Below are 60,948 nucleotides of genomic sequence, written 5' to 3'. Positions count from 1 at the left end.
GTCACCGTTAATTTTCAGGACTCTTCTGCAAATGATACTGCTCAAATTCCTCAAAGGGAAGACCTTTCAAAACAAAAGTGAAGTCTTTTCTCAGGAAACTTTGCCGTACACTCCTGCATCATGTGCTTCTAAAGTTCAGCTTACACACTGAAACACCTTAAATTAGCATCTACCTCTATTTAGGAGTTTGGTAGGGATAGTTACTACATTGCGCTCTGGTTCAAAATAACATCATTTTTCCCTTTGGGAAGTTTGGTGACAACTGACCTTCTCAACTGTTAACAATATATCCCTTATGGAACTAAAATACCATCATTTTCCACTACAGTAGTCATTTAAATCTCTAGTTTATAATCGATCATTGCTTCATTTAAATCTCATTTATAATCGATCATTGCTTTTATATTATTAATGCAAAATGAGCATATGTGGAAAGAGTACAGTTATGGCTCCAACTAACTTAAGCACTTGGCATGAAATCTCACTTCCTGAGTTGCAAACCAACAGGTTTTAGAGAACGGGCCAAACTCCTGTCACCCTTCCAAATTGGTTTAGGTAGTTTGGAGATAAACAGGTTAAAAGCTGTGCAGTTTTGGTTTTACCACTCACAGGATTCCCACTTTGTGGACTGACAATATAGACACACCATTATAACAACAAGTTAAATTCTGCTTTGAACATATAAAGGATATCACTAATGGAAATCGTAAGGAGATTAATAGGTTATGGGTCCATAAAACCATTTTTGTGCCCTCTATCCCACTTTACAGTAAGATATTCAACAGCACTTAGAAGAGGCTGCAATTATGCATTCCTTTGTTAAAATTCCTTGCTACTTTTTTTCTCAACCCATACTGCATTTCCGTAAGCCTGGAAAATGAGGAAGAAAATCATTATTCAAACATATACAAAAGAATAAACCTATTGTATTCTAATGCTCCTAAGCCAGGTTTAGTAATCAATCACCAGTTGTAGTGACACTCCTAAACACACAGCACCCACCCCCCCACACCCCCAATTAGGAATTCCTGAGCGAGCGTGAAACTGCCGGACCATTGAAAATTTTACTCTTTTAACTTACTGGATTCACAGTAATATGTCTAAAGAAATACATATATAAAATACAACTGTTCCAACATCTTCTGATCCAACCACTGGATGCTTTGGAAAAGAACAATCTTCTGCGTATCAGTTACTCTAGTAACTACAGATACACAATATATCAGATCAATATGATCTCATCATCTGAAAACCAATGACAAATCTGCTTCAAAATGTACTGTGCAGTACATTAGCAAGTGCAAATCTTCTAGATTACTGAACCAGTAGCAACTCTAATTCCAGACAACTGAATGTTCAGAAAAACAAAACCAGAGGAGTGAACAAAAAACAGGAATAACAAAGATAAAGGCATCTAGGCTAAGTGGCCAATTCAACCAATGAGAAAGTAGGACCTACTGCTTGGGCTTCAACACCCATTCGAGACTCCTAGATTGAGGCTCTTCTCCCTTTAGTGGTCCTTTCACAAATTAATAACATTCTGGCATTTGAGTGTTCCTGAGACTCCTGGAGAGAATGGCAAGTCTCAAACATGAAGATATCCTGTCTTCAGAAAATTCTCATGGCTAGTAATCCAAAACGGATGGTTCTGGGTTTAAAGAGCAGAAAATTAAGATAACTGAAATCAGAAGCTCTAGTTAATAGTAACAGCTTTGGAGAAATTTTAGTTAAGTGGTAAGTGGAGGATGCTTAATATAAAATGAGGTATCAGAAATGATACATGGGCTTCAACAAGCCAGGATTCTATGCTTATTTTAATCTGGAAAATTAAAAAGAGGTGCAACATCACTGAAAATTTTTAAAATACTGGTGGCCATACAAAATAGCTGTAGACCTATACTAGGCGTAACTACATGACTGGGTAGTTAACTGAAGACAGGGCCTACTTTGCTACATCTTCATAAGGGAAACTGGAGCAGTAAATCTATAACTACAAACCCCTTCCCCTCTTTGCAAGCATTAAAGAGTCCTCACACCAAGCTAATTTAAAGGTTTCGTTTATATAATTGATAATTCTGCAAACTCCACAATAAAAATCCAATAACTACATATTTTAAATACTGGAATAAAAATAAACAAGAGTCATTAGTTAATTCTATAATGCATTAAGAATAACCTAAAAAACAAATTGTGAATAAAGGCATATTTAATAAATTAGGGAACATCTGAACTGCTAATAAATTGGGAGAGAATTTGAACTTTTATAATACGTATACAAAGGCAGTGGAAACAAATGAAGAAAACAAATTACTACACATTGTTGCAGCACAGAAAGATTGGGTGTATTTTATTAACAATTACATCCTCTTTCCTGTAGCCTGGCACAGGAACAATTTCAATATCTGATGAGAGTCTCCAACAGCAAGCAGATACTGCGATGTCACTAAGCAACTTACTGTGATTTCACACCATATGTGGCAGTAAGAGATTCTTTAAAAATTAAAAGGCACGCATAAACTAATTTCAAATATTAAGTCCAGGCTACTCTCTTAGATACAATGTTTATAACACTTGAAGAGCAAAACAATTTTAAGTAAACATTTCCCAAAACTTGAATACACAGCCTAAGAACAATGGATCTGCAGCAAAAAAAAGTTACATTAAAAAAAAAAATCATGAAATAATTAGAGCTAACCTATATTTAAAGGTTAAAAAAAAGATTCATAAGCAACCTACATTCTTTAGGTAAATAAAGTGATTGTTTTAGAGTAATAGGTACCATGTTTATAAGTCAGTTCTCACTACAGTTCATGCCTACTTAAAATTCTACCTTTAAGGATATTTAAACTGATAGTATTGTTCCTTACCACAATTAGACTCACTGAAGAGCTCTAACTAAAGCAATAGCATTTTCTTAACATGCACACACAAAATAATCTACCATTTAGTCATCTCATTAACTTATGTTTCACTTGGAAAGAGTGATCAAATGGTCTTAAAAATACTGGAGAACATTCTACTTTGATGACATGTTTATGCATCTCAGGTATATCGCTTTCTTCAATAAATGTTTTAATACCAGTAGACTTAAAACAAACATATGTAAAGATAAATGAGGCAGAGTCTAGTGTATAAAAGTCATCCATAAGGTTTCACATGCAGAAACAAAACAAAAACTCGTAAGAAGTTTAAATGTGTTTGTCCTGAAAATAAACGTGCAGGTACCCTATATTGAAGAGGATTTGACTACCTTAGCCTTTTGTGAAAGTACAAAGCTAAGTTCTTTCTGATGGCCCACTTTGAAAATAATCTAAGATTCTATAAATTTTTAGAAGCATTTTTCTAGTCTTTTATTAAGTATAATTTGTGGTAGTAATACTTCTATCCTAAAACAGAGGCACAGGATTGAGAATTTAAATCATCTTCTGGGTGCTTAGTCTTTCTTACAGGTAATACTGATGTCTTAATTGCCATAGCAGCATAAATTAGGTATTTGTAAAAATAGCCATTAAATACTAGTTCATGAGTATATTTAATGTACATATAAATCCTACATTAAAAGTATAAATGAGGAAATATAGCATAGTTCTAGGATTTCTAAACTGTTGACCATCAAAAAGTAAACCACCCTCTTTAAGACTTAACAGAACTTTAAAAAAAATTGCTTCAACATATGAATTTAAGACTTTACTTTATTCAGCAAAATCATTTATTTACACAATGGGGAATGCTGGTTTGATTTTGTCAATGAAATAAAAACAGACTGAACAGACACAATACTGAACTGTATATATATTTTGTACCAGAGCTGACCAACTGTTTCCTTACCTGTTATCAGGAACATCAAGAGCAACAGTATCACAAGGACACTGGTTTAACAATACACCACATAGGTCCAATAACACCCTGGGAGCTTCCAATGCAATTTCCAACTTTTTCTTTTTTTATAAATATATAAAAAAACAAAAAGTCAGCAAAACCAGCATTATGATGTAATAGACAGAGTATAACTCTGAAGTCAATGGGTCAGTAAAAACCTTATCAGACCATCCACAGTTTACAAAGTGATCTGCTCTTCTTCAGACCACTAACACAGAATTCAAACAGGTGAAAAATAGATCACTTTCTAGAAGACAACAATGATCTGATAAGGATCTGACTTAATGGAAGTTAAGGGGGGAAAAAAGGAATGCAGAGCATAGCCCCTATTAGAACAAGCTAACTTTTCCAGATTTTCCAAATTAAAAAAAAAAAAAAAACAAAAAAAACGAAAAAAACAAAAACAAAACAAAAAACCACTTCAACATGAAGCTACCATACAAAGTTTTTCCATTTTTCTTTGTAAAAAGTTCAGAGTTTGCAATTTAATCCTGGGTTTTTAGTGAGAAGGACAGTTTGGGCCTGGACTTCCCCTTGCCCAGGATAATTTTTTGTTCTTCTTTTTGCTGACGTTGCCGCTCTTGTTCTAGTTTCATCCTTTCCTCATGAATCTTTCTTTGTTCTTCAACAATTCTCAACTGCTCTTCAGCCTGAAGGTGAAAAGTAAACATTAAAACTTTCTATGAATTTCATGTCTTCTATTAGTAATATTGGGAGATCAGGCGACAGCTTACAAACAACAGTATGTTGAATAAAACCTGCGTAAGGTCACACAAAAAGTGATCAAGGAAAAAACACTGAGGAATTAGAACCCCTTATTAATTCTGCCTAATTTTCTGATTTTGTTATGAAAAATGTTTTAAAAAACTGCAAAAAAGCACTTAACACATTTTGAAAGTGGAAATTTCTAAAATCATGTTTTAAGATCAGCATAGATTTTGTCCTATTACCTATTTTTATCTACACCTTCAGTGTATCAGATGAAGAGACTTTCAATTATGAAACAAGGAATCAATTTTTCCAAAGAGCAAGTTATCTACCAATTACCATAGATTTATCATTAGAAAGACGAAGTTGTAAGAAAAAAATCCCTACTGGGGCTACATTACACTGTCAATATACAACCAAGAAATACTAAAGACCCTTTTCTCTGAAGAAAAAATTAAAGACCCTTTCCACCTAGCTGACTATGAAATGCTTTTCACTTTCAAGTGGACACTGGCATAATTAACTTCTGCAGGGCCTTTAACTCCTTCAGTCTTATGCAACCAACTTCCTTCCTGTGCTGTCTACACATTTCCTGTCTTCACCCCCAAAAAATTCAGGCCATTCTCCTTCTCCCTCCTCATCAAGTCTCTCGTTCTGCCTCCCCCAAACCCCATGCCCATGTCCTTATTTCTCACCCACATGCAGTTTTACCCCTCCTCTCCCCTCCCAAGAAACATTAGGCCATGTGTGCTGGTGATTCTGGTTGTCACAAACAGGAGGTGGCTCCTGGCATCTAGTGGGCAGAGCACAGGCATGCTATTAGACATCCTACAATGCATAGGTCAGCCCCCCACAACAAGGAATTATCCAACCCCAAATGTTAATAGGGCCAAGGTTGAAGAAAACCTGCTCAAACCTTGAATTTTTAAATCTCAGGAAAATCACTATCTGACCCTCAATTTAAAACATTCACTGCATCCACTGAATGCTTTCCTATTCCCAAAGTCAGATTTTAAAGTCATTGCTTCCATCTCCATTATTCTACTAAAATTATTTCCTAGATGGTCAGAACTACAACGCTTAACGACCTCTTTATTCATTCTTCTGTTCACTTGAATTTAGGTCTTTTAAAAATTTTCTCCCCTCCCACATGTTCTTTAATACGAAACACTGGTGATTCAAAACATTAAGGCTCTCCACCTGTTCACTCCGGTTTGTCTCCACTGATAGGCTTTTTGCTCAGAAACAGTAACATTCAATGTGACTGCATCACAGGCTTTATGCCAGAGTATGGGAAAGGTGATGGACTCCGGTATGCAACATAAAATGTTTAAAAACAAAACAAAACAAAAAACCCCTGACTTTTAAATACCGAAGTAACACAAAGAGGTTTGTTTTACTTCAAGATGGTGGGGGGTGTAGACAAAAAGGTAGAGACATCCACAGTAATCAAGTAAAGGTCAAAGATGAGGAAGATCGGTTTTTTTTTTTTTTTTTTTTTTAAGATCGGTATTTTAAAGAAGTGGGAATGTGGTCGGCAGGCAAGATGGAAAACCCAACAGAGAGGTAAAATAGATCTCCCATCTCTCAGACCATTTTTGTAAGCTGCATTTCCTAAGCTACAGCTGGCTAGTAGGACACATACCAGGGAGACCTCCGGGTACCTTCAAAATTCAACATGTCCAAAATTCAAATTCCTCAAACCTAACCAGAGAATAAATCAGCCCTTTCTAGGACCTTCTCTACCACCACCCGTGTTCTGTAGCTTTCTTCTGTCTCTTCCCTTCTCCCTGACACAAGCAAATAGCCAACCAGTTGGTTATTACTTCCTTCATGCTGTCTTTTCCACTAAGATGTCTCATCTGGAGCTCCACATGCACAGCCACCATATACCAGCGCAGGGCCCCACCTCCCTTAGAGACCTCACAGGACTTCCCTGTTCCCAGTATCCTCATCCACCCTACAGAATGCTACCAGTCTCACCATTCTGGAACATCATTCTGTTCTCGCATGCCCTCAAGCTTCCAGTGACTTCTACCATGCGCAGAATATGGCCTAACTTCCCAAATGAGCGTACTATTTAAGACTTTCTATAATCTGGCTCCCACTGTGTATATACTATTCTTTCTCAAATTATGCTTGGTTTATCTATCCTACCTCCCCCTCTGCTCATGCCATTCTTTCCACCTACTGAAACCTTACCTGTACATCCATTTCAAACCACCACTTTCGTGCTTAGACTTCCACTGATAATTACTGAAGAAAAGAATTAACTGCCTTTGATCATCTTTAGTGAATTCATATGCCAATTACTTTATCCAGTTTTAACAAATTATCAGACATTTGGATAAGAGTTTGGCAAGTGCAATTAAATCAAGGTAAAGACTCTTGATGTGTACATGTGCCTGGGAAACCCTTAGGAATATAAACACCCAGATTCACTGTTCCCTACTGTTCTAACTCAGCCCTGAGAAAAGCAGATTAGAACCTTGAAGAGGGAAGGGTTTGAACATCACAACCTAACCCTTAAGAGAAATCTAATTTAAATTACACAGTATTTTTCACCCTACCATACTGACAAATTCCAAAGATACACAATACTATCTCGTGAAGAGTACTCTGGCACTACTTACCAAAAGCTCTATCTTCATAATGCTTTTACCCAGCAAATAAATTTCCTGGGATAGATCCTATAAATAACACTTGCATACATGCAAAATTGAACAAGGTTTTTTTTTGTTTTGTTTTTTTTAAGATTTTATTTATTCATTTGAGACACAGAGAGAGAGAGAGAGCATGAGCAGAGAGAGAGGGAGAAGGAGAAGCAGGCTCCCTGCTGAGCCAGGAGCCCGATGTGGGACTCGATCCCAGGACTCTGGGATCATGACCTGAGCCTAAGGCAGACGCTTCGCCATCTGAGCCACCCAGGCGCCCCTTGAACAAGGTTTTTTAAAGCAACGTAGCTTGCAAAAGACTGGAAAAACCTAAATATTCCCAAAGATGAGACTATTAAAACTATGGAAAATACATATAATAGAATACTGTGTAGTTAAAAAAAAAAAAAAAAGGAATCCCTACATATTAAAATGGAAAAATCCCTAAGTTACACTGTTAAGAAAAACTAAGTCCCAAATAGTGTATATATAGTATACTATTTCTCTGCAAAAAGGGGAGAATAAAAATACATGTATTTGTATCTGCCAAAATACACATTTTAAACACTAAAAAAGACAAAAAACATAATCGAATATACCTTTTGGACATGGCAATGAAAAGTAGGTGGATGGGGGAAAAAGAGATATAACCAGTTATTTTTCTAAAAAATAAATTTGAATGATGTGATCACATTACCTAAATTAAAAACAAGATTTTTAAAGCAAAGTCATTTCCTTCATAGATAGGAAATACTAATTCTGCACTGAAATTAACTTTAGATTGGGTAAAGAAAAAGCAAGTTTCAATTTCATTTAGGTCTACAAATAGAGGAGATAAAAGTGCGTGTGTGTGGAAGGGTTGCTGTAATTTCTCTGCTTTTCCCTTACTGTTAAGCATATAGTGCCTATTGGAAGTACCTGATAATGAAATGATTTTTAAAAATAAAGTGGGCAGGTGAATATCCCGTCTTTACGCGTAAATATTTGTAATTTGTTCCATTATAGCTTTAAAAGAAGCATAAATGCTATTCAATTACACCAGGGCTAAAACAAACAGACTAGCTGAGCAAAACCCAAAGCCATCTACTATTTTAATATAGTGCTTCTCAAATGATGAAAATCAATCTGTGAGGTTTGACCCTATACCTTATCTGCTAGGTGTTCTTCTAAACCCTAGCCTCCCTCTGCAATCTGTCTGACATGCCATTTCCTTCCTGATGACTCCACTTGTCAGAATATCCACTACTCCCCCTCTACCCTTCTGTTGTTTCAAATGCTAAAGAACTATTCCGAATAATGGGGGGGAGAAGGTATGTATATGGTATTCATACAGATAAACAATACTAAGCTCTCCTACAAGGATTACATGATGGACATCATGGAGGCCCAAGAGAAAGCTAACATCCACAATCCTAGAGCCATGAAATTAGGGTCGGCCTTCCTAGGCCATTAAGTCCAGAACCCTCGCAAAGGTGGCTTTCAACCTTACACCTCACTCGAGTGATTGGTGAGATGAAATACATGAAAGCAAAATACACCATTCTAGTAGAAGGACCTATTTACTCTCCCAGTACCTTTTGTCCCACTCCCCCTTTATCCAGAGGGCCCAGTGCCTTTATTAGAATTACTCATTTTCTGGGGCACCTGGGTGGCTCAGCTGGTTAAGCATCTGCCTTCAGCTCAGGTCATGATCTGAGGGTACCGGGATCAAGCCCCACACTGGGGAGCCTGCTTCTCCCTCTCCTCCCCGCTTGTGCTCTCTCTCTCTCACCATCTCTCTCTCTCAAAAAAAAAAAAAAAAAACCCCATTAAAAAAAATTACTCTTTTCTAATAAGCATTCTCCTTCTTACACTGTCTATAATACTGTACATCAAGGTGATCCTTAGCAGCAGTTTCTTTCAGTAAATAAGGATGCTGAAATCTACTACTCTCTACTTAAAAAATATGTATGAAATTTTACAAAATTTTAAAAATACAAAGAGAAATATTTGTTATCAGAAGTGATTACGGAAACGGTAAGAATGAGAAATATTACAATTAGGAAGTCATGCCACTACTCAGAAATGTGGATTTCTGCATTTTAACTTTCCCACACACATCCTGTTCCACTGTGCCATTTATAAATTTTAATTCTTTGATTCATCTTCCCCTCTATAACACGTGTAGCCCACTTTAGGTAAGCAATGAAAAAACATTAAAACGAAATTTGATATAAATTGACCCTTAGCAAACTATGGATCAGTACAATTTTCTAAAGTTATTAATGTACAAAGTTAAAAAAATAACACACAGGATTAAAAAAAGCAATCCCTACCAATGGCAATTTGGTTATTCTGATAGTTACTCTCCTTACAGTATATACTACCATTACAGGATATTATTAGCTACCATCTAAAGAGAATTCCTACCCCCAGCCACTCCTCCTAGCCCCTTTCCTTCTCAATTTAATTACCCAATTGTTAAATATATTTTTGGAACTTCACTACGTAATATCTCCCGAGAGCCTACATTTACCTGACATGGAGACCACGGCTTAAGAAGGAACTGACAACTGAGAGTGGTATGGGATACTCGGCATAAGAATCCCTGTCCTCCAGAGCTCTGGAGAGACTGCTCTGGAAAACTGCCGAAAGAGCAATCTCATACCTTCAGGATTTTATCATTTATGTCCTAAAATTTCACAAAAAATGATCTCATCCAGATATGGTTCTTTTATTCTTCTATACCCTAAATTCTCTTTTCTTTCAAGTCAGTTCTGTTTGTCTTGGTCACTCATTCCCTTTTGTGGAAGTTTTCTTAGGTGCCTGCTGACACTTGGGTTGTCAGCATGATGACATCTTCTCTGGTTCCTACACCAGATTTTCTCCCCTTCCTTTTTCCTCCACTTCCTCCTTCAGTACTCCCCTTCCCTCTCCCTTATCACTCACCAAGTTCATTCTCTCTTTAGTTTCTACAGCCACCTTATCAATTCAAGCCCCATCTTCTGACCGGCTTTCAGAGGTTTATGGTTGACATTCTGTCCTTCAAGCCACCCTATACGGCGCCAATACACTAATGCCCAGGAAGTTTTAAAATAATTGTTGCCCAAAATACATCAACATAACCTTAAATGAGCTTTTTATCTTATCAACTGGAAACAAGCCTCTCACTGATTAAACATCCTTCCATAACTTCCCCACCATTTCATTTCAAATTAAAATATTTTTTAAAAGATTTTATTTATTTGAGAGAGAGAGAAAGATAACGTGCACGTGCATGAGCGCACACAAGCAGGGGGAGCAGCAGGAGGAGAGGGAGAAGCAGACTCCCCGCTGAGCAGGGAGCCTGACACAGGGCTCGATCCCAGAAACCCAGGATCATGACCTAAGCCGAAGCCAGAAGCTTAACCATCAGAGCCACCCAGGCACCCCTCAAATTAAAATATTTAATTGACATTTACATTTGGCACCACTCTGTATTTGCCTGTTTCTTACAATGTATAAATATATCAATATTAACTATCCTAGATACTATGCTCTTTCAACTTATATACCCTCACTCTAGTATAAACGGCCCATTTTTTTTCCAATTTTTTTTTTCCATTAGTTTCCTGTAGCCACTCTAACAAAGTAGCACAAACTGGATACCTTAAGAGAACAGAAATTTATTCCAGAGGCAGAGAAGTCCCAAATCATTATCACTGGAACAGGTGTTGACTGGGCCACCTTCCTTCTGTAGGTTCTCGGAGGGAATCTGCTCCTTGCCTCTTCAAGCTTCTGTTGGCTGCCAGGATTTCCTGGCTTGCACGTGTATTGCTCCAATCTTCAAGACCAGCATCTTCAAATCTCTCTCTGTTCTGTCCTCATATCACTTTTCCTTTATGAGTGGAGTCTGTTGGGAGTCTGAAGAGTCTTTTTATCATTGTGTCCTCCCTCTGTCCTTTTCAGTCCAAGTTGGCAGTGTTTCTGCAGATATAGCATCCTTGAAAACACTGTGGGTCTCCCACATCTGGCAGGCCATTAGACAAGAGGCTCCTGGATAATCTCATTTACTCCTGCCATTTGCTAAAGTGGCTGAGGGAACCTATGAGTCACATGCATAATCTCTTCAGCCCTAGCAAATGGTTGTCCAGCCATACCCTTGGCCTTCTTTCCAGAGAGTTTTTCTAACAGTAATAACCAACTTCAGCACCTTTCGTAATCCAGACAGGCTAAAATTTTCTCCAAAACATCAAGTGCTCATTCCTTTTTACTTATCAGTTATTTCCTCTATTTATCTCCTTGAATTTAACTATAAACAACCAGAGGAAAGCAGACTGTACTCAACACTTTATCTAGAAACACCTTCAGTTAAATATGAAAGTTCAACCCTTACAAGCTCCCCCTTCCACACAACTGTAGGGCACAATTCACCCGGGTTTTCTACCACTAGACAACGAGGACCTCCTTCCCTCTAGCTTCCAGTAACATCTTCATTTGTGTCTAAGCCCTAACCAGAAGCACCTTTAAAGTCCGTATTTCTACCAACAGTCTTTGTTAAAGCAGTCTAGGCATTTTCTATCATATGCCTCAGAATTCTTCCAACCTCTAAACCTCCAACTTCAAAACCACTTCCACATTTTTAGGCAACAAATTTCCACAAACTATGTAGTTCGAAACAATGTAAAATTATTCCGGAGGCCAGAAATTCAAAATCCGTATCACTGGTCCAAAATAGAGTGTCAACAGAGCCACGCTCCCTCAGGAGGCTCGAGGGGAAAGTCTACTGCTCGCTTCTTCCAGCTCCTGGTGGCTTCAGGATTCCTTGTCTTCTGACTCCATCACTCTAATCGTCAAGGTCAGAATCTTCAAATCTCTCTCTGCTCTGTCTTCAGCCTTCTCCTGTGTATGCACTGTGTGGTAAAAAAAATCTCCCTCTGCCTCCTTCTTATAATGATACATGCAACGGCATTCAGGGCATAGTGGTTAATGCGGGATAAACTCCCAAGCTCTTTAACTTAATCGGATCTGCAAAGACCCTCTTTTGGGGCCACATTAGGTAATATTCACAGGTTCCAGGGATCAGGACACAGAATACATAGACTGGGGGGGGGGGGGATTTTCCAGAAATATCTCTTAATTGCAAAGTGAGATCTAGCTTAAGTATGTGGAACACATTTCACATATAAATCAACTTCCAAACGTGGTACTGTTTTTTTCATTTCTCAAAGGAGTGATGAAGGTAAATCTCCCTTTTTGGCAAGTAGGTAAAGAGAAAACTGTTTTCAGTATTAAAGAGCAGAAATACACTGTAGATCTCAAACTTATGATTTGCATATATTTTAAAACTTCGGGGACATCTGGGTGGCTCAGTCAGTTAAGCGTCCAACTCTTGGTTTCGGCTCGGGTCATGCTCTCAGGGTCAGGAGATCGAGCCCCGCATCAGGCTCCGTGCTCAGCATGGAGTCTGCTTGGGATTCTCTCTTCCTCTCCCTCTCCCCCTCCAGCTTGTATGCACGCTCTTTCTCTCTCTCAAATAAATAAATAAGTAAATCTTAAAAAAAAAAAAACCTCAAAGAAGGTTTCCCAGTTAAAATTAATTTTACCTTATCACCATAATGTAATAATTTTTATAATTTTATTAGAAATTGTCAATCTATTATAGTTCAGGTATTTACACGCAAATTAACCAGGTTCCATTTTACTACCTAACCTTCATTCACCAATGGGTAATTTGAGGGTCATTTTTCTACTGATACAGCCTCCTGGAAGGACATTTAATTCCAAGCAACACCTATCACTTTTCTTCTGTTTCCCTTTTTGGATAAATTCTCACACATTTCAGAATAATACCCAGGCCTTCCCCAGACACATCACAAAAAACCTGTATGGAAAAGAGGAGCTAAAAAAATTTTAGGTACCATTTTTAGTATTTTTTTTAAAAAATTAAAATTTGGGCGCCTGGGTGGCTCAGTGGTTAAGCGACTGCCTTTGGACTCAGGTCATGATCCCAGAGTCCCAGGATCGATACCACCACATCGGTCTCCCCGCTCAGCGGGGAGTCTGCTTCTCCCTCTGGCCCTCTCCCCTCTCATGCTCTCTCTCACTCTCTCAAATAAATAAATAAAATCTTTAAAATAAACAAATAAAAAGTTAAAATTCTCCGTTGTATTAACAGCCTTTCAAATATCTGAAGACAGTTGTGCACTGCCAATACTAACCCAGAACTAGAAACCAATCTGCCAAAAGGCCAAGTCCAGTCAAGCCAAACCACATGTGAATTAATTCATGTTTGAGGTTATAAATCAAACATGTCTGTTGATTAATATTCTTTTGCCTCCTTTTGGACAGATAAAATCAAGTATCTTCACAAACAATTTGGAATGTGAGCAGAAACTACCCTGGTCTGGAGCACCTCATAAGAATTTCATATACGAGGGGCACCTGGGTGGCTCAGTCAGTTAAGCGTCTGCCTTCGGCTCAGGTCATAATCCCAGGGTCCTGGGATTGAGTCCTACATAAGGCTCCCTGCTCATAAGGAGCCTGCTTCCCGTTTCCTCCCTGCTCCTGCTGTCTTCCTATCTCTGTCTCTATCTCTGTCTCTCTCTCTAATTAAAAAAAAAAAAAAAAAAAAGAATTTCACATACGAGAGAGCCCATGTGGCTAAGTTAATGCATTCCTTATTACAGTCATTACTACAATCAATCTGAACTTTTGTCACAAGGACCTACTTAAAAGTCCGTTGAAGTGTGGTTTAAATTTACTTTCTTTAGTAATTATTTTTATGTGATCATGAAAAGTGATGTATGTGAGCTGCATAAAATACAGAAACTGGAGAAAAGTATAAAGTTACATTTAAGTCTACCAATTAGAGATAACGATTTTTAGCCTTTTGGCATATTTTCCCATCTACTAAACTGCGCAAATATACTTCTCAAATTAGCAGGATAGTGTATACATAAGTTTTGTATTTAGCTATTTCCCCTGTATTACCTTCAAATACTTTTAGACTACAGAAAAACTGTAAGCACATGTTATAATTCATCTAAAAATCTGAGAAATTTTCACTATTCTAAATAATATGGTGAGAATTTTTTTCTGTATTACCATATTTGTATCTGATTCAGTGTTCACAAGATAAATTCTTAGAAACAGATTTAAGGTTCCTGATATTTACTGATTCAGTACTATTTTCTAAAATGGTCATGGGCCATTATAAACTCCTTCCATCACCATATAAAAGGTCTCTTTATACCTTACTCTTGCCAACACTTGGTGTTAATGAGGGAAATAAAGTCTTTTCTATTGGTATTTACTGTTGCAGAAAAAGGAAAGGGGATGGGGGAGTCATTTCTTTATTTTCCTTCAGAAGTTGAGAGACTGGGATATATTTTCAAGAACTGATCATAGAACTTTTCATTCTACTTGTGTGAATTCTCATTTACATCTCTCACTTTTCTTTTTCTATTACGGAGTCGGTCTTCTTTACTGACTTGAAAGAAACTGATGTATTATTCTCTCATGGTTATGATGTTTAAGAAATCTCCCCCCGGGTACGGTCTTTTCCAACCTGTCTTTAATCTGCTTTCAGACCGCATCTACCGTTACTTACCCCACAGACTTGTTACACTATGCAGTAAGCCGGTTTACTACTATAGCTACTACCACCCAGCCCACCACCCTCAGAGTGCCCACACACTCTTGTCTTTATTCTAATTCTGTGAAATCCCGAAAAGGCCTTTGCCAGGCTTCATTTCCTCACACTCCTGCATCCACGGTAAATTCAATTCCTAACTGGCCACGGAGGCCTGGCTCATGGCTGTCTCTTCCAGGAAGGTTCCCAGGCCACCCTGGGGCAATTATGTCAATTACCACACATCATCCATCCCACTCCCAAATACTTTCCTATTACTTGTTATTTTCTTGGGATTGTCCCTGTCTCCACCATTGATACATTAAATAAGAGAACTTAATGTCTTGTCCATTTTTATTTCCAAATTGCTTTTTACACATAATTAACTTCTCAATATAGGTTATGTGAATAGTTAAGCTTGGCTACTGCCTCTTCCTCCCTGGCCTTCTAGAAGTAAGAATGCATCGCATTCTTCTCGCCATACAATGAACCGATCCACATTTCTAGCATATTTATTATGTCATAAAGCGAACAGAACTGCTGTTGCAACAAGATAAACGACCAATACTGACATAACCAGGACAAGTCCCATGCTATCTACAACACTAGCACACTCCCCTTCCTTTCTTAAATATCGATTCTTCTAATGGGACATTCAATATAGTCCATGTAATATTTCCTAATAAATGTGTAAAAAGATTAAAGAACTTGCTCAAAATTGAGAGGACAAGGAATGGAGAACAAAAATTAAAGAAATCTCCATTTGTGCCTGGCATCTTTATGTAGCAACATTTCCTTGTCTTTCCCAACACAAAGGATGCTCCACTTTCCCTGCAAGCATATGACTCACTACCAATAGAACCAAATAAAAATTAATTTTCTCCAACATGGACGATTTCTTAAACTTCCAACTTTATCATACACAGGAAATAAATGAGTTATGCCCAAATCCTTACCAAATATTCTCAAATTCAAACTCCTTTTCTCCAAGATACCTTTTCACTGAAGTCTACCGATAACATGCAGTCAAAACAGTGTCACTGTACAATCTATTCTATCAAACTCAAATGTTCTAGAATAGTGCTCGTCTAAGTATGGCTCATGAATCAGCAAACAGTCTGCAAACTGTAATGGATCCATAACATGATATGTAGAAACCAGGAGTGTTTTAGAAGCTTTTACAGCCACTTGACCTCATTTTTCTAGTAATTCATCTTAATTGTATTTTGCAAAAGTAGAGGTCTGAGACAAATTAGGATTAAAAGAACAAAAACTGGCCAATTACCACCACTTGAGAAGCACTGCTCTAGAATAAGCTTGCTAATCTTTTCCCAGTAGTGACACACAAAGTCATATTTTTAAGGTCCATGTGGGTAAACAAAGAAAGCTGCCAAAAGGAATATAAAGAGCCCAACCAAGTTTCCCTAAAGGCACCCAGTTATCCCAGGATCAGAAGGGATCTTGGCAGGGCCTAACAGGTTGAGGAGCTCTGCTCTATAAGTCACAATCTGGCATTCCAGGTGACCCAAAAACTGAACTCACCATGCTAGCCACTCTTTTATCATGTTCTAAGAGGAATTCCATTCCACCTGCTTGGCAATTCTGGTTCACCGTTTTAAATACCAACTATACTGTTCCTCCCTTCTGGAAATATCCATGCCTTAAAAACCACACTATATTTACCTTTCAAAGCTCAACCTTCCAAACTCAAATTAAGGTTCCTAGTTTCCATCTTACTTCCTCCTACCTGCACTGAGATCTTTTTCTTATACAGAATCACTAAAAAAGGCATTATCATATACTAATTGATAAACACGTAGGGATATACCTTATAATGACTCCTACTCCATTCAGAGTGCATCATCATTCACAGATAGGGCTTTTTCTACCTTAAGAGATTTTAAGATCTTTTCATTGATTGGGAAAGCAGGATTAAGTCTCTCCCTTTCATGACGGCCTTTACAACAGCCAGGACAGCAGTAATAGCTAAGAATCCACGGTGTCATGCTAAGTTGCTTCAGATATTTCCAGTACTGGCTTTTCTCTGGGGTATGCTATCTTTTAAAACCTCATGCTTTAGAACTAATTGCCCCATAGTTTTAACCTTATGTAAAAAGTTATCACATTATTTATGGTCCTCCTTCATCCCTACTCTCCTTGGGATTGGTTAGCCCAACTCAGATCTTTTTCTGTGCCTTTATAAACAGTCACAGAATTTCTTTTTTCTAAATCACTTAGCTGGAGCTTACAACTTGTGCACCCCCCTGCCCCCCGCCCCGGTCAACAGTATGACTTGGCAGCAAATGTCCTCCTATGACTGTTTTGGTCTCAACACATTTCTAACTAGACAAAACTTCTGTAAGATGTCTAGAACCCAGAGTCCCTCCTGGGTCATGTCTCTATTCCTGGGCACTAAATGGCACTCATCCCACATTCATCCTAAGTAAATTTCCTTCCATCTCTGACTTATGTTCCTACTTTGAAGCAGAATTCCTATACGCCACCTTCACGGAGAAAAGAAAGTTTTTCCTTCCAAAGCCTAGCCTCCTTTTGTTTTTTGGCTTCCTTATAGCCACAGTCCTTTAATTCTAGCTTTCTTCTTCATACAGAGACTGCTTCAAAATACATACTCTTAAATGGAAAACCCTATGACACCAAAATTTCTATTCTACTTCTTTACTCCACTTTAAATGCTAGTCTGTGCTAAAAACAAAGAAACAAACCAAAAACTCAGAAAGTACTAAAAAACAGAACTGGAAGGAAAAATAGATTAGTTCTTTTTTTATTTTTTAAAAAATTACCTCAATATTCTTACACTGGCTTCTTCATTAAAATGTTTAAATTGCTCTGCCCTAGATCATAATTACTTCAGTCTCTGTATTCCTTGCTAGACTACAAACTTGGAACAGGTAAAGAGCTTATTAGTCTGGTACACTTACCACCAAACACACGCTATCTACTTCACCTAGTAATGGGTAGGGAACAAGGTAACTAACGTGAAGTGAAATGCTGCTTCTATCTTTTTTAAGTGTTTAAACACTTCCGAACTTTTGTTGTTATTGGTTAGGCATAAAAATGTAAATGAGGTTAAGACAGAAAAACTTTAGAGTGGGGTTAGTCCAATTCTCCCAGGAAACCGGTCTTAAACCACTGCGAATTTCAGAATTTTCTCTCCAGAAAGTAGAATTTCTGGATAGCCCCAACAGATTCCTCTGGAAGACACTCGCTAAAATCTAGTCAACCATTCCTGCTCTTGCCTCAAATCCCTGAAAAGGGCCCTGAAAACTCTAAGAAATCATTCCACAAAATCTGAAAAAAATAAAGCAAATATAAAGTAATTTTCATATATACTTCATACATACCAGTTTGGCTTGTGCTTCTGCAATTTTTCGGTTATTCTCTTCCAGTATTCGCTCTAGCTCCTCACGTTTTGCACGTTCTTCCTCCTAAAGGGGAGGACATGTTAAGATGTTAGAAAAATAAAATGTTTATTTTTACTGATAAATATTTACTAATCTTCCTCTGAACTTTTTTGATCTGACTTAGAGGGCAGCTTTATAGCTACCTTCTGTCTGACAAATGATAAACTGTGCAGCCACTAAAATTTGTTTCTAGCACGAAATTTAAATCATCCCTCCCAGTCCAAACAGCAACCGACTAAACCCTCCCTAATGATAGTTTCCTGGCAATTATTACTAATACTTTAATATCACACAAATCAACAAGGACAACTACAAAACTGGATAGTATTTACCAAATTAAAAAAATAATATATAAAATATAAATAAAGTGAATATTTGTCTCACCAATTATGTATACCTACGTATTCTTTACCTATACTCCTTTAATCAGCATTAAAAGTTGAATATTTACTGTCTTGTCCAGTGTCCTGCAGAGTGTGCTCCTCGGCTGCCATACGCGCCAGCTTCCTCTTTAAAATGATTTGTACTGTTAGCTTGGCAATACCTGCATCAGCAGCTCAACCATTTATAAAGAAACAACATACAAGGAAGGCTGAGCTGAGGAATGCAGATGTTTATGGTAAGAAGGAACAAAAAATGTAATTCATCATTCCTAAGGCAAACAATTAATAAGAAAAATACATTTACTGTTAGTGAAAAATACAAATGGTAATCCATACTTCATGGAACTAAGGGCTCTTCCATGGGGAAAATGGACTTAACATTCAGATGTTGACAATTTCTAAAGGCAGCTTATCTTGTCATCTACAGTCTGAACTGAAATTCAGGAATCCAGGGGGTGCATGGTCCGGAAATAAAATTCTGTAATTTATTTTTTATTGGAGCATTTAATGAAATTTTATAATGCAAACTGTATGAAGATTGCTTGATGGTTTGGGCAGTGTTCGGATCACAGCATACATATTCAAATGATTTTAATATTTGGAAAGACTGTCAGAGGGTTGTGTCCGTGTAAAAAAAAATTGTTAACATGAAACAAAAAGCAAACGAAGAGAAAAAAATCTTCCTATGATTAATAACTCGCTACAAGACAGCACCATTACTCCAAAATTATCATTATTAAAAGCACTGACATAAATAAAATTTCATACATTCAAATTGCACAGTCTGTGATAGCTCCCAAATATAAACACGTGTACCTACTTAAAGACAGCACAAGGGAAAATGCATTTGAAAAGCTAAGCTTACTGGAAAAAAAGAGATTTAATATGATGCCAACTTGTACACAATAAGGCCAAGATTAACAGTGATATGAGACACATATTTTGAGTCAAATATTTAAGTTCAAGAAAATGTAACTACAGGATTTTCTATGGCATACACCAATGGAATTCACATTCATTATGCAAACTATGTCAAGGGACACTCAGGGCCGTAAAGTAATTTGCCTTGAGTGTTTCAGTGACTTTCAACAAGTTTTAGGAACCTGGAGTAATCAGTGCAAATAAGCCATTAAGCTTCAGTAGCAAATTACTGTCTCACAGAAAGACATTTTCAACTTCTGCTCCAGCTGCTGATAAAACAAATCATGTGTTTAGCTTGACTCCAGACAAGGACAACCTGTTCCTTCATAACTCTCTAGAGAAAAAAAGGAGTTGTTAGTAGATACTAAAAAAGTGGATGAATAATCTGGACATTTTTCCTAAAAAGATTCTTTGAAACACATTAGGAAAATGGAGGGCCTTATGATCAGAGTGCTAGAATTAGTCCACTGTGTTGAAGCAGGATTTGGGGAAGGGGTGAGGGATAAAAGGAGGACAAAAAGAAGAGCAAGAAAACCTATGTATCAAAAGCAGGTGCGGTCACTCAATGTCAGGCCCTGCTCTGTAATCTGACTGAAGGCAAACAGCCTCTCACAGTCCAGCAGTTAAGAATGACACGCAGAAAAGAAGAATGCATATCCACGGTGGATTTTAACCTTTTCCCTTGACCACTCCCTGTCTCCCCCCACCCTCCCAAAAAAGAATGTAAGTCCTGCAGCCATGGCAAAAGTTTCAAACACTTCTCAAATATGTAAGCCAGTTCCATTAAATCAAAAAGTATCCTTGAATACGTTTTGTGAAAATAACTTTTAAAGATCAGTCAGCACTTCTGAATAGGCTAAAAAATTAACTTTCGCAGCAATGTTAAGTTTAGATGAGAAAGGAATTAGTCTGTATTCCATCTCTTTCCGAACTGAGCAGGAGGCACACCCAACACTGAAAGTTTTGCCATGGACTGTCTCTACTTTCCAAACGACCGAGCGTTACCTCTCTGGCTTTTTGTGCTGCAAGCTCAGCTTGTCTCTGTCGCTCGAGTTCTTCGAGCAACTGCTTTTCCATGATGCGCTTGGCTTCCTCCACCCTTCGGAGAACTTCTCGCTCAATTTCATCCTTCCTTTTCTCCAATTCTTCCTCTACCCTTTTTGCCACTAATTCTTCCACTCTTCGTGCTGTTTCTTCCTCGATGAGTTTTTCTTCTATTTCCTGCTGCCGACTAGCAAACAAAGTAGAAAACAATGACTTAGATAAGTAAACCTAACAAAACTAGTTATAAATCTGTCAAACATACAGCCTGATTCTGTAATTCTGTAATTCATTTTCATGCAACATTCAAGGAAATATCAGATACCAACATATTAAGGAATACAGAAATTCAAATATGAAATACTTGTTTTTATCACTTTCCAAGTACAAAATGACTAGTATGTATATACAAAGAGCTTAATTCATTAGTTTTAATTTAGGAACTGTAGAGTAAATCTGAAATAAGAAGTCTACTTTTTTGGTACCAACTTTGTAATGAAAGGACAAGCTGTTGTTAAGTGTACGGATTTGCTCATTTGCCAATGCACTCAGTCTAAGGGCTGAGCTACAGAGAAGTCAGGAGAAAATATTACGGAGCAAGCAATTCAGATTGACAAAGTTCACCCTCCCCTCCCCCACCAGCAAAATCAAAATAAATGCAGATTCAAAGAGACTCAGACTGCTAAGGCAATGTAGTGTAGCTTTTACTGAAAATACAGACAACTTAATTCAGATTCTGAACCTAACACCTTTAACTGTACCTTTTCTTTCTTTGGTTAATTGATTTTCAATTAAAAGCTCTTCAAGAGATGGGAAAGTGGATGAAAATATATCATCAGTTCTAAGAAAAAGTTCAATGAAGCATGACACTGTTTTAATTCTTTTAATCACATTTAGATATTATAAACCAACTTAATTACTCAAAATGAAATTCCACACTGAAAATACTGACATTTATCAAGGCTCTGTAGTGGAAACAATGCACATTTTATACCACTGATACCCAGTATGATAGCTTCTTGGCCACATCTGCCTAGTCTGAACTGAAGATTAGTATAAAGAAAATGTATAAAAAATCTTTTAATTATTTTTATTTGGTTACATGTTAAAATGACAACATCTTAAAGACTGAGAATATATTAAAATTAATTTCACTCTTTTCTTTTTAATGTGGCTACTGGAAAATTTTAAAATTACAGATGTAGCTCACATTGTATTTTCTATTGAACTGCACTAGTTGAGACAATAATTTGTGCTAAATTAATAAATTCAGAGGCTCTGGAAATATATCTAAATCCCAAGAAGCCAATTTATTATTAGTAATGCTTCAGCTTTCTCACAACCCACAAAATTAAATACAACCTGTAACCTTTTATCTTTTGATGACTCATAAATATGTATGAGCCAGTCATTCAATTTACGCGTTTAGTAAAGACTTTATAGTGTCTAAGTGACCTTTAAAGACCCCAATCCACTTCAACTAAACTCTATTTTGGGGGGTTGATTCAATTCCCACTCAAGTGCTTTCATTCTCAACTCCTGTTACTTATTCACAGTGATACCATACGAACACCGGTGTATCTCTAACATTCTGATTCATTTCAGTTTCTGCATTTATAATCCATTTTTCTGTCAAGGAGATAGCAGCTATTTGAAAAAACACAATTTTAGGTTCTAGATACATGCATTACCCATTCTGAAGACTACTGTTTTTTCTTAAATACTTCCTCCCAACTCTCAATTATTGGTGATTCTTTTTTAAGATTTTATTTATTTATTTGACAGCAAGAGAGCACAAGCCGGGGTAACAGCAGAGGGAAAGGGAGAAGCAGGCTCCCCGCCAAGCAGGGAGCCTGATGTGGGGCTCGATCCCAGGACCCTGGGATCATGACCGGAGCCGAAGGCAGACGCTCAACCATCTGAGCCACCGGGGCACCCCAAATTAATGGTGATTTTTATTTAAAAAGATACGAAAGCCTAATATGTAACAATGCTCCTTTTCCTTTTGAAATTCCAAAAAAAAATACAGTTTAAGGTAGTTTCAAGGAGGCTTTATCTATAGCAGCTCAATAAAAGAGAATAGCTATCTACTCCAACACTAAAATGAATTGCCAGAAATATCTAAAGGAAATCAGGCAGTAATTTCAGTGGAAATTAAACTACATTTCAAATATAAAAATTTTGTTTCTCTACTTCATCCAAAGAGAAATATGAGCCGAAATAAGTATGCCTGGTAACTGCTGAACAGGGATGATGGGTACACTAGGGTTATAATATTCTCTCTACTTTTGCATACATCTGTAAGTTTACATAATAACAAAGTTTTAGAAGTATACAGCACCCCCACAAACATGCATTTTGCTAGTTGGTTCTTATGGTATTAATAAATGTAAAGAAGCCTAAGAAGAAATCTTATTTTAAGATGTCAAAAATGGTACAATTCAACTGTTACGGACAATGTAAAACAGTTTCAACTAAAACTTTCAATACAAAGTAAAAAGGAGAGCGAAGACTGGAATAAGGCTTTAGGTTAGCTTATCAGTAGAAAAGTTGCCAAACAACTTAGGAATTTGGTAAAGATGGAAGACCCTTGATACATATTCAGGGTTTTTTCAAGCAGTCCCTAAGTAATAGCAGTAGCACAATGGCTAATGGGGCCACATTTCCACCAATTTGGTCAGTAAGGAGAAAATAAGCCTAAATAAATTAATTCTTTTGTTACTTACAGCAAAAGCCAGATCAGCATGGTGTGAGCTCTGTCTCTTGTCCCCTCACAGACACCAAACCAGAGGGGCCAGATGACACCCAACAGAGGCACAGGCAGTGGGCTGGTCTGCTGCGATGGAGTCAATTCTAAGAACTGCTCAGCAGTTTTATAGCCCAGAGGGGAGGGCAAGTGGAAAGTCCCAACCTCAAATGAAACTGGGAGGATAAGAAATGGCCTAGTGGGGTTTCTCACAAGGCTGCTTATCTCCCTTTGTTCCTTATTCTAGGAACATGAAGGACGTACCATCATGACTGTAATTAAGGCTTTCTGCTGGGTCCCACGTGGAGACAGGCAAGGTGGGGGGGAGCCACAGCAGAATTGTTCCCTACAAGGTTATCAAGAATGTAATTTTCTGTTGTTGCAATTTTTCTCAGTAAGGTTAAAATTATTACTTCGGTAATCAGAAAAAAAATTTTACAGAAATTTTTCAGTTTCTGCCCTGAAAAGCTATTGCTTCAATTCCTCTCTCCTCTCACTGAATTCAAAAAAACAATGGCCACATGTACAACTGAATTAAACATGAGTCTTTACTGATGACAAATTTATTATCATAATCAATGATAAAGCAGCTGTAAGGCTAACTTTCATAAGAGACACTGAAACTTTCTTGGAAAAAAAAACAACAAACACTTCTGGTCATTAGCACTTCATAGAAGACCTATCATTTAATGTCACTGCCTATTCAGTCCTTCAAACTTTCCCCATAGGAGTTGTCACTTTCTTGATGTTTAGGGTCCCTATCTTTTCCTCAGGCTACTCTGCTGAATATATTCCCTTACCAAGAATTTGTGCCACTGATGAAGCTTCCGTTTTCAATGGAACTAGTATATATAACATTAGGCCCCCATTTTCTCCATGCTTTCAGAATTTTGTAACACACTAGTAACAATCAATTTAAAATGGCAACTATTAAAACAGCAAGGGCCAGGCAATATAGCACAGAGTATGACTTTGTATACAGCAACCAGCAATATAATTTTAAGTATAATATATATAGAAATATTTTTAAATGAACAAACTCAACCCTAGGAGCTTACTTTGAGGAAGTGCTTCATAACATCAGCAAATAGCAGTAATTCAGTATTGACTTGGTACCAAATACTGTGCCAACAGCTTTATGCACCATGTCATGTTACAGCTCTGATGGTTCTTCAAGCATAGGAACAATTTATTAGTGGGGCTCCAGCTCATTGCATTTTGCTAAGATGACGCCCACCCTAGGTAACCTGACTCCAAAGCCAATCATCTTAAGCACTATACTACCCTACACTGTTTCTCCAGGACAAAAGTGAAAGGGAAAAGCATGCACAAAGATTTAACTACCAAAATGGTTATTTTAAAAATTCATAGGATTCTTATCAACATCAGCTAGATTTTATGCCCTGATACTTTGTCTTAAAGCCCTAACTTCCCCAAAACACACAGTTCCACATACTGAATTTGCTCTTAAAAGCGGCTCTTTGCCCTCAAAATGAGCTCTTCAAGTATTCTAAGAATCACTCATATAGATCCCAGCTCAGTTTAGATACTTTAATTTAGAAGGCTCTCAATCTGTCATGTAGTTGAACATAAAGCATAATCATACGTAGATTATCACAGGCTACAGTAAATTAACAGTAACCATTAACATTTCTTGTTTTGCTCCAAGACATTTACAGCTGCCCATTTTTTCAACATGCAGTTAATACGACATTCACAAAGCATCTCAAAAGAATATATAAGAAAATGATAAGGAGAGGGAACCACACTGAATGGCTGGTACACAGAAGAGAGAACTTTTGAACTCAATCTGAAACATGTGAATTAGCTATTCAAAAATGAGGAAAAAAAAGGTTTAATGTTTAGGTTTGCCTTTCACAGTATTAATACATAACTCATAAGATCACTTCTAAACTCACCAGGCTCAATCTGGTTGCATGTACATAAAATTGTATTACCCAACATTATTTAGTTATACCCATTATATGCCAAGTATGTCTAGATACTACAAATGCACTACTTCTGATCTTCGTAATAAGCAGGATCTGTATCTCCGTTTCAGGAAAAAGAAATCAGGCTTACAGGTGATTTATTCAAGGCCTCACAACTATAAAGAGCAAAGCAATCTGGTTTCCAATATTACCCCAAACTTTCTAACTGGTTAAGCCCAACAGAACAATCTAATTTTGCTGTCTTGCGGTCTCTCATCTTACACTGAACCTCTTCAAGGTACACTGACACTATGCATTCTTCTGACGTCCCTTCTCTGCTTCCAGGAAGCTTTTGTCTTCCTCCAACAAACATTCCCTAAGGTTCTTTCAGTCCTGTGAACCAACTGCTCTTTTGCCTCCATGCTCTTCCTGGGTCATTTTATCTACTCTCAAGATTTCCTGCAGGCTTCAGTCTCCCTTATCAACCTTGAATAAACTCATCATATCCAAGTATAAGTGCCCACAGTGGAAGTGACAAATGGACGCTCCCCTTGATTTTTCCTTGTCCTCTACCCACAGGGTTTCTGACATTTTAACCACTGTCTGCCACACAGTTACTTAAACATTTGGTAGCTGAGGTGCAACAGCCACAACATAAACATGAGAACCAACATTAATGTTTTATTTCCCTTATGTTCCAATCCAGTTTTATTTGCACTAAATGTTTCTTAAATCTGTCCCTCTTTTCCATTCCAATAACCATCCCCTCACTGCTCTTGTGTGGCCTTACTGTAACTACTTATCTATCCAATACAGCATTCCGTGCAGTTTTTTGGGGGGGGGAGAAGAAAAAAAAAAAGCCCACGCTGTTTACCTCCTTAAAACTTTTCCTGTTTCTGGGGCGCCTGGGTGGCTCAGTCATTAAGCGTCTGCCTTCGGCTCAGGTCATGATCTCAGGGTCCTGGGATGGAGCCCCACATCAGGCTCCCTGCTCCGCGGGAAACCTGCTTCTCCCTCTCCCACTCCCCCTGCTTGTGTTCCCTCTCTCGCTGTGTCTCCTCTGTCAGATAAATAAGTAAAATCTTTAAAAAAACAAAACAAAACAAAAAACTTCTCCTGTTTCTATGATGAAATAAAACCAAGCTCCTTAATATGGCACACAAGACACTTCTCATGATTCTCAGCCACTATGTACCTCCCCAGTCACTCCACGATTTTAGTACTTACACACCTTCATGTTCCAGTCAATGTCCACGGTTTTACCTCTCTTTAGGGCCATTCCCACCCCGTCTTCCTTTATTCTGCTAGGGGTGGAGGGGACTCTGCTTTGGTCCACATGTACTTTCCTATGCCTCACCTGACAGTCTCTTATTTTCTCTTTATCTACCACCCACATTCCTTAGAACTAAGGTGGCTTACCTATCCATGATCTTTCTTTTTAGTCACATGACGGTCACTGACTTTACCACACTGTGTTATTATGTAGCTACTTATAAATCTTTAAACTTCTCGGAGAGGACTCAATTATCTTTGTATTAACAGCACCTAGCACAGTGTCTGGCACTTATTAAATGCTCAATAAATATTAGTTGAATGAATGAGCTGACCAAAAGAGACATGTAGACATACAACTACGTACGCCCATTTTCATGGCTCTAAAACCTAGGTCTTTCCATTGTTCCCTGGGTTATCTCCAAGACATTACATCAAATTAAGGAGTGCCTACTGCATGGCACAGAGGAATTCAGTGTATAGGTGGCTGCTAGCTCTGCCCCCTCCTCCCTTCATAAATGCTAACGGTAGTTTGATGCTTCTGTCAACTTGGAACTATACAGCTGTCCAATTTTCTCATGTAATCCCTGGATTTTGTTTCTGCTATTCATGTGTAGCTTGCTAAATACTTCTAATTATTCTTTGCATACCGAGGTTTCTTTCATTTTTCCTACAAGTCTTAGCTTTCTAGTGAATGGCAAATCATTTCTCTTTGGACATCTGTTTTCAAATGGGAAAATTATCTCAGAGATGTCTTCAGTAATCTTTCAAATGTTCCTCTGTTGACATTTGAGAGCTGCATTTTTACAGTGAAGGATCTTGTTCCAGACCAAAAAACCTGGATTCTACATAATCAAGGTTTGTTGCGAAACAATTACTTGTATTTGGTGTGTGTATGTATGTATTTGTGTGTGTGTATATACATATATATACACACACATATATATATATATAAAATCAACAGTTCTACATAAAGGAAAAATAAAGGTATGCGACAAAATAGCTCTTCCGGTACTGCTTCCTCTGTAATATTGTTAGTGCCCTAGTCCTGTACGTCTTAATAACTTTGCTTCTCAGAAACACACTCTGCTGGAAAATCTACATAATACAAACCCAAACACAAAAAAATTTAAAATCCCTAGACAGTTCAGCACACATGTATTTGTCCCAGAAAGATCCTAAATTCAGTTAACTTTACCGCCTCATGTGCCCTTTCTAAACATGAACTGAAGAACTGAGGAAGACGGCTGGTTAAACAGGGAGAGTTTGCAAACTAACTTTGGGAAATGAATACCCAGAGCATCACAGTACCATGGTCTTAAACCAAAACAAAACCCTACATTTTAAAACCAAAAGATCATCAGTTTGGAATTATTTGCACCTACTCTTGGATCTAAAAACACCTGAGAGGTGACTCTTTCAGAAATACTTTCACCCTAACAATATTTCAAGTTGGGAACCTTACTGTGACTCTGATTTCCCCCAAATCTAAGTCCTGTATGTGAGCAATGCGAAAATAAAAGCAAATACTCAAGTGTCTTCTAAACAAAAGTATACTAAAAAGGAAAACGAATAACAGGATTGCACTTAAGTTTGCTACAAAAGAATATAAATAAGAAGTATAAAGATGGAGTAAGTTTTGACTGGGATGGTGGTTAACAGCAGGTGAACTCAAGTGTCAAAACTCATTGTACTGCATGCTTAAAAGCGCGTGCATTTTGTTTTTACAGCTCACAAAACAACAAAAACCGGGCAGGCCCGAAAAAAGAAGCGCAACCACATCTTTAACAGAAGAAGTGCACAAACAGAAAATGCATGTGGGGGTGTCCTGCTGGACCACCTACAGCGTCTCATTCCCGAGGGAGCCCGGTCCCAAACTGAAGCTTCCGTCCAAGAATGCTCGGGCCGGCTGCAGTTGGCGTCCCAAGGGTCAGTTCCTTTTCGACGCTTCGCCAGCCGGCCCGCAAACGCTCCCCACCCGCCGCTCCAGGCTCGCGTACCCCGCGCCCTCACTGGCCCCAGCAGCTCTCCCACCTTACTCCCAACTCCGCCCCTACGTCCGGCACTCAGCTCCTCTCGCGCGCCCAAATCGCCTTCTCCGCTCCGAGCCCTTCCTGCGCAAGCCGCGCTGCTTTCCTTCCCAGCCAGCTCGCGGGTCTGTGCTGGGCCCGGCTTTCCAGCTCGGGCGGGCTCCTGCGACCCCTCTGCCCGCTCCCACGCCCCTCCAGCCCCTCCCTCTCCCCCCGGCCCCCCCCCCGCCAGCCTCCCCGCCCCTCCCCCCGCGGGCGCTCACATTTTCCGTTGCCGCTCGAACTCCGCTTTCTTCTCCTCCTCCTCTCGCTTCTGCTTCTCGTCCAGGCTGCTGCGCTTGCTCACCGTGCGCCCGAAGATGTCGATGCGGTCGGGCGGGGACGAGGCGCGCTCCCGGTCCCGCTCGCGCCGGGACACGGCCGTGTTGGTGGAGCGCGAGCGGGACCGCGACTCCCGCCGCCGGTTCCGTTTACTCTCCCGGGATTTGGAGCGCTTCCGCACGCGCTCCTTGTCCCGGGACCGCGACCGCGACCGGCTCCGCTTCTTGTTGTGTTTGCTGCTCTTGGTGTGTTTGGAGCGGGACGAGCTCCGGCTCCGAGACCGGCCCATCCTTCCGGGCGACGCTGTGGCGAGCCGCTGGCCTCGGGCCCCGCACGCGTCCCACTGCGCTCGCCTCCGCCTCCGGACCCCGGCTGGCCGGGCTGTCGAGGCCGGGGGAAGGAAAGCTGTCAGCCAGCTGACTTTACACCGCTCTCTTAGGTCGACGGCCGCCACGAAGGCCGCCTCCAACGACAAGGCCGCAGCGCCAGGACTTGCAAAGATGGCAGCCGCGGCTGCACCGGCCGCCCTTCCCACACTGCCCCGCGCGGAACGCGCCGCTACGCGAGCCCCGCCCCCTGGCGATGGTTGCCGAAGGCGAAGCGAGTGCTTCCGAGCGCACTCGGCTCCTTCCGCCGGCCCCGCGCCCGGCGGACGCTCCGGAGCCGGAGTCCCCGCCTTAGCTTTGGTGCGCTTCTGCTTTCCGGTCAGATGCCAACGCCGGGAGGATGAACCCGTCACGTTTTGGTGAGAATGAAATCGTGCCTCCGCAGGAACTGACCGACTGCATCATTTTCTAGGAGCCGGATTGGTCTCAGGAGCCCCCCACTGTATCCGAGTGACCCTGAGCGGATGACCTGGGTCTCTGAGCTTCGCTTCCTCGTTTGTTCGGTGACGATAACCGCGCCCTGTGAAGTGGTTGTGAGGCTTCCAGGAGGTGACGTCGGCTCTGATAAGGGGAGGCCCGTGCTTGGTACCGGGCCCCACGTGGCGGGAGTTGATCTCCGTGCTTTGCGTTTCTTAACGGGCTCGACTCGCGGTTAGGGGTGGGGACGCCGAGGTCCAGCAGGTGCGCCAGCCGGTGCGGAAGGTGGTTGTCCCGGTCCCGCGGCTGGCAGGGGGCAGGGCAGGGCGGGCGTCTGCGGGCGGGCCCCAGCCGGGCGGTCTCGGTTCCTGCAGGGCACAACCCGGACTCCTTCAGGGAGGAGACCTACTGTGCGCAGGGGTAGAAAACCTTGAGAGCCGGAGTGCCTCAGTTTTAAAACCTTCGGTAAGAGGCTTAACTCGAGAGAGGTAAGGAGAAAATTAAAAACTTCCCTTTGGGACAAATAATAGCCTCTCACAAATGAAGCAATAAAAAAGATTTCCTCCGCGACCTCTTACACCAGAGGTACAAAGTACTTAGGGGCGAACCTCAGCAAGTTACAAGATCCTCAGGATGAAATCCCTCAACCTTGGCCGAAAGGCAGAAACAAGACCCGAGTAAGTGAAAAACAGGTGCCACCTCTTTGGATAACGAGTCAGTATCAGAATCATGCCAGTTCTTTCCGAGTTAAGTCACAAAATCGGCGCAGTTTCCATCGGAGTCCCAAGTTCTCTTGGGGATGTGTTAGAACTAACGGATTTTAGATTTTATACAGATTACATTGTTGTGAATTATCAGGAAGCCCTTTAAAAAAGAGGAATAAGCATTTGCCCTACAAAAAATTAAACTAAACTGAACACCAAGATACTGACACAGCAATAGGAAGATAATCAATGGAATAGGAGGATAGATCTATTATTATTTTTCTTCAGATACCTTCAAGTAAAAGAAAAAAACTTTTAATAATATAGATTGTAGAGCATTATCGCCATGACAGTGTAAATATTTTTGTCACTCTAATATGTATACACACACGTGGGATGAGACCCGTCTAATGTTAAAGATAAGTTATTTCTGATTAGTTGATACATTGGTTTCCTAGAGCACCACGAACGGGTGGCATAAAACAGAGAAACTTAGTCGCTTATGGGGTCCAGAAGTCCTAAATCAAAATGTTGGCAAGCCTGGTTCTTCTAGGGCTCTTGGGGAGAGTCTGTTCCACGCTTCTCAACTCCCGGTGGTTGCTGGCAATCCTTGGCATCCCTTAGCCTCCAGTCTCTGTCAGTTTCATCACATGGCATCGACTGTGTGTCTGTCCTCTTATAAAGACACTAGTTACTGAATTAGGACCCAACCTAAGCCAACACGACCTCATCTTAACTTAATTATATCTGCAAAGGCCCTATTTCCAAATAAGATCACCTGTCCAAGGTGGACATGGATTTTGGGGGACACTAGTCAACCTACTACAGGTTGGATTTTTAAAAAACTTCTCCTTAGTGTTTTTTCTACATGCTGTGAATTCTTTATAAATAGATGATATTTTAGGAAAAAAATAAGGGATGTTTCTTTTAAAAACTACAGGAATGTGGAAAAACTCCACCATATATGACCAAGATGATGCTTTAGTGGAAAAAATGGTTTATTAAATACTGTTGCTGTAATTAAAGAGATTAAAAATAAAATGCAGTTAATTTAAAAATTTTGCACCCTAACAGGAGCAAAAGTAAATTTAAGATGGATTGAAATCTAAATATATTCAAAAGCATATGCTTTTTTTAATAATCATGCAAGATATAAAAATAAGAAAATGAAGCAATGAATATACCACTTGGAGATGTAATAAGACACGCAAAATCCTGTGTCTTACCCAAAGCTTCTCATATAGTGCTTGGGCCCTAGAATTTCCATTTTTAACAAGTACTCCACATTCTCTTGTAGGTATTCCACCAACCACATTTTGAGAAACACTGGTGTAAATGAATAGGTTAATACATTTGTCTATATAAGTAAAATTTGAGACTTTGGGAGAACATATTTATAATATTTAGCAAGCAAGGCATTAATATCTCTACTGTATAAAGATTTCTTAAAAAGAGTTTCTAATAATAAGAGAAAGACCACTCAATAGAAAAATGAGCAAAGAATATACACCTGCAATTCACAAAGGAAATACAACCAATTAAAAAAAAAACTGATAAAAGAATCTAAACCTCACTAATAACCAAGGAAATGCAAATTTAAATAACAATTATTTGTGTGTGTGTATGTTTTCCTTTAATATTGACAATTATTTTAAAAATTACTAATAAAGTGGTATGGCAAAGGGTTGATTTAGCCATGCCTATCAGCACTTTAAGCTTTTACATCCCATAAGCTGGCAGTCTAACTTCCAAGAATTTGTCTCACAGATATAACACAATATTCATGATATACTGATATATAAGAATATTCATTGGGGCATTATTTGGATGTCAGACAATTGAAAACAATCGAACATGGAAGGATGAGAAGTCTGCGGCACAGCCACAAATTTAGTATGATACAGATTTATATGGACTGACTTGCAAATATGTTCTTACTATAATTATGGCTGGTAGGTGAAAAAGGAAAGTTGTAGAAGAATGTGCAGGTTGCAGTCTCATTTTTGTTTCTCAGAACATATGTGTGCTTATATTTCTGTGTGTGAATGATAGCTACATATTTACATAGAAGGATCTAGAATTGGAGGAGTAGTCTGGGGATTTATTCTGGTTGCTTGCAAAGCACGTGATCTATTTTATTTAGGTTACACGTATTCTGGGGTTGGCTTAAAGATCATTTCTAGAACTTTTTTTCAAATTTTGTTAGTTAACATACAGTGCAATTATGGTTTCAGGAGTAGAATTCAGTGATTCATCACTTACATACAACACCCAGTGCTCATCATAGCAAGTGCCCTCCTTAATACCCATTACCTGTCTAGCCCATCCCCCACCCACCTCCCTCCGTGAACCCTCAGTTTGTTCTCTATAAATAGAGTCACTTATGGCTTGTTTCCCTCTCTCCTTTTTTTATTTTCCCTCTTGCCATATGTTCATCTGTGTTCTTTCTTAAATTCCACATGAGTGAGATCATATGGTATTTGTCTTTCTCTGAATTATTCACTTACCGTAATACACTCTAGCTCCATCCATGTTGTTGCAAATGGCCAGATTTCATTATTTTCGATGGCTGAGTAATATGTTGTAGTACATATAATTACCATATTTTCTTTATCCATTCATCAGTTGATGGACATTTGGGCTCTTTCCATAGTTTGGCTATTGTTGATAATGCTGCTAATTTATGGAACTTTTAAAAGAAGATGATATATATCACACTCAAGCCATGTCTTTTTGCTGCCCCTGGGTGGGGGGACCCCACACACAAAAAAAAGTGCATCAAGCACCCTACCTCCAGCCAAATTACTAGGGGTTTTCTCTGAGGGTGCAGGGAAGGAACGAGGGGCATACATATTTCATGCCTCCACTTTATAATATAGTCATCGAAGTCTCAGCATTTAACACTCCCTGAATTACCTTGTTTCCTTATATATTTACTTGTTTATCGATTCTCTTCACCAATGAAATCCAAATTTAGGGCCCTTTGCTGCTTTGTGTTCACTGACACCCACAGGTTAGTATGCTAACCTTGATAAATGTACACTGAGTACATGTTGAATGATGAGGATTTGAGTGTGTTTTGCTTTGAGTTTGGTTTTATTTGTTTTGCTTTTGGCTTCTGTTTAAATTTCCAGATGCCCGCCTCCTCCAATCCTTTCTCCCAAAGTGTTCCCTCGGTTCATTTTTGAATAATCACAATAGCCAAGTGTAAATAACAGATCCTTTAGAAGCAGATCATTCTGAAGCACGATCTCCTAATATATATTTAAAAAAAAATGCCAAGGAACTGCCTAAATATATCTTTCCTCCTAATTCTTACATTAATAATCCTCAACTCCTTTTGCCAGCTTTTCAAAATCTGAGGTGTATCCTGTAACATGTTGATGAAGCCCCATTTATTCAGGTCATAAATATTGAGTACATAGTTTGTGCAAATTACTGTGCTAACTGCTTATAGATTCATACCTACACTTCAAGTATAGGCAGAGCTGTGGACACCAGGTGCAAATCTCCCCATAGTTCACGTAACAACCAATTAGTTTTTGTTGTTGTTTCTTAGAAGATCATCTCCCTAACTTTGCCCTGAGCTATCTGACACACTCATCCCTTCCTGCCCCACTCAACTGCTTACCCCTTGGCAGGTTAGTTCTCCTTAGCAGAACTTTACATACTTGTAATTAAAAAAAAAAAAGTTGTTTAGTGAGCTCCTCAAGGCAGGGGGACCACGTCTGATTTGTTTGCTGCTGTTTTCCCATCATGCCATGGGACTTTACATGGGGGAGGCATTTAACAAAACAATCTGAAGGAGTAAATAAACGTGGGATGCGTTGTCTGGTTTCTCCTAGCAACCATAAAACATGGCTTCTTTTAAAACTGCTTTTGACAATTCAAAATTACAGAATGTTACATACTTTGAATATAAAGTAAACTGATTTAATCACAGTTCTGGTAATAAAATCAGCAAAACTGTAGCTTCCGACAACTATCTTGATTCAATTAAAAATGTTCAGTTCTGTACAAAACATATCGCCTTTTTTTGTCCTAGACAAATGTTACTCCAATTCTCCACCTAAAAGTATTGTCAGGAGGCCCTATGCTAAGCAAGGTTAATTGTAAAATCGTAAGTGCACCTCTATGAAAAAAAAAATACAGTATTTGCCTAAGAAACAGGGAATTTTTTACTCAGAAAGAAAGAAGAAAACCTTCAGACTAAGCACGTACAGATAGTCAGCAACAGATGCAGATTGCCTTTCTGCTCAAATGCTTGAAGAGCAAGGCTGCAAAAAGTCTTGGTGTTGTGAGCACAGAAGGGCAAAGAAAGCCCCTCCAGAAATTTGCCCAAACTAGACAGTGACTAGATCCCATCTCTGAGAGATGGGAGCATGCGATTGGCAAGCTCTGACATGGAGCCAATGCAGAGCAGAGGCCAAATTTCATGTCATATAAGAAACAAGTCTGAACTTAAAAAGGAGAGACTTTATTCAAAAGGATTATTGCAAGGAGTGGGGTGTAGCATGTGGGGGATGAAGCCCTATTGCAATGGGATGTGGGGGACCATGGAAATGGGGAGAATGTCATGACCATAACACCTGCAGGCGTCTCCAGAGTTAGGCAGATAAGGGTTTTCTTTGATAAAGAGGGATAAACAAGGATAGAAATACCCTGTTGTGTGGGGGGGGGGGGGTGAAAGCAGAGCATGATTGGATTGTACATCAGAGAATATTTTAGTCTGAGGTCAGCCTAGTCTCAGGAGGGGTTGTCAACTGGTCAGGCTGAGGGTGGACCAAAGTTCGGGCACCTGGAGGCAGAAGAGAAACTTAACCAAAGTTTGATGAACAAGCATTTTGTTCCTATTGATCAGTGAAGACAAAATAGTTCAGCTCATTTTTGAGGCAAAGAATGGGAATTTGGAGGGTCTATGTCTGGTCTTGTCCTAGGTAATTAAGGTGGGGAGCTGCTTCTGTGAGTCTTACCTAAGTCGTATGTGGAGGAGGGTTTTTTTTTTTTTTTTGCAATATGCCATTTCCAGAAGGCAAAATATGGGTGAGATATCCTTATTCTTTGTTGTTTTCCAGGAGCATGGGGTTCAGTTCAAATTCAACGCTATTGGCAGTGAGCTTCCAAGGACAACCTCAGAGTCTCCTTTATTCCTTCTCTGAGTCCTTCTTTCTTTACATATATCTGAGTTTCTGACTCCCTTATCCATTTCCTTCTCTTTGAAGAAACTTTCACATTTCTTGTAGTGCAGGTCTAATGATGACAAATGCCTTCAGGTTTTATCTGAGAAAAAGTATTTCTCCTTTACCTTTGAAGGATAATTTTGCTGGGTACAAAATTCTGAGTTGGTGTTTTTATTTTGTTTTGTTTTGTTCCTTTTAAAAATCTGGGTATTTCTTTCCATTCTCTTGCTTACATGGAATCTGATGAGAAATTTGGTGTAATGCTTGTCCTTATTTCTCTATATGTGAGATGTCTTTTTTTCCAAGTGGCTTCTTCCAAGATTTTGGCTTTGGCTTTGGCTTTCTGCAGTTTGAGTACAATATGCCTAGGTGTAGATTTTTTGGTATTTATCATACTTGGGTTTTTTTGTTTTTTGTTTTGGTTTGGTTTGGGCTTTTTGGTTTTTGGTTTTTTTGAGCTTCTAGAGTCCATGGTTTATTTCTGTCAATAATATTGGAAAATTGTCAGCCTATATTATTTCAAATATTTCTTCTGCTTCTTTCTCTCACTTCTCTTTCTGGAATTCCCATTAGCTTATGTTATACCTTTTGTAATTGCATCCACAGTTCTTGGATATTTTGTTCAATTTTTTTTTTCATTCTTTTTTCTCTTTGCATTTCAGTAGTAAGTTTCTACTGACATGTCTTCAAGCTCACTGATTCTTTCTTCAGCTGTGCCCAGCCTACTAATGAGCCTATTAAAAGCATTTTTCATTTGTTAGAGTTGTTTTGATTTCTATGATTATCTTTGAGTTTGAGTCTCCATCTTTCTGCTTACATTACCCACCTGTTCTTGCATGTTATCTACTCTTTTTATTAGTGTGCTTAGCACCTTTATTTATGGTTATTTTAAATCCTCAATCTGATCATTCCAAAATCTGTGCCGTATCTGAGTCTGGTTCTGATGCTTGCTTTGTCTCTTCAGATTTTGGGGTTTTTTTCTTGCCTTTTGGCAAGAACTTTTTGTTAAAAACTAGACGTGATGTATTGGGTAATAAGAATTGAGTAGATAGGCCTTTGGTGTGAAGTTTATTTTTATCTGGCTAGGAGTCAGGCTGTGTTTATAGTGGCTGTAAGTATCAGAGACTTCAGTTTCCTCTAGTGTCCTGGTTTTTGTCTCTCCATTGTCTTTGGGTTTCCCTAGGAACTCCTCCTTAGATAGAGTCTGGGCCTTGCAGTTCTTTTAGCTCTAACCCCCTGTTATTATACAGGGAGCCTATTGATTTGGTGGTAAGGGGGTGGGGAGGGGAATCATTCTATAATCCTATAATTAGGTCTCAGTGTTTCAGTGAGTCTGTACCCCTGTCTGTGACCTTCATAAAAGTTTCTCAGCTAATTTTCTTTCCCCTGAGGTGAGATGGGAAGGCTAGAAGTGGCTGGCTGGAATTGGCTAACATTCCTTTCCCTAAGGAGTCTCCTTTCTCTTGCTGGGTAAGTGTTTATTGTGATGTATTTCAGAATGGCTACTCCCCTGCCCCACCCACAGCCAGACATGAAGGGTTTTTCTCCTGTCTTCACCGTGAGAATCCACTGGGGGTGCTGGAAGTAGAACTCTGTGAAAATGTGGGGGATCCCTGCTTTAACTGGGCCTCCAGGAGCTTTTAACTCTCAGGTTAGTCCATCCTCAGCTTCCAGCAATTTCTGAAGCACATACATGTTCCTGCCAATTCTGGCTCCAGCAGCTTCTGCTTTAGGTCAGCTGGTCTGTGGTCTCTGTATTCACTTGTCTCTCCAGTTTTCAGGGTGCTGGTTTATCCTGTGACCTCGTTTCTCTGGTAAATGTAAGAAAAGTCATTGATTTTCAGTTTGTTCAGCTTCTTTGTTGTTCTGAGGGAGAGAAACATGACTTCCAAGCTTTGGAGTTTTTTTGTTTATACATTTAAATAATTTTTAAAATTCTCACAAGAATTACACACCGGTAATCTCTAAATTCAGTTTCTTTCAGGTAACACAGTCTTTTAAAGTATATATATTTATTAGAGAGAGAGAGAGCACATGAGTCGGGGGAGGAGCAGAGGGAGAGGAAGAAGCAGACTCCGCACTGAGCAGGAAGCCCAATGCAGGTTCTGAAGTCCAGGATCATGACCTGAGCTGAAGGCAGACGCTTAACCAACTGAGCTACCCAGGTGCCCCTCAGATAACACGGTCTTAAAAATGTATCTGAACCCTCTCCCCTCTCTGGATTTCTTTTTCCCACTTAGTATGAGCAATATTTTCATAAATTAAAAAATATTTTTCTTTTTTTAAATATTCAGAGTCCTAAAATTTAGTATCTCACTACCAGCCTATTGCTAGTCAACCAGTTTCTTTTTGGGTAGTTTAAAAATGGCCTAACCTTGTCCTTTCTCTCTCTTTTTTAATTTTAGTCCATAGTTATCAAATTAAATGTTAACTCAACTGTTTTTTTAAATATTTTTTTATTATTTTTTAATTTAAATTCAATTAATTAATGTATAGTATATTATTAGTTTCAGAGGTGGAGTTCAGTGATTCATCAGTCTTATATAACACCCAGTGCTCATTATATCACATGCCCCCCTTAATGTCCATCACCCAGTTACCCCATCCACCCACCGCCTGCCCCTCCAGCAACCCTATTTGTTTCCTACGATTAAGAGTCTCCTATGGCTTGTCTCCCTCTCTCATTTCATCTTGTTTTATTTTCCCCCCCTTCCCTTATGCTCCTCTGTTTTTTAACTCAACTGTTTTATTGAGCTGCCTTTATATGATTTTGGGGATGGGCTAGCATTTATTGGCAAATTATGTCCCAAGGACTGTGCTAAGTGCCTCTCAAACCTCACTGTGCTTCTGAGTCATCTAGAGATTTGTTTGAAGTGCAAACTCCAGCTCAATTTGGTCTGGGCTGGGACCTGACTTTAGCATTTCTCACCAGGTGATGCCCAGGCTGCTGGTCTGGGACCACACTTGTCTCAATTAATCCCCACTTATATATAAGTCATCTGAGACTGAGGGAAGACATAGCTTTTACACAGCTTCACAGCTAGTCAGTATTTGAATCCACGTTCTTCAGACTACAAAAGAAGTAGCCACGGGAAGTCTCCCAGTTTATTATCCTGCCATCCCCACAACCACAGCCCTCTAGTTAGATCTCTGTTTAGGACACTGCTATGAGTTGGAACTGTGTTTCCCAAAAAGCGTGTGTTTGGGTCCTGACCTCCAGGACCCACGAATGTGAGCTTATTTGGAAATAGGATCTTTACAGATACAATCAAGTGAAGATGGGGTCATCCTGGAGGAGGGGCCCTAAATGCAATCTGATGGGTGTCCTACTAAGAACTGGAAAGGAGATGCAGACACATGCACAGAGAAGAATGCCGTGTGAAGACAGAGGTAGAGAGTGAAGTAAGGCTGCCACATGTCAAGGGACACAGGATTGCTGGCCGGATGCCACCGGAAGCTGGAAAAGCAGGGAAGCCTTCTCCCCTCGAGGCTTCAGAGAGAACGTGGCTCTGTCTGTACCTCCACTGAGGATTCCAGCCTCCAAAACTTGAGAAAATAAAATTCTGTTATCGTAAGCTTCCAAGTTTGAGGTAATTTGCCAGAGTAGCCCTAGGAAACTAGTAGAAACACTTAACACAATACTTTGCTTTTCCGTGTTTCTGGATGGATTGTCATCTGAGAGGTTCAGGGGCTGCTCAGAGCACTTTAGTCCCACTCTAGACCTCGCCCCACTTTGCTGTTTATTTTGCCCATGAGAATCAGGAAAAAGTAAGCATGTTCACGTTATGAAAGTAAATCGGCCATATTGGGCTTTAGAGCAGAGAAGCCCTTGGTTTGCTTTTCTTTTCAAACACTTTTTTTTTTAATGTTTTATTTATTTATTCATGAGAGGCAGAGAGAGAGAGAGAGAGAGAGGCAGAGGCAGAGGGAGAAGCAGGCTCCCCACTGAGCAGGAAGCCCAATGCGGAACTCGATCCCAGGACTCTGGGATCATGACCTGAGCCGAAGGCAGACGCTTAACCCTCTGAGCCACCCAGGCGCCCCCTTTTCAAATACTTTTTGAAGCAAAGCTGTATTTTCCAAAAACAGCAAAATTTTCTCCACAGGAAAGATCTTGTCTACTTGTGATTAATTGCCTGGGTATTTGCTTGGGAACTGGATTGCTGATCAAGTGTTTATCATCTGAAAATCTCCTGACCTTTAAAAAAGAACAACTTCCTGGGATTGCCTTATATTTGTTCCCTGAAGACTCTGTGCTACCGAAAGTTAAAATTCAAAACCAGGTTTTATTTCATTATCTTCCCAAAGCAAAAACAGTATTTTGGCTTTTGTTGGCCTCAAGTAAAGATAAAGTAGACCAGGAATGACTTCTGTTCTTCACTTCCCATCTAAAAGTTATTAGCAGTAGGAAGGAAACGTTGATGCTGGTGCTTGCCTGGAGGTGGTCAGCTGTCTCACCTACATGTGGCCGCCTCCTGTGGCCTAGGCTTCCTCACTACATGGCAGCCTTGCGGTAGCTCTGCTCCAAGCCGAGCAAGCCGAGAATGAAGGCGGCAGAAGCCAGCCAGCCTTTTCTCACCTGTGTTGCTCACCTGTCAAGTTGTGTCGCTCATTTCTGCTACATGTTATTGGCTACAAGGGAGTCACTAAGGTCGGCCCAGATGTAAGGTGAGGAGTCTAGACTCTGCCTCTTGATGAGTCTGAGGAATGTGCAGGCGTGTGTACAAATCAGCCCAACACCCTTTACGAATAAGAAACATTTCACGTGGCATGCAGTGACAGTGGGGATGCACTGAGCTGAGGACATTCAACGGTTTCTGTTTGAGCTGAGCAAGACACTGCCCGTGCCTGGCACTCACGTTCCTCAATCCTTAATTGCAAAAGGAGGGGCCACAGGAGGGCCCACCCCAGAGCTCCTGCGCCGAGCTGTGATTTTATGGTTCTTCCTTGTCATCTCACTAGTCAAAACCTTAGAGGTTCTTGTTTGAATTTTGCAGTGATGTTCCTGCCACTTAAAGCTGTCTGGGGCAGAATGAAGCAGAAATGCGTCTGATCTCAGGCCTTTGACTCTACTTCTTCCTATGGTGATTACTAGCAGACATGGTTCCGTGTATTTTTTTTTTTTTTAAAGATTTTATTTATTTATTTGAGAGAGAATGAGAGAGAGAGAGCGAGCACATGAGGGGGGAGGGTCAGAGGGAGAAGCAGGCTCCCTGCTGAGCAGGGAGCCCGATGCGGGACTCGATCCCGGGACTCCAGGATCATGACCTGAGCCGAAGGCAGTCGCCCAACCGACTGAGCCACCCAGGCGCCCCTACATGGTTCCGTGTATTGCAAGTGCTGGAGGCCGCTTCTTGGCCTCGCTGGCTCTCTATACTCATAGCAAGCCCAGCCTCGGTACTTCCTGAGGGGTGGATCCGCGCAGGCCCACCCCTCACTGTGGAGGCCTCCGCTCAGCCAGGGACCTAAGGCTATGAGCACCTGAAGCACAGCTGGTGTGCTTATCAACCTAGGAAGCGGTCAGGGGCAGGAGGGTGGGCCTGACCTGACTAACCAAAGTCCTATGTCAAGTACCTTGCCACAAACCTCTAACCAGGGGGTACTGAGAGTATGTCAAAAATACTGCAGGGGACCTCCTTATTGCAGGGGACATATGTATACCAAAATAATTCATTGTGTATCTGAAATTCAGATTTAATGGGATGACCTGTATTTCTATTTGCTAAATCTCGTCACACTAACAGCACATCCTTCCTGGTTTTCTTTCTGTCAAGGCAGTTCTTGCTGTACCCGTGAACCGTGGGGGCCTCCTGATCATACTTCACGGACACCACAGAAATCCCTTCGGATTTGCCAAGGTGACCACCTCCACCCGGAGCATTGTGATCATCCCACCAGCTCTGTAAGAGAATCGCTTTCCCACACAGTATATTGTAAAAGTTGGGAATCTGGTTCCTGTTTGGTGAGAAACTGTGCATCACAGTGTGATTCTTAGAACTAGTTTTCTTCTCGTGGCTGAGGTTGGGCAGTCTTTCGTATGTGTAAGGGTTATTCACCTTGGTGTTGCTGTGAGCTGTCTATATCCTTTGCATGGTTGGTTTTCTTTCTCTTTTTTAATTAAGTTTTTGTTTTTTCCCCTCAATTTCTAGGAACTCTTTCATATCAGGAAGCTCAGTCCTCTGTCCCAGACATGACTGAAACTATTTTCCCCCAGTTTATTGATATTACTCTGTCTTGATTATAGATGCCTATCGTTGTCCCATGAATCTGACCTATGCTTACAGGTGAATTAAAACCTCTCCCTGCTGGTGGGTTGTGTCTGTTTCCTCTTCGGTCTCCTACCATTCCTTGTGAATATTGCTGCTGGGTATTAGGTCATCACAAAGTGCCCTTCATGTCATTTCTAATGGTTTGGGGGCAGAATTCTGCTCTGTCTGATTTTCCTATGAGGAACACAGTGTTCTTTTTATTTGTATATGCTTTGCTGTACTTTGCTCATCTCTTTAACTGAACTGAATCACCTTTATGGGGTGCGTCTCTTGTGCACAGCATACAGTTGGATTCTGCTTTGGGATAAAACCTGAAGATCTTTCTCTTTTAATAAGTGATTTAATCCTCTAATCATTTAATGATTAACACATACATTTGGTATTAGCTCTGTCCCATTATTTTATGTTGTATTTCAGTTTCTAGGGCATTTTTTTTTTAAGATTTTATTTATTTATTTGAGACAGAGAGAATGAGAGACAGAGAGCATGAGAGGGAGGAGGGTCAGAGGGAGAAGCAGACTCCCTGCCGAGCAGGGAGTAGGGCATTTTTTAAAAAGTTTTTCTCTATATGGTTTGTTTTCTTTGCTTTTTGTACAGAGTTTTTATATTTAAGGTATGTAGTCTCATTTTATTGGCTACTTGTATAAATATAATATTTTTTGGAAGATTTATTTATTATTTGAGTGAGAGATTGGGGGGAGAGGCAGAGGGAGAGAATCTTCAAGCAGACTCCCCGCTAAGCGTGAAGCCCAAGGTGAGGCTCCACATGGGGCTCGATATCACACCCCTGAGATCATGACCCCAGCCGAAACCAAGAGTCCGACGCTTAACCCACTGAGGCACCCAGGCGCCCCTTGTATAAGTATGATATTACCCACACTTTTGCTCCTTCATTTTTTTAGACGGCATTGATGACGTTTGAATCTTCCCCCTCCCTCTTTTTCATCTATAACCTGATTTTGTCAGTCATTATATATTTGTCAATATTTATATTTGAGCAGTGGAGCCTGCAACAGGCAAAGCTCTGTGTCACTGATTATATAAAAAGGGAAAAAGAAAGAAGAAATATAAGTGTGTTTGTATATGCATAAAATATTTTTAATATAATATTCAAGAAATGGTGACATTGGTCCTCCACGTGGGGAAAAATGCATATTTGGGAGACACTGGCAAAAGGGAGAGTTTTTTCATTTCTATGCCTCTTGTAACTTTGGAATTTTTAACCATATGAATGTATGATCACTTCAAGTGAAATGAACTTGGTACAAATAAAAATAAAAGAAAAAACAGGTCAGCTGGAAATATATGTGTTAATTTTTAAAATGAGGACTAAAAATAATGTTAGCAAGGTGTCTCCTGCTTTATCAGACATTGAAATCTTCCACAGAGTTATAGAGCTAAGTGGGTTTAGGCAAATGTCCGAGCCACAGATGAATGGGATGGAACAGAAATGAAAGAAACGTCCTTGCCCTGAACACAGCTCAACCCCCTGATGGGTCCAGATCCCACCCCCTCTTGTTCCGGCCCTTACCCCTCTCATCTGCAGGGTTAGCTGCTTTCTCCTGAGTCAGTTCATGAACGTACAAACAGGATGAATTAGCTCCCATTAAAAAAGCAAAACAAAACAAAACAAAGCTCCCTGAGTCTAGGCACTTCTCCGCACACTTCTCCAGATGCATTTCTTTTTTCCCTATGTTTGTGTCTTCACCCCTATTCTCTTCAGCTGGGAGCCCTTCTCCTCCACTGCAATGACCAAACCCAACGGTCCTTTTGCAGTGCTCATGTTACCCCTCAGCCGCTTTGAAGGAGCAGACCTCCCCTCCTTCTTAAAGTGCTTTCCTCTCCGGCTTTGGGAAGCCGTCCCCCTGGGCTCCCGCACTGGCTGTTCCTCTGCATTCTCCTTTCCTCCACTACCCCGCCCCCCCATTTACACTTTCTGTCCAGGAGACCCTTGATCCCTGCAGACTCAGGAACGCTAATGACCCTCCCAAACTTGTATTTCCAGCCAGAACTTTCCTCCTGAGGGAGGTCCTACCATCTGCTTAATGCCACCACTTGACAGCGAGAAAGAATTTCAGCCTTAGCTTACTTAAGACAAAGCTCTGGATATTCCTACCTGGAACTGCGCGTCGCCAGGTTTTTAGCACCTCAGTTACCATATCCAAATTCCCTTCTCTTATATCCAGCAAATCACCAGGTCCCGTAAGCTTGAACATAGCTACGTTTGAGTTTGATCGCTCCCAACCGTCCTCAGAACTGCTGTCTCTGTCCCTCTTGGATGACCTCAAGTGCTTCCTAACTGGCCTCTCCAGTCCTGCTCCTGTTTCTCCATGCCTGTCCTCCACGCAGTGCCCCCCGAGGGTGCTCTTTTCATCAATGGAAATCCAACCATACTCCCTAGCTACAGAATCTTCATCCCATGGCCTGCAAAGACCCCCATTAAAATCCCTGAACTTCTGCTCACTGATTTCCGTCCAGCTGCTTTAGCCTTTTTGCTCTCCCTCCCCTCCCCCAAATACCAAACCTGATCCTGCCTCAGGGTCTTTGCACTTGCTGTTCCTCTTCCCCCAGACTGTCATGGTTTTTTTTCTGTACTCCATGGGGGACTCCCTTGCATTTTTCATGTTCCTTTTGCTTCTTTCAGGTGTCTGCTCAGTTACCATTCTTCACAGAGGCTTGTGAAGCCTTTTGCTAAAATAGCTGTCCTCCTGTCCACAATGTTACTCTGCTGTATTACTTGGCATCGTTTTCTTCTTCCTGCTTATCCCAATTTGTTCATTGCCTGTGACTACTTGTTGAACAGAAGTCAGGAAAGGCAAGGATCTCATCCATTGTATTCAGTGCTGCTGTATCACTTACAGTGCCTAGAACATAATATTTCTTTAATAAAAATTGGTTGAATGAATAAAGGAAGGAAGGAAGGAAGGGACATTCAGAAATGAACTCAAGTTTATGTAAAAAATTAGCATATAATGAAAATGGTATTACAAAACAGTAGATAGGTAAATGATATTTATTTATTGGTATCTGGATAATTAATTAATAACCATATAGGGAAAAATAAATTTCATTTCCTACCTGTATGCATATAAATTAAGTAAGTAAGTGATTCCAGGAGAATTAAAGTCTTTAAATTATGTTTTAAATTTATGTTTTTATGTTTAGTGCACCCTGGTGTATTTTTTTATTTATATTTTAAATATTTAAAGGTAAAAATCAAAACTCTGCTAGTGCTTTGAGAATTTATATTTTCTTACATGTATATTTTGGGTGATTGTTTAAACCGTGATCCTAAGGAAAAAACAATAAGGGGACACATTACTTAATTTTAATAAATAAGAACTTAGAGATAATGTTTAAAGTTATATGACCTAGTAAAAAAGATTCTGATATATGTTGCAAAGACCTAATAACCTTAGTATATAAAGAGAGCTTATATATCAATAAGAAAAATAAAAACCCAGTAGGTAAAATGAATACCCATGAACAGTTACTTCACTAAAGAATTAAAGACAAATATTTATATTGTAAATATAAATTTACTTATAGTTATTTTTCTTTTTTTACTTATAGTTATAAGTAACATTTTTTTACTTATAGTTAAAGAATGATACATTAAAACAACATGATTCTATTTCTCTCTTACCGTATAGCAAAGATTTTTTTTAAATGCTAAAGTGATTCCTTGTATTGAAAGGGGAACGTGAATTCCTATACACTACAAATTTAAATTAGTGCAACTTTTCTGGATAGTAACCGGCACTACTGTAGCTTTTTAAAAAAACATAAACTAATCAAATCTAAACTTATATTTCTTAAAATTGTTACATTAAAAATTAGACTACAGGGGCACCTGGGTGGCTCAGTTGTTAAGCATCTGCCTTCGGCTCAGGTCATGATCTCAGGGTCCTGGGATGGAGCCCCGCATCGGGCTCCCTGATCGTCGGGAAGCCTGCTTCTCCCTCCCCCACTCCCCCTGCTTGTGTTCCCTCTCTCGCTGTGTCTCTCTCTGTCAAATAAATAAATAAAATCTTTAAAAAAGAAAAAATTGGACTACAATATAAATATCTAAAAATAGGACATTGTAGGATTTTAATATATCTGTGCAAAGGAATAAGACAAAATCATTACAAATACTGACGTAAAACTATGATACTTACATGAAAAGATCTAATATGTAATTAAAAAGTATGCAGATTGCAAATAGTATAGTTCGATTTTTGTTAATAAGTGTATGTTTATTACATGAGATTAAAGCAAAAAAAAATCAGGCATGTTACTTGTTACAGTAAAAATATGTTATCAAGGACAAATGGGAATTATGAAAAATTAATTTTAAAAAGGTAAAGTAAAAAATAAGAAAAGCAAACAGGAAATTAAAAAGATGAACAAAAATATGAAAACTTACCACAAGTACATAAAACATAAAAAACATCAGTTGGCAGCTGGAAACATTTGCTTTATTTTTTATCTACCCAAGTAATTTGTGAATGCACTCTTGTTGGAAATATTCAAATAATATGGATGAAACATGGTCTCCTTGGCCTTTCTGTTTCCAGAGATAAAATCTATTATATCTGGTACACAAGCTTCTAGGATTTTTCTTATATTTATCAAATATATTTTTTTCTTTAACTTTTTACTTTAGCCATATGTCTTAGAGTTTTTGCCTGCCAGTGCACATAGATTTAAGTCATTTTTTTAATGCTACATAATATTTCAGAGTACATATACAGGCTTATTACTGAGCTATTTTCTCTTTACTGGTTTTATTCACCCAACAAAAATGCACCCTGGACTCTGCAGACGAAGCAGTGACAAGAAGGACAAGGCTCCTGACCTCAGAAGTCATTCTGCTCACAGAGTCCATGACGGGGCTAGAGTTGGAGAAGCCCAGAGCCCTTATTTAAGTCCATCATCTTTTCTTTTCTTTTTTAAAGATTTTATTTATTTATTTGAGAGAGAGAGAGCACAAGCAGGGGGAAGGACAAGGGGAGAGGGGGAATGGCAGGGGGAAAGAGGGAGGGAGAAGCAGACTCTCCACTGAGCAGACCTGGGACTTGATCCCACGGGATCATGGGATCCCTGGGATCATGACCTGAGCTGAAGGCAGACACTTAACTGACTGAGCCACCCAGGTGCCCCTAAGTCCATCATCTTTAAAAAAAACAAAACAAAAGTGAAATGTTGTTTTTTTTTTTTTTCCCTCCAACTTCCTGGAAACTCTCTACAATACCCCTTCTCACACCAATTCTGCCTTTTTTTTTTTTTAAAGGCCTTTACATTTCCTGTCAGCAGCACCCCTAAAATCAATGTTGTGGGTTCATCAGTACCTTCTTTCTGGTATTGCTTAATGGGGTGTGTGTTTGCAGAGAGAGTGGAGGGTAGTGGGTAAGGGAGGAAGGCGTGAAATATCTGAGTAAGAGTGGTAGCATCAGCAGCTTTGGAAAGCCGACAGTCGCTTCACCGTTGGAAAGCCTGGCATATGGCAGAAAATACCGCTTTAAAGATTCATCTGCAGGAAATACTGCTTTAAAGATTCACCTGCATGGTGTCCGAAGGCAACAGCAAAACCAGATGCTCTCAGAAATTTAAGTCTATGATTTTCTTATTTGTTTGGATGAGTAGGGACTCCAGCTCATTTTTAAATAACTGACTTTTCTTTCCGTTGCTTAAGTTGTTTTAATAAACGTTGGTTCCACCCGATAGTGACAGGATTAAAATGCAAAGTCACGCATGCTTAGAGTCAATTTATATCTGTGTGGAAAGTTATTATTATTTCTGCTTAAACAGACTGTATATCATGCTGGGCACTCCTACTGCCAAGAGTCTGAGATCATTTTATTTGAAATGTGGTTCTCCTTGGTTGGTCTCAGAAGCTCTGCAGTGCATGGGGGTGGGGGTAGATATGCAGGTCAATGCTTTTGTGTGCGTTTATTGGGAAAAACTTAGAGGTTGGATTAAAAGCAAAACTTTATGCAGATAAGAGGGAATAGGTTTAATCATTACTGTTACCCAGACCCCTTTGTCATTTCCACATTTAGAACTTATTTTAGAGGCTTTGTTTAAGTAGGAGGAGTCCGCGTAGGTAATTAACAATCCCCACCCACCTAAACTCCAACAGAATGGCCACAAAGTCATTTTAATGCAAAGGTATAAGAATAAACATAAAAACAAAAAGACGAGGAGAGGGGACAATATCAGGTGAGTGATCAGAGCATTTTTAGAAGTGGGAAAATGGAAGCCAAATAGTAACTAGTTGAGTTAGGAGAGGGGCAGAATCTGGAATCTTAGTATTTCTAGAGGGGACCTCAGAAGAAGCAAGCCAGTGGCAGTGGCGGGCGGCGTCGCGGATGACCCAGGTCTGGGCCGAGGAGGAGGAAGGGCCGACAGGAAGAAGAGTCGCTCGGCTGGTTTCCTCTCTTGTCACAGACTGCAGGAGGTACAGCCCGGCGGAGGGGAGGGCAGGGGGAGACATGGCAGATGCAGACAAGTACCTTGTGACAGAAGTGCGAATAAATTAAGTTCTATTCCAAACAAGTGTGATTTGTCCATAACAGAACTTAACTTGGGATCAAGGAATTAGGTGTTTACTTTGACTTTATGCTTATGATTTGCGTTGTGTGTGATGTGTGTGTGTGTTTTGTATGTGTGGCATGGTGTGTGGTGCATGTGAGTGTATGTGTTGTTCATGTTATATGTATGTGTATGTTGTGTGTGTTGTGTCTATTGTGTGTACTTAGGGTGTATGTTATGTTTGGTATGTGTTGTGTGTGGTGTATGTATTGTGGTGTGTTTGTGTGATTGTATTGTGTATGGTGAGTGTTTTGTATGTGTGTGTTATGTATGTTGTGTATGTTGTGTGTGGTATAGTGTGTGTATTGTGTCTGTTGTGTGGTGTGTATGTTGGGTGTAGTGTGTGTGTTGTGTGTAGTGTGTATATTGTGTCTGTTTGTGTGTGGTGTGTAGTGTGTATTGTGTCTGTTGTGTGGTGTGTGTGTGGTGTGTGTTGTGTGTGGTGTATGTGTGTGGTGTGTATAGTGTGTATATTGTGTCTGTTGTGTCTGTTGTGTGTAATGTGTGTCGTGCATGTTGTGTCTATTGTTTCTGTTGTGTGTATTGTGTCTGTTGTGTGTTGTGTGTATGTTGTGTGTAGTGTGTGTTGTGTCTGTTGTGTGTTGTGTGTATGTTGTGTGTAGTGTGTGGTGTGTCTGTTGTGTGTAATGTGTGTCGTGTATGTTGTGTCTATTGTGTCTGTTGTGTGTATTGTGTCTGTTGTGTGTTGTGTGTGTTGTGTGTCTGTTGTGTGTAGTGTGTGTCGTGTCTGTTGTGTCTGTTGTGTGTAGTGTGTGGTGTGTGGTGTGTGTGGTGTGTATGTTGTGTGTAGTGTTTGTTGTGTGTGTGGTGTGTGTGTGTGTAGCATCTAAACCTTGCCACCCTTACCTCTCACAGCATTTCTACAAGAGCATTCTTTTCATTGCTCCTCGGTTTTCCCAAACACAGTGCCCAGGCTTCCATTCTCTCTTCCTTCCCCGTCATTTCAGTGAGGCTCGGGCTGCCCGCCCCCCACGTCCGCCTTGACCTCACCAGGGCTTTGCCCTCTGCACCTGCAGCCTGTCTTCCCTGGCATTCAGTGTGTGTATGTCCTTGGGCTATCATTTTCCTTTAAGTTAATGTGTTTTCTGTTCAACTAGAACTTGTGTCTTACCTTAAACGTTTTATTTTATCACTTCCGTGTCGAAAGGTGAACGCTATTTATTTTACCTGATTTTATAACAGCGTGGTTATGGGAGCGGGGGCAATTACCTCTGTGTTTTAGCAGGCAGAGGCTGACCCCAAATCTAGGTATTCCAGTTGGACATGCATCCTAGCTTTGTGTCTTCCCTCTCCCACTCCCCCTGCTTGCGTTCCCTCTCTCGCTGTATCTCTCACTGTCAAATAAATAAAATCTTTAAAAAAATAAAAAATAAAAAAAAAGAATAAAAAAGAATTTTTGTTCAATTCACAGTTGTCACTGTCAGTCCACAATTCTTTTGGTTGGACTTCTTTGAGTAAAGGAAACCACATGTATATGAGGCATTCCCAACAATGTAGGTCTATAGAAAAAGCCCCATCGGGATAGACCTCAATAGTACATAAATATATTTATAACTAAAAATAGAAACTATATATTGTTTTGCAACTCTTCTTTATTCTAAAATGTATGTATTATTTGTATCAATAAGTACACACTATATGATTATTATTAATGGCTGCAAAGAAATTACTGGTGGGCCGTAATTCATTTAACAAATCTCTTAATTTGTTTAGGCATTTATGCTTCTTATAACTTTTTACTATTTAAAAAAATGTAGTGAAGCTAATGTTGTTAAATATTTATATATTTCCCAGTGTATTTTCTTGGTGATGATTTCTAGAAGTTACTGAGTTAAAGGGGAAGCATTTTTAAAGACTTCCGACGCTCTTGCCAGATTGCCCCACAAAGCTTTTGTCTTCCCACCAGCTGCACATGAAAGTGTTTGTTTCATTTGACTCCTAACCACATTGGGCATTATCTGTTTCATGTTTTTGAACTGGTTGCCAAACATTGTGTTTTCCCTTTTCCATGGATTTGTATGTTCTCGGTGACTAGTGAGAGTGAACGCTTTTTTTTTTTTTTAAACATTCAGTGACTTAGTATCAGATGTTAAGTGAAACCCTCTCGCCTTGGTGAGTAACACAGTGCCAGTCATAGAAAGCATCCTAGGATGACCTTCAGGGCATTGGGGAGATTGGGGCTCTGGTAGTTGGGGTCTCAAGAAACAATAATAGACAAATGTGCGAGCAGACTCTGGGAAACATTACAAAAGGAAGAGCCTCCTTCCAGCCAACCTGAGCTTGACCCTGGTTAACCCACGGACCCAGCCCTCCAGCTCATGTGCACCTTCACCTGTGGGAAGTTACAAGTGATCTGGGGAAATTATACACGAGGTGGGAGGGTTTCAGTGAACATTCATGACCACAAGCTCCATGTGGGCACTCAACACTCCCTCGGGGTTCTGCTACACTCTCCAAAATGTTTCCCACTTTCTCAACTCTTCTCGAAATTCTTATATCCCCTCCTCTCCACTTGCTTCTCTTTTAGTAGCCAGCCTTGACTTATTAGATGGGCAACCCCTCATCTTTCCTTCCTTCCTTTCCTTCCTTTCAAAGTCCCACACTTGTCTGGCCCTACAACCTGTTGTAAGAGTGAGACATCAGTGCTGTTCTTCAAGGGCAAGCTCCTCTCCTTCCCATCTGCGCTGCCTGCCCGCTCCCACCTGCTGGAGGCTTGTACTTCCGAAGCTAGTCTGTCTCTCTGCTACGCATCGTCCATTGCTTCTGCTTTACAGGCTCATTCCCATGGGCACCGGAGCAGGCTGTGTGGTTTCCCATTTTTAGCACCTGGGTGGCTCAGTCATTAGGCATCTGCCTTCGGCTCAGGTCACGATCCCAGGGGCCTGGGAGCAAGTCTCCCGTAGGGCTCCCCGCTAAGCGGGGAGTCTGCTTTTCCCTCTCCCTCTGCCCCCCCCCCACTCCTGTGCATGTACTCTGTCTCTCTTTCAAATAAATAAATAAAATCTTTAAAATCTCAAATAAATAAGTACAGTCTTTAAAAGGACCTATTATTGACCTGTCATACTCTCCTAGCTACACCATTTCTCTGCTGTCTCATAGCAAAACTTACTGAAAAAGTCTACGTTGCTACTGTAGCTATTCAATTGAGTAGTAATCCTCAATTGCTAGTCACTTTCACTTTTTAAAGCGTGAGATTTCTTATGAAATAGAGCAGGCATGTGAGAGTACATAAAACATAAATGTATTTGTTTATATATAAACGTATGTGTTACTTATATAAATATAAAACAGGTTTAGAAATCTATGTCCAAACTAGAACATCACCAGAGCCTTAGAAATCCCCCATATGATGTTCCTGAATCACATATCCTTGCCCCATGGAAATAACCACTTTTCTGGACTTTGTGATAATCATCTCTCTCTTTATGGTTTTCCCTGCTTTTATGTCTCCCTAAACTACACTATACATTTTCTAGTTTGCCTGTTATATAGGACATATTGTTGTATACATCCTAAACTAGTTTTCTTTTTTTGTTTTTTGGGGGGTTTTTTGCTCAACATTACGAATTTCTATTGTGTTGATGTGGGTAGCTGAATTATGTTCAAAGTATAGTATGGCATTACATGAATATATCCAGACTATTTATCTTTTGTACAGTTGAAAGATATTTACGTTGTTTCCAGTTTTTCCCTCTTTTATTGCTAAGACAAAACATGCTGCTATGAATATTATTGTATGTAACTTACTACAAGAGATTCTCTAGGAATTTAAATGGTGGGTAATAAGCTTGTCCATTCTCAGGCTAATTAGATATTGCCAATTTTTCTTGAAGGTAGTTCTACAAAGTCCATTGCCCAAAGCATTCTAGAAGTGTTTCCCCTACTCTGTACTCTTGGCAACCTTAGAATCATCAGACGTCTTCATTTTCCAGCTGTTGGATATGAAATGCTGATTCATTATGGCTCTAATTTGCATTTCCCATATTGCTACTAAGGTTAATCGTCTTTTCAAACGTTTATTGACCATTTGAGTTTGTTCTTTTGTAAAATTCCTCGTTTACATTTTTTTGGTTGTCTCTTCTTACTGAATGATGGGAGTCTTCTTATCCTGTAGTATCCATGATATCATATGTATTGTACATACCTTCAGCCACTTTATGTCTTGTATGTTTACCTTCTTTATGGCATCTTTTTATGAACAAATGTCCTTAATTTTAATATAGTCCGATTTATCAATCCTGATTTTACGAGAAATGGTTTTTGTCTCTTGTTTTTAAAAAAAAAAAAAATCCTTGCTTACCTCGAGGTTGTAAATATCTTTCATATTTCTCTTCGTGTTCCCCAATTTTGCCTTTTACAGCTAAGCTTTAATTTAGCAGTCGAATGCAGGAGAGGCAGGTGGTCTGGCTGAAATACGAAGATTGGAATTTTAGAAGTCCAATCACATGCCTACATTGTCAGAGTCTAAAATTAATCAACGGCTTCATCCTACAGCTAGACAACAAGAGGACTCAGAAGATTCCATCTCTTTCCAAGCGTGCCCCTACGGTCCCCCATGTTGCCAGCTTGCCCATTCACTTATGTACTACCATTTTGCTCTTCATTTCTTCTTTCCTCTCCATCTGGATCACTTTTTCTGCCTTTAGGCAGAAAAGTCCTCAGACATGTTTTCACTGCCTTCCTTGTTCTTAAGAAATACTTGGACTGGTCTACAATTTCAGGGGGAGGTTATTTCTTGAAAGTACCACTCTTCTGTCCTCTGGCCTCCATTGTTGCTGTTGAGGAATCATCTGAAACTCCAACTGCCACTTTATTAAAGATACTCCGTCTTTTTTCTTCTGGTTCCTCTTCGTTTAAACATGTTTTTCTCTTTGTCGTTGATGTTCTTCAGTTTTTCTATAATGTGTCCAGGTATGGATTTCTTTTTATTTATGGGGTTTGTATGTATTGGGTACTTGTGTGTGTGTGTGTGTGTGTGTATAAAATATAGAGAGAGATTTTGTAATAAATTGGACTATATTAAAATTAAGGACATTTGTTCATAAAAAGATGCCATAAAGAAGGTAAACATACAAGACATAAAGTGGCTGAAGGTATATACATACATATGATATCACGGATACTACAGGATAAGAAGACTCCCATCATTCAGTAAGACAAGACAACCAAAAAAAATGTAAAAAAGAAATTTTGCAGAAGATAAAAGAGAATTTTTACCAAAGAGAATTTTACAAAAGAGAAAAGATATATATATGTACATATACATATACATATATATATAGGGAGAGAGAGAGAGAGGGAGGGAGATGTCTTTATGAAAGGTCCTCAGTAAATATGTCTCCAAATATTCTTGTTCCTCACTTTTTCTCTCCCCATTACTTCTGCAGCTCCAAACATATATTACTCATCTCAGTGTACCTTCTACTTCTTGTTACTTCTCTCATATTTTATAAGAAATGGGAGCAGGCGTTAATGGAGCAAAGAGGGCAGGTGTAAGAGTGTTTCAGAGGGAAGAGTATGTGGTTACTTGAGCAAAGCCGAGAGGAAGTTTGCGTGGCCAATGTTCACGGAGTGAAGGGACAGGTGTGAGACATGGTGGGACAGGTTGTGGAGGGTTTGTGCCCAAGAGCAGTGGGGATCATTGCAGGGTTTAGAGTGATGACAGCAGGATCAGATCTGTGTATGGAGAAACTCACTCAGCTTTTGGAAGAGAATGGACTGGATGAAAGCCAGCCAGGATGTCAGGAGACTAACTACGAGGCTGTTGTAGTGTCCAGACCAGAAACACCAGCTTGTCCTCGGGTGCTGGTAGTGGAGATGATGAGAACAAAGTAGAATGAGAGATATTTAGGAGACAAAAGCCAACACGAGTTTGTGTCTTGGAAAGTTCTGGCTAGAGAATGAGAATGTAGCAGAAGTAAAGGTCATGCTATGACACAGAAAGAATATGGGAAGTCGTTACTTTCAGACCGTATCCCCAGGGGATCTCAAATCAACTGACAATCTGTTTGCATTAAAGAAGTGATTTGTGAACCGAATTTTTCTTGTCGGTGCCTGTTGGCCCTCTGTCCTCTCCTTGGACCTCCATCACCTTTGCTCTCTTCCTCAGGCTCCCGGCACCCTCACTTTCTGCGCACGATCATGCTTTCTGGTCCAGAGGCAAGCTCACAGCAGCCCAGAGGGGATGTCCACGCGCCTGGTCGCCATCCCCGCCCCATTGTAGGCCATCTTCCCCTGTCCGTCCAAGCGCGCTGTCCACACCAGGGTCACGCCCGCCTCCTGTGCACTGGCTTCTATTCCCTTTGCCCCCTCAACTCTCACTTTTCTCTCGGTATCATTATCTTCCCACTCTCTTAGATTCTCCCTATCAGTAGAGAAGTATGATGTAATTGTTTTCATTTAAAGAAGACCCTCTGAGCCCATGTGCCCACCCAGCCACGCACGAACCCTCTTCTCTGCTTTCGCTTGCAATTGTACTTCTCGAAAGAGTCGCCCGTACCCACTGCCTGCAGTTTCTCACTCCCCGTTCTCTCTTGAACACATTCCCACCCCACCACTGGACCTGGTCATTAAGGTCATAAGTGGTAGTCCTGTTGCTAAAGCCACATGGCCAGTGACTGACTGAATGGCCCAGAGGTATAAATCACTGCCCTGGCCTCAAGGTAGGACAAACTCTGTGCGCAGGCTCCACTCCCAAGCCTCCCTGTGGCGCCAGCCTGGAGCCCGTCTCCAGGAAACCACATTCCTGCTTTGCTTTCGTCCTGCTCTGTCCTGGCGCCTCTGTTCCCCTTTCCTGACCGAGATCAGCAAGTAAACCTCTTGAACCAAGATCCTCTCTCAGGCTCGGCTTCTAGCAGTCCAACGTAAGACAGTTCCTCTGTCCCATACTGGGTGTCCAGGGAAACTTTCCACATCTGGGTCAAATATTAAATGTTCCTACTATTGTAATTAACCTTGACCAAGACGTCGGTCTATCGCGTGTCTGAAATTTTTAGTTACTTAAGAAGTTCTGCCTGAGTCCTTCTGTCCCCCTGACCTAGTTTCACACAGATGAGGGTATCTTGCTATTAAAATTTTAACTAGCCTCCAGCACAGTTCCCAGTAATTAACACAGATCTGGCCCAGAGAAGGTATTCAATAAATATTTTGAATGAAGGACTTCTTTAACTCAACCCTCTGATGGGTCGTACCCATTTGCTTCATATTCTCTTTGTCTTAGTTGGTACCTTCTGCTTCCTAGGATGTATAAGCTTGGTGAGATGCTGACTTCTGCCTCCACATAAGTGGGACACATGAACTAAAAAGACAGAGCTTCTCTTCTGAAAGATAAGCTCCTTGGGAATGCAAAAAGCATTTAGTGCAGATGTTTTCTTGCAAGGATCTCTTGTGGTTGGGAGGAGCCTTAATGGCCCTTTATTCCAGCCACTTCTTGTTCTAATCTTGCCATCACGTGATAAGGCAGCAGAGGCGTAGGCCCGACGCAGGCATGCAGTGAGGTAATAAATATTACCCTAAGCCACTAAATTTTGAGGTAATGAGTTCCTTGGCAGAGATACTAACGGTCCACGATGAACTGGCGAGATGCGTCTGTTTCTAGGGAAGCATTTGGATTTAAGAGATGGAAGATCAGAAGTCACTCTGAACAGAAAGTTCAGGAACAGGAAAGAGCAGAGATCCAAGTTGACACTGATTAAAAACCAATGTTAGATTAGAAACTAGCTTTAGGAAAACCAGAGCTACTCCAATGTTGACCAAAAAAGAAAGAAAAAAAATCAGCCCCTTGACAGCCAAGCGATCTTCATGCCCTGTACTCTACGTTAAAAAACTAACGATGAGATCCTGGGATTTCGCTTCCCTGGACAAGCACTGTGATTTATTTTTAGAACCTAAATGTTTTCCTGAATAGATACTGTAATCCTTTGAAAATGCATATTTCCAATACTCTTTTAAATGCCTTTTTTTCCCCTCCAATTGTGTGCAAACTTTTCACGACAGCTGCACCTTTTCCTCTCTGCTGAGCATCAGGATGCCCCATCTTCCTTGTTGATTGTATGAGGCCCTTCCTTCTCTGATGACCATGGGGAAAATCTTGCAGGGGCCTCAGAGTCTGTGGTCTGTTTCCCACAAGGGCATAAAACACGAGGATGAGGGAAATACCCTTAATTGGAGTGGTTACTTGATAACATGTCAAGACACGTTACAGCCGGAGACTCTTGAAGTGAAAAAATGAGGAAGTATGGTAATCTTGTAAATGAGCTCAGCTTTATTTTTTGTAAGTGTAGGGGCAAAACAGTTTCTTCGTTATGCTATGGGTCAGGGGTGACGACAGTATCACAGAAAACAAATCTCTTTGCAACCCATCTTGTTGTAGAGCATATATTCGGGCTTAATTCTAGATGAGCTGTATGGAAATTGTGCAGGACGCAGGCCTATCTTCTCTTTCAAGCTGCCCCATATCAGGCAGGATATCTGGCGTCCCTGGCTCCTGCCCACTAAATTCCCCTTTAATAATCAGAAATACTCCCACAAATTTTTGAAACTGCCTTCCGGGTGGCGGTACCGTCGTTGGAAATCACTGCTCTATTGTTTAAAATTCATCGTCAAGTCCTGAGGACTATACTGTCAAAACAAATCCTGCCATTCCTAGTATATGACTAGTCCTTGAGCAAGACTCCGCCCTCAGCTCAGGAAAGGAGCATAAGACTTAGCCTGAGTCAATCAGTGTATTGTATCTTTTGGTGACAATGGTTGGTTTAGGGTACATGAGTCCATTGGAGCCAATGACACATAATGGAACTTCAGCCTACCAACCTGGGAAAGAGCCTCTGGTCCTCCTCTGGCAACTTGAATGGCAGAGGTTGTAGGGTGTGGAGCTGCTATGGTCATTTTGCATCTTTTAGAGCCCGGAGTAGAAATCCACCCAGTGGAATGCATAGTTGGCTCTGGGTGACCTGTAGATGGTTCTTTCCGTGCTATAACTCCTGCTAGCTTTGAGAAGGAGGAAACTATATTTCTACTTTATGGTTGGGTTGGGGATTGCCTAACAGCACGGCCCAGGAAGAACTTGTATATGCAATCTGTGGTCCTGGTACCTTCACAGAATATTTTTCTCGTACTGCCTCGATCCCTGAACCAGTTATGTGTCACCAAGACTCCATCCTAGACCTTTATGGGAGGGAGGGAAAGGCAGGGTCAACACAGAGGTGCACAAAATCACTTTTCCAGTCCTAATTATTTTGTTTATTGTCTGTCTCCCCCGACCAGAATCTAATTTTCATAAAGGACAAGAATTTTCACCTGTTTTGTTCACCGCTGTATTCCCAGTGCCTAGGACAGTGCCACAGAGAGATGAGGAAAAGGTAAGTCTTGGTTTCCTGGTTTTCTTTTTTTTTTTTTTTTAAGATTTTAAAAATTTATTTTAGAAAGAGAGAGAGTGTGTGTGCACAAGCAAGGGGGAGGGGCAGGGAAAGGGACAAGCAGTTTCCGAGCTAAGCGTGAAGCCTGACAACCCTGAGATCATGACCTGAGCCGAAATCAAGAGTCGGTTAAGTGACTGAGCCACCCAGGTGCCCCAGTTTCCTGGTTTTCTGTATTTGCCACCCAGATGGTATTGATAGTCACTCATATTCACTCCGTTTCTGTTTTTTAACTTTTAATTACAACATATTTCAAATATATATAAAGTGGAGGAAATATAAATGAAACTCCTTGTGGTTGTCACCCAATTTCACAATTACAAAAGCCAATCCAGTTTCCTATTTACCTGCCTCCACTTGCCCTCTCTGCCCCTCTAACTAGATTCCATTAAATAAAATCCCAGAGACTTGCACACACTCCTTTTAGTAACTTCTCTTGATTCTGGGATACTACTTCCTTGTTTATTATACCTTTTCTTTCTAACCACTCCTCCTTAGTCTCTGATCTCATGGGGAGCTCTGGAGTTGGATGTTTTTTTAGAGTAGTCTCACCTTGAGGTCAGAGAGGGGTGGGTCTTTATTATTCCTCTGCACTCCTGGACCAGTCATGGAGTCGGGGCTCCCCCCACCCCAGGGAGGGCATGCACTTGGGCGGCGCTCTCTTCAGCTCATGGAGGGTGGCTCTGCATGGCTCACAGCACCCATCACAGTCCACGCCTCATGCTATTGCATCCATTAGCTTCCTCAACACTTTGCTTCTTCTCTTTTCTTAGAAGTTACAAGAGGAAGGTTGGTGGGATGTGTCTTAGTCCAGTCAGGCTGCTGTAGCAGAATCCCACTGACCAGGGGCCTTATAAACAACAGAAATGGACTTCTCACAGTCCTGGAGGCTGGAAGTCCAGGATCAAGCCTCCAGCAGATCCAGTGTCTGATGAGAGCATCCTGGAGCATAAATGGCTGTCTTCTTATGGTGTCCATATATGGTGGGGGGGCCTAGGGAGCTCTGTGGGGTCTCTCTTCTAAGGCACTAATCCTATTCGTGAGGGCGCCACCCTCGTAGCCTAATAATCACCTCCCAAGGGCCTCACCTCCCAATACCACCACACTGAAGGTTAGGTTTCAACATGGGAATTTTGGGGGACAAAGACCTTCAGTCCACGGCAGGATCAAATACAGACTCTGCAGCTGATCTTAAGACTACAACGGATAGTCATCATCTCCTCCTCTATTACCAATTCCAGACGGCCTTCCTCCTCAATTGGCCCCTCTGCTGGGACAGGTAGCTTACCTGGTGACGTGACCTCCATTTCCGAGAGGGTTATGTCCTTGCTCACAGTGCCCTTCTTCAGCTGTGACTCCTGCATCTGTCCACTTACCTGTAGCACTGGTCATGAGGACGCAAAGAGCCACCCAGTGGATTACCTGGGTATCAAATTTATTCTTCTTTGTCCTCACTGTGTCAAAGCTGGGCACTGCCTGTTCATGATCAGGGTCAAGGCTCAACCCCTCTGCCGGGATGATCTCTCCTTTTCTTGCCTGATGGCCTTATGGCATGAGATTAAAGTGCCCAGGCACTTCTATTCTTGAGCATTCCACTTTTCCAGTACACGATTTCCTAAATAAATGACCAGAGATCTCTTTGGCAAAGGACTGGGGGACCATTACTGTATTCGCTTGCCATCGGGACTCCTGAGGACCCAACCTCCCTTTCATTAGTGGGTTCTGGGTCAGAAAACTGGCTCAAGGATTGAGATTGATTTTATCACTTCTTCCACCATCTGTGTCAACCATTCTGGCGTTTCAGCCTTGCTTAGTATGGACCATGATTTTGTCCAATGTTCCAAGAGTCCTCCCCGTAGCATGATGCAACCATCCCCCAGAGCCCTTGCCAGGGTGGCTGGCCAGCTATGGCAGGAGACAGCTCCCATCCAACCTTATCTCCCGCCCCCTTTGATCCAGCACCCTCAGGACCCAGCCCCGTACACCGTCTCCAGCTTGGCCAGTCCACGCGGGCTGGACCCCACAGGCCCTTGGGGCTTAGTCCCTCTTTCCCCCCGGCCGCCCAGCACTTCCCACCATGTGTTGCCTGCCCCTGAGTCTAGTTATTGGTCTGGTGGGAGTGGGAGTGGGGGTCGATTCTTCGGGGGCCTGTGTGGTCTTGCAGTGTGGAGACCTCTCTGCCTCGTGCTCGAACGAGGGACGAGTGCAGCCTCAACAGGGAGGATGGGGCCCCCGTGGCTCTGCATGGCGTTTCCAGGCTTCAGCCATCAGCACTAACTCTGAGGTCCCCATCCAAATCCTAGGGCCCCTCTCCCTCCAGCCTGTGGCAAGGAGGAGCGGATCTGCCAGGGCTGGGGGTTCCTATTCTTTGGAGCGCTGCTGTCCTCATACTTAGGCCCTGCTCCTTATCCTCGGCCTTTTCTGCCCTCCTGCGGCGTAGGAGCTCTTCAGGTGCTTGCTATTCATGAGGCTTTCTAACTTCCACGCCTTGCTTCCAGTGGTGATTCATAGCCCTGGGCCTCACTCGGTCTTTCTGTAACGTGTCAGTGACTCAGCAAAAACCACCGGTTCCGTCGTTCTCATGAGTGGCAGCTTTTCAGAGTCTCCCAAAAGCCTGGATATCGTACGTCCCAGCCTACCAGCACATTCCCTCCACCTTGTAACCCATCCCAGCTGATCACCAGTGAAGGTCTGAACAACTGTGCTTCTCCAGAGAGTCAGGGATTGTCAGGATTTCGCTTACCACCAGGGATGAGTCTTCATTTCCAGTTGGCAGGTGAGTGATCCCGCTCTATAATTCAGTTTGAGAGGCTATTCTGTGGATCCCTCCTGGCACCAGCTGTCTTAGGTCAGGTTCTCTGGGAAACAGAGGTAGATTTGAAGATCTGTGTGAGACAAGTTTATGCAGGAGTAACCTTGGTATCTATATCTATAAAGGAAGGACGGAAGTAACCCTGGGCAGAAGGAGAATCTGAATGTTGCTGTTGAGGTCATAAGAAGGGCCTCAACCAATCCCACTGGGAGACCGATCAGGGGTGGCCTTTCTGAGTGTCCTACCATAAGGGAGGGGCCAGCCCCTT

The 60,948-nt window shown here is 40.7% G+C and overlaps 1 protein-coding gene across 1 annotated transcript; it reads right to left on the bottom strand.

Moving 5' to 3' along the window:
• Positions 1-3,674: 3,674 nt before the first annotated feature.
• ARGLU1 (arginine and glutamate rich 1) lies at positions 3,675-29,333 on the bottom strand. Its single transcript, XM_035003065.1, has 4 exons — positions 28,842-29,333; positions 20,564-20,789; positions 18,195-18,278; positions 3,675-4,529 (listed from the first exon to the last, which is right to left on the bottom strand). The coding sequence occupies exons 1-4, from the start codon at positions 29,186-29,188 to the stop codon at positions 4,365-4,367; spliced, it is 822 nt and encodes a 273-aa protein (XP_034858956.1). The 5' UTR covers positions 29,189-29,333; the 3' UTR covers positions 3,675-4,364.
• Positions 29,334-60,948: the final 31,615 nt, after the last annotated feature.

Source organism: Mirounga leonina, unplaced genomic scaffold (genome assembly GCF_011800145.1).
Source record: "Mirounga leonina isolate KUSES-001 unplaced genomic scaffold, KU_Mleo_1.0 Mir_127, whole genome shotgun sequence".
NCBI lineage: Eukaryota > Metazoa > Chordata > Mammalia > Carnivora > Phocidae > Mirounga > Mirounga leonina.
The sequence above is the reverse complement of the archived record's forward strand: the minus strand, read 5'-3'. Positions and strand labels throughout refer to the sequence as shown.

Bases quoted from the DNA above. Each gene is read 5' to 3' on its own strand.
- ARGLU1 (XM_035003065.1), bottom strand. From the start codon at position 29,188: ATGGGCCGGTCTCGGAGCCGGAGCTCGTCCCGCTCCAAACACACCAAG. The intron at 18,279-20,563 runs GTAACGCTCGGT...CCTCCCCTTTAG, and splicing joins CAGCACAAAAAGCCAGAGAG to GAGGAAGAACGTGCAAAACG. The intron at 4,530-18,194 runs GTATGTATGAAG...TTTCACCTTCAG, and splicing joins CAGAAGCACAAGCCAAACTG to GCTGAAGAGCAGTTGAGAAT.